Source organism: Arachis hypogaea, chromosome 3 (assembly GCF_003086295.3).
Source record: "Arachis hypogaea cultivar Tifrunner chromosome 3, arahy.Tifrunner.gnm2.J5K5, whole genome shotgun sequence".
NCBI lineage: Eukaryota > Viridiplantae > Streptophyta > Magnoliopsida > Fabales > Fabaceae > Arachis > Arachis hypogaea.
The window spans coordinates 113111769-113183857 of NC_092038.1; the positions used below are offsets into that span (position 1 = coordinate 113111769).

Sequence of the window (72089 nt, forward strand, 5' to 3'; positions counted from 1 at the left end):
ATTGCCTTCTGCATAGTTATCAAACCCAGATTGAACGGACTAATTTAATAGAAAAATCAATGAAATAGACTTTATACCGATCCGATCTAAGTTCTTAACCATTCGTGTAATAAACCCTTAAAAAATTAGTCAAATTTGTTCAACCCAATCAAACCCGGTGTAAGAACCAGATTGATTGACCCAATAAGTCAATGTTATCTGCACGCCTCCACCGATAGGCTAGCAACATGCTGGATCACAATAAGAGCACTAAGAGAGACTTAAAAAAGGGGTCTACTAATGGACTTGCAGCAACCACATGATTTTTTTTATATTTAAAGCAAATGATCATTCTTGTAGCTTAACCATGGATTGTTTACGTGATGTAGGACTTTTAAGACTTCAAAATAATAAAATGTGGAATTAATTCCAAAAGCACAATGGAAAAATTTTGAATATGCCATCTCCAATGTTAATAAGCGAAATAGCCTCTTAAAAAATATGGTGTTAAGAATTTTATATATCCTATAAAACTACTGATGGCCACTATTCTAGTTATTAGTACTAATAATGCACAGTTTATATATTATATAAAAAAGTATTTAGTAAATATTGTATTTTTTATTTTTATTATTTAAATTTTAATTTTATTATATAATTTTATAAATTTATTTAATTATTACCGAATTAAACCATTCGACCAATAATTTACTAAGTGAACCATTAATTTAATAATTCAGTAGTTTGATCAGGTCAATTCTCAACTCAGTTTTAATAACTATGACCTTTTGTATTTGAATTTTATGAAGCATGTCTTATGTTTACAAAAAGTTCTAACAATATTACACAAACTAGCAAGCAAATTAAAAATGAGTATAATTTTAACCTATTTTTTTGTAATAATTATAAATGCTAATTGAAATTAGTGAGCAAAACAATGAACATAAAAAGTACAAGCATTTCTATTTAGGATCAAACTTTTTAAGTATTAAATTCTTCTTGTATATTTCTAGCTCCATCTTATCGTTGTCCACATATTCTTACTAAGTTTAAATTATGTTTTGCTAATAAAGATTCTAAAGTTATTTTCAGAACCAAAACACCTACTTAACAACATTTGGAATGGGACCACACCTTTAAGAGTGGAGATGATAACATAGTTTGCAATCCTAGTAAGATTAAACACCAAGAAAAGATTTGTAAGGCTAAATATTATAAGTGCTAATGAGATGACTTGTAATTTTTGTGGTATAGATGATAAAGATGTAAATTATTTATTTATACATTGTAATTTTGTTTATAAGTCTTAATGTAAAGCTTTAAGATGAGGTGAAATTAGTTGGGCAAATCCAGGAGATATTAGAAAAAATTTTTAGGTTTGGTGTGAATTAAAAGTATGTAAATTAGAAAAAAGAAGATTGATAAATCTATGTTTGCAATTATATGAGTTACATGAAAAATTAGGAACATACAAATTTTTGAAAACAGAGTGGTTTAGTGGAGTGAAGCATGAAAAGAGACTTTGAATCATTGAAGAGAAGAACAAAGGTTCAAAAAGGCAAAATAATTGAAGATCCTTATAATTGACAAACATAAGCATTGTGGAGAGACTCATACTTGACTCTCTATACTAGATCATGGTAGATATGTTCTGAATTTATCTTGAAAAAATAAATGTTTGCTTTTGGAGGATATCTACTTGATGATAATTGTAAAATACTTTCATTGTGTAAATTTGTATGTACAAGATCCAGGTTAATGGCAGTAGTAGATGGACTAAAAATTATAGTTCAGTGCGTGTTGGAGGAAGTACTAGAATTACTGGAGTCTTTGATTTTTAAAATAACAGAATAACACTTATTAGAGTGGCAATTAGATCATCAAAAACTTAATAAAAGCTCAACTCTGAGAGAAATAAATTCAACAATTTTATCCTATAGGTTAGACCACTTTGATTTGAAAAAGTTAATCCAAAGAATTTTACTTTCATTCATCTATAGACTTTGTTCTTGGTTTGTCTAGAACTAGGAGAGGCCGAGATAGTATTTTTATTGTGGTAGATATATTTAGTAAAATGGCTTATTTCATTACATGCCATAAAATTGATGATACAACAAATATTGCTGATTTGTTCTTTAGAGAGGTTGTGCACTTACATGGTGTTTTTCAAACTATTGTTTCGTCTTGAGTTACTTTTGGAAAGTATTATGGAATAAGTCGGGAAAAAATTATTATACTCTACCACTTGTCATCTTCAGACTGATGGTTAAACTAAAGTGATAAATAAAACATTAGGTACCTTATTGCGTGTTATTTTTTGTAAGAATTTGAAAACTTAGGAAGATTGTTTCCCATTTATTGAGTTTGCTTGTAATAGGACAATTCATTCTTCTACTGGTTTTTTGTCCTTTGAACTTGTCTATGATTTTAATCCTTTAATTGTTTTGGATTTAATGCTTTTACCTTTGAGTGATCTTCTTAACTTAGATAGATCAAGTAAGAGTGAGAAAGTTAAAGCAATACACGTAAAGACTTGTGACCTGATTGAGAAGAAGAACAAAGTCACGACTGAAATGGTAAATAAGGGTAGAAAGCATATAGTCTTCAAACTAAGAAATTGGATTTGGTTTCATTTGAGAAAGGGAATGTTTTCTACTCAAAAGAAGTCTAAATTTAATGTTAGAGAATATGACCCATTCTAAGTGCTTTAGAAAAGCAATAATAACACCTACAAGATTGACCTACCAGGTGAGTATAATATCTCAACTACTTTCAATATTTATGATCTCTCTCCTTTTGATACGAATACAGATTTAAAGACAAATCTTTTTTAGGAAAGAGGGAATGATACATGCTCGGGAGAACAATGGGGCATTCTAAGGTAAAAGGGCAGAATGAAAATTTCACACTTTTGAAGGGTCCCATCACTAGAGCACGTGCAAAGAAGTTCAAGGAGAACTTTGAGAACTTGGCAACACTCGTACATGAGGAGTTACATCAAGTTCTAACTAAGGGAGAAAGGACAAAGCCCATTAGGTTAAGTCAGGACAATAAGAAGGTAAATAATACTTTTTAAATTCAGTAGATAAAGTATTATTTAAATTTCGAAATTATTAGGCCTATGTTTTAGTTTGTTTCGCTGTTAGGGTTTGTTAGAAGATTTGATTTAATTCTGATTTGCTTAGTAGTATTTTTAAGAATTTTAAATTTAAATCAAATATGATCTAATCTAATAAGATCAAATCTGATTTAAATTAAGTTATCTTATTTTATCTTTAGGATAAATTGTTAGGAGTCTATTTAAATACTTTTTGTGAAACAATTTACACAATTTTGATGAATAAAATTTTTAGTTGTTTTAAGCATATTTTTATTGTGTGATCAAGTAAGATAAGTGATTTGCTTCCCTTGTTGCATGAAGAAGATTAAAGGATCCAACCTAAAGTAATTTTGTGTGTTAGTTTCTTTCAGTTTTTACCCTCTGATCTAGATTATCAATGACAAGTTTTTTAAAAGTCTAGTAGAGAATCCCTTATGGAGACCTAAGTTGTTAAGAACAGATTTTTTAGAGGTCTAGTAAAAAAATCATTGTCTATCTTTTTGTATTTTCACTATGTTTTTTTATCCCTTTTGTATTTTGTCCATGCCTTTTTTTTGTTCTGGTGTTCTTCGTCCCTAATTTTCTTATCACGATTGTTACTATTAAGTGAGTACGATAATTTATTTTAACTTAGTGTGAATGCTTTTGAAAAACAATTTCAATATGTCGCTTTTGTTTCATGAATACTTCGCATTTTTTTCAAGTTTGATTGTGAACATTCTTATTATTTTCAACATGTGCTTGCAACTACTCTTTCTTTTCTAATTTGAAAAGACCTCTTTTCCAAAAGTATCAACACTTACACTATCAGGGTTTTTAAGATAGTAACAAAGACAAAAAAATATCATCTTTTGATATACTATATTTCAACCAATTGCCAAATTTATCAAACCAATCAACATTAAATCTATTGAGAGAAATCCTAAATTATGTTTGTAAAAAATTATGTTCTCTTGGTTGATAAAGTTTTTTCTGTAAATAACTCATCTAGTTTCATCTTTGTTATTTGAATCATAATTTGAAATTTTAGGTTGTTGTCCAGATTAGCTATTAGATTTTTCACATGAAATTTTAAAATATTTTTTTATTAGAAGAGACTAATGGAATAACTTCAAATTCTAATGGTAGTTTTTTAAAATATTTTTTATTATTATTCTTAAAAATAAAAAAATATATTCTAAATTAGTATATTAATCAATTCACTTTAAAAGTTTATATGCAACATAATTACATATAATAAAATAAAAAATAAAAATAAATAAATAATAAAAATTAATAAATTAAGAATGAAATAAAATACATGAAGTCATTATGAAATAAAAAATTAGATTAATATTTAAATTACAATTGATTGAATTAGAATTTATAATTAAAATATAAAAAAGAAGAAGAATAATATTAAAAGATACATAAAGAACTATATAAAAAATTTATAAAAAATTATAATTTATTTTTTTATGAAAAATAGATGACTATTAAACAAAAAATAAAAAAAATAAAACTGAAAATATGAGACCAATAAATAATGAAAAATTTAGTGTCTTGTTATTTTATTTTTTCTTTACTTCAAAAAAAAAAAGGATTTCAATAAGAAAAACTAAGAAAAAGGATTTCAATAAGAATACAAAGAGTCAAAGAGGATGGAGAGGTACAAAAAGTGGGATTGGACTTATTTTAATAGTGGTGAAGTCATTCAATATTTGAACTGGGGGCATACTTGTATATGGATATAATTTTTGTAAAAAATTTAAGAGTTTAGTGGGGGTAAATACCGTCCAATGTTCAATGTGGGTCTGTAGTTGAGTGCAGCAATATTTAAAATTATATGGATAAATATTAAAAGACTATGTCTAACTAAATCAAGTTTAAAATGAGTTTAAAAAATTTGAGTTTGGTTCATATTTAGATTGATTAATAATTGAATTTATTTATAAAGTTCACAAATTTATTCAAATAAAATTTATAATTTCATATAAATAAATTATAAAAAAATTAAATTATAATTTATGACTTTTACCAAAATCATATATATATATATATATATATATATATATATATATATATATATATATATATATATATTGCTCTTTTTATCATAAATATGATATCAAATATTAATATATAGATATATTGCTTTTTTATCATAAATAATTTAATTAAGTTTATTATTTATTCAACTTACAAAGATATTACAATTAAGATATAACAATACAAATCAATACACCTTAAAACCCGTGAATGTTATAATTATGTGTGTATGTATAATTATATATTATTATTATAAATTAAAATTATAAAATACATAATGTATAAATTAATATAAATAGTTATAATACATAATATATAATTTGTATATATAATTAAATTAGTTCATAAGTTAATATGTTGAATTTATCCAAATTTAAATTTAGATTACTTAATATATGAATTCAAATTCAGTAAATATAAAAAAATGAGCTCAAATTTAAATTCAAACTCGACTCACAAACTCATAAACTTAATCAATTGAGTTATTAACAAATTGAACTCTAGTTAGGTCACAATCTAATTTGTCTTACTTCTAGGTTCTAACCCTATTCAATACCAACATGGGATTAGAAGAAAGAAGAAAAAATCATATCTTTTTTTAAAAACACCCTTCATATATAATTTATAAAAAATACAGCTTGCAATATTTAATATTTAAATTATTAATTTTTTAATTTGAACATCAAATACTTCCTATTTTAATTAATATTACCCACATTTAGTTAACAAGAGACACTGGTGTTAACTAATTCCAGAATAGAATTACCATTTTTCTTGTTTTTCTTTTGGACTGTGCCAAATTATCCATTTTCGGAAAACAATCCAGTGATCCAGATGATGAGGGCCCAATAGTGTTCTTGAAAGGCAGGGCCCACAAATGCCAAACGGAGTATTTTTTGTGTTGTTTCAGACTTCAGTATCAAATTTGGATGCCCCATAGCATAAAATAAATGAAGGAACGGGTGATCCCAATTCCCAAGAGAGGAGTGGGCAATGCATCGCAGCCGTTGAATTCCAAATAAACAAATGAGCTGGACACGTTTAACGGTGCACTCCGAGGCGAAAGCGCTTCCGCTCCCGTCCCAATCGCTTCAGTGTGACCCACCCACACTTCAACTCAAACTCCAACCTACCGTGTCTTCTAGTAATACTCTTCCTCTCACTTCATAACCAAACACTTCTAACCCCCTTTCTTCTCTTCTTTTCTCTTCTCGATAATTCGAAGATATATGGCGGATTGGGGGCCCGTGGTGATAGCTGTGGTGCTCTTCGTGCTGCTGAGCCCGGGCCTCCTCTTTCAGATTCCCGGGAGGGGAAGAGTGGTTGAGTTTGGGAACATGCAAACCAGTGGGGCTTCCATTATGGTTCATGCCATCATCTATTTCGGTCTCATCACCATCTTTCTCATTGCCATCGGTGTTCATATCTACACCGGCTAAGGGTAACCCTCCATCTATACAGACATGGATCTATTCTGCTAGATCTCAATGTATTTTTATTTTTATGTACTCTAGTTTCTAGGTAGTAGTATTATCAGCCTTTTAAGTTTTAACATTTCCGCTTTGGCTATGCGTATATGTACTGTATTCGTATTTGTATTTGTATTTTGTATGTGTGTAACTGGATTCCGGGCACAACAACGTGTTCCTCCTTTTATTTCTGCGACTTGATACTACTTTTCCCCTGGTCAGTTTCGCTTATCATATCTTCCAAAAAGAAAGAAAGTAGAGAAAAAGGGGTAAGGATGATACTCTATCTATCCGTGACGTAATGATCCATCATATTTATTGCTGTATGACGGTGGATTTGTTTTGTTCAACATTATTTCCAATCTTGGCCTTATTATGTGCTCTGCTTTTTCCAGCTTTTCTCAATATTATTGTTGCCTCATCTGAATTACGGTTTTTAGCAACTTTGGTGCTTTACAATAATACTAATAATAATTATAAAAGGTTCAATTAAAGAAGGGAAAATGTATGTCATGTACAAATCATTGTAAATATATATCTTGAATCATATTAATTTGAACTGAACAATTATTTGCGATCACAAACAGTAAAATGTCATTTTAGGCAGCTCATGTATGCGTGGGAAAGACCTTTCAATGAACATATGGGAGTTCAACGTCTTTTTCATTATAGAAAAATATATTATTTTCCAAGATTCGATAGCTAATAGGGTAATACTGAAACCATTGCTTGCTATGATCCAACCTTCGTTTGTAATTAGATATTAAATTTATTGGACAAATAAAAACAATTAATTTTTATATTTATTATCTAAAAATAATTTTTTTCCTCCACTCAGTCACTGTTTTAGAGTCGGAGCCGCTGAAACAACCATGCTCTCCATTACAATCCTTCAACTCCACTCAATCATTCTCCGTCCTTATTCCTCTTTCTTCATCCCGATCCTTATTCCTCTTCCTTCACCTACAGGCTCTCCGCGTGCGCACCATTGACGCGGCACAGCCTTCGACTAATGCAAGTAGACCGTTCCCACTCTCCATGCCTTGGGCTCTGTTGATTCTTTTGTCAAGAAATATTTTGTTTTGACTTTTTGAGCCGGTTTGGATTTTTCAAATCCGCCAAATGAAACTTTGCTACAACAATCCATCAGATTAGATATTTATATAATTCGAATCAATAGGATTCGAATTAGCCTGCACATAATTCGAATTGATTGAATTTGAATTAATATTTGTCAATCTTTCAACGTAGTTTGAATTGAATTGGGTCGAATTATGCAAGCATAGTCACACGTAATTCGAATTGATTTGATTCGAATTATGCATGAAAACTAACACGTAATTCGAATCAATAAGATTCGAACCACCAAAATATAAATCGAACTATATTAATTCGAATTAGTATGAAATGGTGAAGAATTGCATATTTCGAGACATATTGATTCGAATTACTAATACTGGGTAATTCGAACGTAATTGATTCGAATTATATATATATGGTGCTAATGAAGTTGATTCGAATTAGTTTGGAGTGGTTTTCTATATATATGGTGGGAAATCATGTTGCTGTGAACAAAGAGGTGAGATGGCTAGTGAGGATAGTTTTCTAGTGTTAGTACACCACAGAGGATCGATTAAGAGAAAAACTCGGTCTGGCGTGAAGTTCACGGATATGGATCCTCAATGTATTATCGTGAGCCCAACGACCAGTTACGATGCTCTCGTTAGCTCCGTGCTTGGCAAACTTGGTCTGGAAGGAGTGAAAAGGGTTAAGAAGTTTTTCTATCGCATTCCAATCACGGTGCTCCACGATACGGTGAAGTATGATTGTTTCACGATCGGGAGTGATGAGGACTTGCAGGTCATGTTTCTCTCTCGTAGGTAGTTTCCCGAGGTGAGGACACCAGAGCTGTTGGCGAAGTTCGTCGACGTGGTATCTAGCTCTGGTGGGTCGAACCGGAATGCCAACACTATAGCCACGGCGGCCGGTTCGAGCTCGAGACCTGCGGTTGCTTCTTCCTCCGTTCCAGTGTATGAGGCAGCGGTCTAGCCTGCCGCCTCCCCATCGTTTGTTGTTGATCTCGGCGGCAATGTTGGAGACGAGGTTGGATATGGGGAACATCATCCGACTGAAGTACAGTGTCCTCCATCGGCTGGTGTTGGAGAGGGATTGTGTGATGATCCAGATGATGATGAAGTCGAGCCGGATATTATCGCTGATGAAAGCGGCGACGATGTTGGAGCGAGTGATCTGATAAGGCCTACTGGTGGTTCTAGTTCTGGCACACATCAGTACCCACCCCATTTTTCATCATTGGATCTGGATGCCATGAGGCAGGATGAACATCCTGGGCAGCTAGCTGGATTTGGCGCTAGAGATACCGAAGGGTCTGCCGGTATGACAAAGTTCCAGGTTGGTCAACAATTCCAAGATAAAGATGAGGCGCTGTTGAGTGTCAAGACGTACAGCATCCGCCGAGGGGTACAGTACAAGGTAGTTGAGTCTGACTATCGCAGGTACGTGGGAAAGTGTTCTGAGTTTGGGAATGGGTGCACATGGTTGATTAGGCTGAGCCTCCAACAACGCAAGGGCATCTGGGAAGTCAAGCGGTACAACGGGCCGCATACCTGTCTCGCCACCTCCATCTCCAGCGACCATAGGAGCTTGGACTACCATGTGATAGCGACATTCATCATGCCAATGGTTAGGGCTGACGCATCCGTGAACATCAAGGTGCTTCTAAATGCAACGGCAACTCACTTTGGCTTCAGGCCTACATACAGGAGGGTGTGGATGGCGAAGCAGAAGGCGGTCGCAATCATCTACGGGGACTGGGATGAGTCGTACAACGAGCTCCCTCGGTGGGTCTTAGGAGTTCAGTTGACTATGCCTGGCACTGTAGCAGTCCTCAGGACCTGCCCTGTTCGAGTGGGTGGACAGGTGGACAAGTCTCAGGCTTATTTTCATAGGATGTTCTGGACTTTTCCCCCTTGTATCGAAGCATTTCGTCATTGCAAGCCGTTGGTGAGTATTGACGGCACCCATCTATATGGCAAGTATGGGGGAACGTTGCTTGTGGCGATTGCACATGACGGGAATTCCAACATACTCCCTGTGGCATTCGCACTAGTTGAGGGTGAGAATGCTCAGTCATGGTCCTTCTTTCTCTCCCACCTCCATCAGCACGTGACACCTCAGCCAGGTCTGTTAGTTATTTCAGATAGGCACAACGGCATCAAGGCAGCACTTGAGGCACCTGATGGGGGATGGCTACCTCCGTCTGCATACCGGGCATTCTGCATTCGACACGTTGCAGCGAATTTCGCCCTCACCTTCAAGGGCAAAGATGCCCGGAGGCTTCTTGTGAACGCCGCATATGCGAAGACCGAGGTGGAGATTGACTACTGGTTTGACATCCTGCGCTCCGAGAATCCGGCAATGTGTGACTGGGCGAACCGAATTGAGTACTCGTTGTGGACACAGTATTGTGATGAGGGTCGGAGATTCGGGCACATGACGACCAATATATCAGAGTGTGTCAATTCAATCCTGAAGGGGGTAAGGAACCTCCCTGTGTGCTCGCTAGTGAAGGCCACATACGGAAGGCTGGCTGAGCTATTTGTCCGTAAGGGTAGGGAGGCCGAGGCTCAGATGGGTACCGGACAACAATTCAGTCAATACCTAGTAAAGTGTATCGAGGCCAACCTGAAGACAGCCAGGTGCTTCACGGTGACTGTTTATGACAAGGATAACTCGGAGTACACCGTGGCAGAGACGACGCCAACAGGTTCATTCTCACTTGGTACCTACAGGGTCTCACTGGGGTCTCAGACTTGTGATTGTGGATACTTCCAAGCACTTCATTTCCCGTGTCCTCACGCATTGGCATGCTGTGCTTATTCACGTCTTACTTGGCAGCCTTACGTCCACCAGGTCTATCGCCTTAGTTCCGTTATCGGTGTCTACCAGATGAGATTTACACCTCCTATTCCGGAGGGTTTCTGGCCACCCTATGCCGGGCCTACCGTTATACCGGATCCGAACATGAGGCGTGCGAAGGAGGGTCGTCCAAGGTCCACATGCATTCGCACCAACATGGATGATGCAGATCCGAACCGGCCAAAGAGATGCGGCCTCTGCAGGCAGCCCGGACACACTCGTCGGAGTTGTCCTCAAGCCGGACGACACACCGGGACAGTTGGGAATGAGTAGGAGCGTTGCTGCGTCTGGTTTTATTTATTTTACATTCAGCACATGTATTTTACTTCAGTTATCAACCAGTGTTCTACGTGGAACTAAGTTGTAACTTATAAGTTATGAAAGTTAAATGTCAGTCTAATTATGGATTTAAGTTTCTAAAACAAAGTTCATAAGCTAATGGGATGTCTGATAATACATAACATAATTAGAAAGTAACTGCTGCTTCAACAAATACCTTAATGAAAGCATACATATGAACGATAACCAACAAAGAAGGTACATAAGATAAACATAATAACACGACATACACCAATGTCCCTAAGTCATCTAAAGAGGTGAGACCCCGTGAAACAACGGCGTGGAACCCGTGTCCTGTGTGGTCGCCGTACAAGTGGCTCCTCGTCCTCAATGGAGTCGCTGTCGTCATCAGGAGCTGCCTGTGTCGGGGTCCTCGGCGGGACATGGACGGGTCTGGATGATGACGGGCCGGCAACTGAATGTGACCCCAGAGTCTGGGTCGATGTAGGTGTCCCACCAAGGGCAAAGGTATGCACAGGAGGCACCGTGGGTGGCTCGTTCAGATCGACGTCTAGCGGTGCCTGTGGCCCTGACGTGTGAACCCGTCCTGGTGCAGCCTCATCCTCCTGCATGATGGTCCTGATATCCTCAAGGAAATGTAGTCCACCGAACTCGGCAACAACACCATCGCTAGCAAGGAAGTCTGGAAATATGGAGCCCGAACTCACCCATGGAGTACTCTCTTGAAGGGTCTGATCGTCACCGGGAACACCGACAAAATAATCTCCAAGAGGTCCACCCACACCACCAGCGTCAGCGTGGCTCATGGGATCTCCCATACCAGATCCATACCACTCACCATCATGACCCCCCTGATGGGGCCTATCAACCCCCACTGCATCACCTCCTCCAGCTGCATCCCCCCCAGGCTGATGGGCAGCCTCCCTAGGCGCAGCTCCTCTCCTCCTGCCTCCACGACCACGTCGTCTCCCGCGACCCCTAACTACGTCGTGAAAGTCATCCATAGCTTGCTCCAACCAATCTACCTCACGCTGGCTATGACGTGTCCCGACTCGGGCTCTCCTCTCAATACGACATTTGTCAGGAACATCGTCGACTCAGTCCATCTCTGGAACTCAGCCTGCACCCCTCTGCGTAGCCTCCTCCGGAATAGGAATACCTCTCGGATCCCCCAAGAGCATCTCCGGTGAAAGGAACCTCTTTCCATGCTGATGCCACCATGCCAAGAACTCATGGGAGGGGCCGGGATCGGACACGATGTCGAACTGTAAAATATGCTCCGCACGCTCCTGCCAGTGAAGATGCCAGTCAGGTAAGTGCGACGGGAACCAACGGTCACCTCCTCTTCCGTCCTTCGACATCAAGAAGTCGATGTTCAGGGCGGGACGCGGTGGGGGCTGAACGCCACCAAACTGCGGTAACACTCTATCAACCTGATGCCACTCGACCACCGCAAAATAAATCAGGGACGTCACACACCGCCATAACATCGTATGCCGAGGCTCCAAGACCTCCGGATGGACAACCTGGATGACGTCGAGTGCGCTATAGGGCATCCATATGAACTGTAAAAAAACCAGATAAACACAATTTTATACTTTTGACACAAAATATAAACTGAAAGAACAGGTGGATATAGATATGGGCTCAGCGTACTTACATCCCGAGGCTGTAACAAGTCGATCTTCAGGCGAGCCATCTGTATGCAGGGTCCCTTGTTGCTAATCCCAGGATTGTAACCAGACCATCTGCGTAACAAGTTAAACATTTTAATGCATTCATGACTCACTCTACAATGCATGAAACTGCTTGCATAATCAAAAATAGATACAATAGGCATACATAATACAAAACAATATCGATACCTCGAGGCAAGGGGCCAGCTAAACGCATCATACCCAGCAGGCCTAAAAGTAGGAAACCTCCAGAAGATCCAAGGCTGCAGTAACTGTAAAGGCCCAGCTAACTTCACGACATGTCTGTTGGCGACCCGGCACATGCACCGGTACAACCACGCTAGTGCCGCCGACCCCCAACTGTAGCCACCCATCTCCTCAAGCCGAGCAACATAAGGTAGCCATCTGATGTGTATACGATTGCCGGACTTATCGGCAAACAGCTGCGTGCCCAGTAACATCATCATATAGGCACGGGCAAAGCGCCTAACTGTTTCCTCGTCCGCCCCGTCGGGACACTCTCCAAATGTCTCCTGGAACCAGGTGCAGTTCACTGCGAATTTCTAAACTTGGTTCTCGGGAGGTAAAACACCAACTAACTCATGGAACCACTGCCAGGCGGGCCTCCCACCCTCAATGTAAAGGTGGAAGTCTGTCAGGCAACCACTGACGTAATGTCTGTCAACTGGCAACCCCAGCTGGTATGCGACGTCCTGAAGCGTGATGGTGCACTCTCCGAACGGCATGTGGAAGGTGTGCGTCTCAGGCCGCCACCTCTCGACGAATGCACTGACTAGGGGCTCGTCTAGTCGAAACCATCTGTCGTTCAGTCTCGCAAGATGGTACAAGCTGGCCATCTGCAAGTACGGAACATACCTCTCATCAAGACGCATCTCCTGCTGCCGCCTAACGCTGGATATGCAACGCCGAGGCTGGGCAGTAGATAAACCGCACAATTAGAACATATGCACAAACTACTAACATATACAATTTACTTCATAAGGAACCGAAAAATAAATCGTAAAACTCAACATATAGTAAATGAATTATCAACATTGTCTTCAGAAACAGCTAACACAAACCACGTGAAAAAACCATTAATAAATACAACAATCAATAACAAGTAAAACCGTTAACAAAAACAGCTACCACATACCTCTATCATAAACCACTACCCTAAACCACTAACCGTCACTAAAACCACTATCAAAAATCATTAACAAAAACCCCTAACAAAAACCAATAACAAAACCCACTAACACAAAAACCATTAACAAAAACCACCTCCCTACACCACTATCGTAAACCGCTAACACTGACGTAAACCGCTATAAAAAACCATTAAAAAAAACCACTTGCCCACACCACTATCCTAAACCGCTAACACTAACATAAACCGCTATAAAAAACCATTAACAAAAATCACTTGCCTAAACCACTATCCTAAATCCCTATCCTAAACCGCTATCCCAAACCACTTCCCTAAACCACTATCCTAAACCACTAACAATAACATAAACCATTATCAAAAACCAATAACAAATACCACTATCACTAAACCACTATCATAAGACACGAACAAATGGCACTATCATAAACCGCTTTCATCAACCACTACCATAAACTACTAACAGAAAACACTATCAACAGCGCAACATCATAAACCACTAACCTCGTCGTTGATCACCCCGACGATATGAGCAACTCCATCCAAACGATAAAGCCTCCCAGGATCGTCCCCCATCGCCTGAATATGCCGCTCCAGTCTTACTCGGCCCAAATGTTGGTCGTTTTCTCTGGGATTTGGTGGGGTATGGGAATGAGAAAGTGATTCGAATGAACTTGATTCGAACTCCTTATATAGCCGAAACCCTTGTAATTCCAATCAACTAGATTCGAATTACTAACTCCCACCAACTACACCTAATTCGAATCAATTTGATTCTAAAATTACTCGCGTGCCATTCTCCCACTAATTCGAATTGATATAATTTGAACTACACTATCCTAATTCGAAGCTTATCGTTTCGAATTACTATGAAATATTGCGTGCATAATTCGACTCTTATTGACTCGAATTACGTTGAAAAAGTTCTTGCTAGTAATTCGAATGGAGTCAATTCGAATTACGTGGAAAGATGATTCAAATCCTATTGATTCGAATTACATAAATATGAGTTTTGGTGGATTGAGGTATCAAAGTTTGATTTGGCTGATTTGGGTTAAAATGAGCTGCCCTTGGCTCATTTGGATTTTTTACCCTTTTTTCCCCCTCTCATTTATCGGTACCATCCGCGAATCCAATTTTTTTTTTATTTTTACAATAAAATTAATATGTGTATATAAAAATTAATTATTAAATTATTTATTAATTATTATATATTTGTATATAGATAAATATATTGTTTAACTTATTTCTAAAATATATTTTATATTTTAATATATATTTTATATAAAAAATTTTTTATGTATATATAACATGATTATTATTATAATTATATTTTATTATTATAAAATATGATTATCTTTTAAAATATTTAACTTATAAATTAAAATATTAAAATAATAATTTAAATAATAACTTATAATTTAGAATTCTATTTTTTAGGTTTTATATTTTATAAAAATTGAATAATAATTTTTTAATAATACAATCAAAATATTTTTTTATATATATCGCTAAAAAATTATTTAAAAATTTATTTCTCATGCAATTAGAAGTCTGTTACAAAAAAAAAAAAAACTAGAGCTAATTTCGAAAAAAGATAAATAATATACTTTCAAGTTACTTTTTAAGAAAAATATCAATCACATTTAAATTGAGAATTGATCATTTTAATAGACATCTAATATGAAATTTTTAAATTCATTATTAAGTACTAAAAATTGAATAAAAATTTATTATAAGGTCAAATTCATAATTTAAAAGGGATAAATAAATATTAATACGATATACTAATAAAAAAATTTCAAATTATAATGGGAGAAAACCCACAACAAAGAACATAGATCCATCCCAGAGTATACACCCTACTCAACCCAGTTGTGTAGGGTTGCCAATCGATCTGGTGCGGAGCAAAATTGAGCGTCAGTCGACCCAACCCAGTTGTGTAGGGTTGCCAACCGATCTGGTGCGAAGCGGATTTGAGTGTAAGTCGGGGTGCTGGCTCGCACCCTATATATGTATATGTTTATAAAAATATGTTATAGGTGAATATTGAACCAAGGACTTCTCATTTAGTGTACAGTGTCTTTATCATTGAGCCAAGATTATCAATTAATAATTTAATACTTTTTACTTATATAAAAACCAATTATATTTTAGTGATACATAAATACAACATTATATCGCAATATTTTATTTGTGTTTGTGTTGTTAATTTAAGCAAAGACTTTTACGTAGAATTGAACATTTGATGGTTATGTTGTTTGTGGGACGATTGTGTTATTTGTGAGATGATTGTGATGTTTGTATTGAATTTTTAATTTGCATGTTTATTAGATTATATAATAATACTACATATTTGTGAAAATCCGCGAGTAGGGTCAGATATTTGCGGATTGACCGCGAGTAGGGTCGGATATTCGCGGATTGACCGCGAATAGGATTAGGGTTGGGTTGTTCTCAACTCGCAGATAGAGTAGAGTTGAGTTTTAGTAACAAATTTAATCCGCACGTAGAGTATGGTTGAGTTTTAGTAACAAATTCAATCCGCAGGTAAAGTTAGGTTAGGTCCTTAGTTGTCAAAATCAAACCGGTTAGACTACTGATTCACTGATTTATTAGTTCAACCGATAAATTAATGGTAGAACCAGTAGAACCGGTCCTACATAAATAAAAAATATAAAATAGTTAAAAACCTAAAATTAAAACTTAAAATGCATATCTTCACTAATATTTTAAAAACAATCAAGTTTCAACAAATTATAATCAACAAATTATAATCTGGTTATCATTAAATTAATATATAAAAATTCTAGTATTTTTCATAATAAAAATTTTTTAATTTTGTTTTATACTAAAGTAACTATTTTTTATTTTAATAACCAACTAACTAATTTATATTTATTATATTATTATATACTATATGTATTTATTAAAAAAATAATATTTAATAAATATCATATAATCATAAAAAAATAATGATATTGTAATTAATAAAATTATTTGATATTTTTATATACATGTTTAATAACATTTATATTAATAATTATGAATAATAAAAAATATAATTTATTTAAATATAAGTGAATATAAAATTAAAATACTATTAACAAAATTATTGTATATTTTTACTATATAATTAATAATTAGCATATAAAATAATAAAGAATAACATAGCTTATTGACAAGAAAAGTATGCAGTAACAAGAAAAATATAAATCCTATTTTACCCTACTTAATTTATCGGTTTTTTTATTGAAACGGTCGGTCTGATTTTTAGTTTTTTTGTTGCTCTAATAAAAATGTATTAAACTAGTTTTGTTAATAAAAAATGTATTAAATTAATTTTTTTTCCTAATCCATCACGAATTTAAACTCTATTAGCCAATAAACTAGTGAGCTGTACAAAATAAAATTCTCGTGACATTTGCTTAAGCAAATAACGAAATAAGTGAGCTGAATATTTAGAACAAAATTAATTGAATATTAATATCAAAAGGATTCATAGTTTAAAAAATTAAATTTAAAATCAAATTTTTATATAACTCTATATCTTAATTCTAATCAACATGGCAAATTTTTTCTCCACTTTTTCCTTCTAGTTTTTTATAGGCACACAAGTGAGAAACACAGAATTTTCATCCGCCATTGTGAACTAAGTCTTCTGCTATAATGTTATATCCACGGAGACTCAGTCGGCGAAGTTGCCACCATCATACCTCCGTTTTTATTCCGCATAAATAACAAGTTTCTGAATTTTTATTTTAATAAATATATAATAAATACATTATAAATTTAAAATTATATATATTAATCATGTATATAAAAGATCAATTATCAAAATTACGTATTGATATAAAATATGTATAATATATGAAATTATATAGGATATGAATTAAAAATAAGTTACATAAATATATAGTAGTTAATTTATTTAATAAATAATTTTTAGTGTATACATAATTTTTTTATTTTTCTTTTTTCTATTAAAAATATTAAAATAAACTATTAAAATTATTCTTAATTTTTAAAGATCCTAATAAAAATAATTACATAACTATTTAAAAAGTACATTAAAAATTGAAGCAAAATTTGGTCTCAATAATTTTTCACAAAAAAAATTATAAAAAAAATCTATTTAGTATAAAATTACTAAATTTTAAACATAAAAACATGTCATTTTTTGAATTATATTTGTAAAAAGCATATCAAAATTTAGTTTCTAAGATACTTGTTAATAATATATATTTAACATCATTAAAAGAGTATTTTTGTCAGCATCTTTAAAAATTAAAAACTATTTTAATAGTTTATCTTTAATAACTTTAATATGTTTTAAAAATACATATTAACTAAACTCTAGTTTAAATTGAATATATCTAACATTCAAACTACTTTGCCCTAGTCCTTTTATTGTCAACTATGAGTAATTTTGCATGAGGGAGAGTGTTGGATTTTTTTTTATTAGTTTTCTCATGTATGATCAGAGTAGTTGAGAATGCGTTGAAAAATATTGCATGATATGGTCTTACAAGCACTAAGGCTTGCTCATAAACATACAAATTATTTTGATCTTATAGTTGCAAATTGTAAAAATATTTTCATTAGGTTCAACAGGTGTCAAATCTCTCATATTTTTGCCAAGGAAATTTCTCATATTAAAAGGGGTGAAAATTTAGTGACTCATACTGTAACAATCATAGCTAATTCTTAGTCTAATTACGTTTGGACACAATTTTTCAAAAACATGTAATTTGACATGTCTTGATTTTGTATTATTAGTGTTATTTATTTATTTAATTTTCTAATTTTTACTAACAATAATATAAAATCAGTTTGTCACAGTAAATTATAATATCCAGATGTATATATTGTTAACATAGTTGACAATAGAATAATATTATAACAATTTTAAAAATGGTACTTCTTCGGTGCCTAAGTATTTTTGCCGAAATATTATCGAAAAGATGTGGTAAATTATAATATTAACAAGTGGATATACAATTATCAGGGATAATAGTAAATTTTCTAGAATTAATAAACGGCGTTAACTTGATTTTTTCATTCTCTTTAACTCAGCTGCTGTTTACCTATCACCAACTTTTATTTACTCCAACAATGCTCCTCCTTTCTTTATTTGCTCCAGCAATGCTCCTCCTTTCTTATTAATGACAAAACGTTTCATTATTATCATTAATATTGATATATAATCAATTGATTTTAAATTTTTTTGTTTTATAAATAAAAAACGTTATTTTCAAAATAAAATTAATTACTTAACATAATTTATATAATTATTATGCAATTTTTATTATGATTAATATCAAACGATTATTCCAAATAACCACATTAAAATTATTTTAGAAAACTATTCGTCATTTATTTGTTTTAAATATTTTTTTTTAATTATCGATCATATTAAATTCTTATTCATAGTCATTAAATAAATTTTAAAGATAAAAATTTGGACAAACACGTACAAAGAATGACAATTTTATGCTAACTGGAAGTATAAGAATAATTGAGACTTGGAATTAGAGTTTGAAGCACTAATCAAGTACTTATAAGTTGTTACCTGACTTTAGGAAACTGAAATTTAGTATTGTGTTTAGTAGCCAAGAATTATAATTAAATTTTTAATTTTAAGACACAAATTTTTATTTCTGTTAGTACTTTTAAAAAGTAGAGACACAATAATTTGAAAAACCTAATGAAAATCTCGATCTTATAGTTATCAGAACCGAACCGATAATTAACCTGATCATAAGATTGGGTCACTGGGTCAACTGGTGAGTCGCTAATTCACCTGGTTGACCAGTCATAATTAGATAAAATCATAAAAATAAAATTATAAGTTAAAACTTAAAATATATGTTTTAACAAATATATTAATAACAATTAAATATCAATTCCTATATATAATTTATGATGCAAAAAAGATAATAAATTAATTATTAGTATAAAACACTTCTTTAATTTAAAAGAATAAAAGAGAGAAAAATATAACACAATCAATATATTAAATTTGGTATCAATGTGAATTCATGTTAAAAAAAATAAAAAATGAAATTCATTGAAACTTAGCATATAATTATCTTTCGTTGTATATGTTATGAAGAATGTGTTGGTAGAGTGGTATAAGAGGGGGAGTGGATCCTCTTCAGTGAAGAAAAAACTAGATGGTGTTAATTGTGATCTCTTACTCTTTATTATTCTCTCTCTTATATTTAATTTTGATCCCACTTATAAAGTTAATGGTGAGAGATCACACTTCATTTCCTCAAGTGTTAAAAAAACTGGAGATGATCCATTTTCGTATAAAAGGGGACCTTGCATGCATTAGGTTCCCTGTTCGAACCATTTATCAAGGTTTTCTGCACAGCGGAGCTCCTACGGTGATTCGTAGCCTGCGAGTGCATCCGTGGACTCGCACGGGTCAACAGTGGTTTAGACACGAACCGACCAGTTTTCAACGGATTTAACCATCGTTGATTGAGTCATTTGCGTTTTCGGTTCATAGCATCAACCGAACCAACCAAACTACCAGTTCACTAGTTTTTCGGTCGAATTGGCCGATCCGGTCCACTTCTGATAATTATGCCTCGGCCTTGTTACCGCCTGTAGGACCACCACAACCTCGTAATTCCTGTGTTATTGCTTTTGTCACCTCGTTCTTACTAGCTCTGTTAAACAGAAGCAGTCAGCAACTCGCTCAGGTGCGTGTCCCATTGTCCAAATCTCTAACCAATCAAATATAGTCCAAATTATAACTTAAAGTAAAACGAACAAATATTCCAAATACAGGCACAAAAATAACACCCTGAATTCAAGTATCACCTTAAAGCTAAAAGTTTGCTGGGTCAATATACCCCGTCCGGCCAAAACCCGCCAAAACGTATGGATTAAGCGTGCAGATTAGGTGGGCTTTTTTAGTATAGTGATCTCAAATTTTTAACTCAGCCTACCTTTTTGGCGAGTTATGCGAGCCGACCCGACAAATTTTTGCTTGTTTCTCACCCCTAAGTTAGGGTTCTTTGTTTTTTATTTTTTCATTTAAATAGTTATGGTAACTTAGTCATTTTATGTATTTTCAATCTCTATTTTTTATTTTGAACCAAATAAAATACTGAGATATAATTCAGTCATGTACATCCTACACCAAACACAACACATACACTTAATTAAATTTCTGTCTCTAAGTTTCAGTCTCTTTTTCAAACGCTATTTTAAAGTCTCACTTTTTTACAACACCTTCTTCACAATATTAATTAATTTCTAATTGTCAAATACATGTTTAAAAATATTTAAATTCAACACTTTAATTTTCAATAAATTTTTATTTACTAAAAATAATATTTAAAATTTATTTTCATCCTTAACAAACTTTCAATAAATTTTATTATAAAATAATAAAAAAACACTATAATAAATTTTATTATTATTGTCGATCTTGTTAATAATACATTTTAGAGAAAATTTCATTCTCCCCCTCTAAGAGATATTAAAATGACACACTCCTTTCCTTTATTTGTAAAATATACATTTTTTTCTTATAATTTTTAAAAAACCTCCTCGTTAATCCATTTAAATTTTTTTTATGTTAACTACCATTAACTTTATCCATTTTCTAAGAAAAATAATTTTTTTTTACAAAAAATTTTTTTTTTGTAACAAAATTTTGTCTAGCAAAATACTCTTTAACAAATTATTTTTCTATTGATTAAATTGTATTTTATTAACATAATTTTTTTTAAAAAAAATTAATGATTGAATTATGTTTTTCTAACATACCCTTCAATAATTTTTTTATTATTAAGGAACTAATTTTCTAAAGATGTGAAGAAATGAGATGTGAATTTTTTAAATTTTAAATTTATCCCTCTCAACTTGTTTATAAGTATTGATAAAGTTGTTAATAATTTTTAATAGTTCTATAAAATAAATTATTTATTAATATTAATTGTTATACATATTAACAGTGGTAAGATTTTTTTAATTTAATGCTAAAATAATATACATTGATATCGAAAATTAATAATAAAATACAAAAATAATTGTTAACGAAAATTTTGACAAAATTACAACTTCATAATTAAAAATTATTGAAAGCTATCTTAGAAAAAAATAATTTAATTATTAAAAATTTTTAAAAGAATATTTTGGTAAAGATACAATTTAATTAGTAAAAAATAATTGATTAAACGGTATTTTGGTAAACAAAATTTAATCACAAAAAATAAAATTTTTGTTAAACGGTATTTTTGTAAAAAATAATTTAAATACAAAAATTTTAAAATGAATTCAAGAGTAATTTTTTAAAAAATTATAAAAAAAGTGTATATTTTACAAATAAAAGAAAAAGAAGTATCATTTTAATTTTTCTCATAAAAAAAGTATAATTTTTTCTACATTTTATTATTAATATTATTGTTGATGTTATTATTATTTTTTTAATTATTATTAAAAATTCAATTTATTGATTTTGTTAATAAGATTTTTTTTAATTCTCATAATCTAGGAACCATGAAAAACTATTGTACATGTCATCTATCCTAGTTTTTAGTGGATTTACTACTTTTAAATTCAAAAATAATAATATGCTGCAACAGTGTTAACGATGCCACCCGGTTAACCCAATGAATTGACTATTGGGACCCATTTGTTACTTTTCGGCAATTTCGGCAGCAAATTAAAGGCACGGGAGAATTCACCTTTAAAAATTTATGGGTCATATATCATAAAAATTGAATTAAGACTTAATATAAAATTTGTCACTCTAATTTTTACTTAATTTAAACTTTACATTATTTTTAATTATTTTATTTAATTAGTTATACAAGTATTAGTATTTAATATCATATGAAGAACCCAAGGACGAGGTGGTGGCGGATGAAAGGTGAGGAACAATGAAGCTTCCTAAGATGGGTAGGAGAAGAGGCAAAGTGGGATGGGAATAGAAACGCGGAAGAGATGTGGAGGGAGATGGCAAAAGTTATTAGAAGAACAGCAAAAGAAAGTTTTGGTGAATCTAAAGGAATAGGACTAAGAGACAAGGAGTCCTGGTGGTGGAATGCGAGTATACAAGAAAAGATAAAGATAAAAAGGGAATGTTTTAAAGAGTGGTCTTTATGCCGCAATGCAGATAACTGGGAAAAATATAAGGCGGCTAAGAAAGAGACAAAAGTGGCTGTAAGTGAAGCAAGAACAAGAGCATATGAGAGTCTCCACCAGTCTTTGGGCACGAAAGAAGGAGAAAAAGGTATATATAGAATTGCAAAGAGTCGGAAAAGAAGAACGAGAGATTTGGATCAGGTTAAGTGCATAAAGGATAAGGATGGAGAGGTGTTGGCTCAAGAGGAGAAGATTAATGAAAGGTGGAAGAGCTACTTCTACGAGTTATTTAATGAGGGACATAAGACTCTTCCAAGCCTTGGTCGATTATGCACAAGGGAAGAAGATCAAAACTTTGACTACTATCGAAGGATTCGAGACTTCGAGGTAAAAGAGGCTCTAAAGCAGATGAAAAATGGCAGGGCAGTAGGACCTGATAATATCCCGATTGAGGTTTGGAAGGGTCTTGGAGAAAAAGGCATCAACTGGTTAACCATGCTTTTTAATGAGATTTTAATGTCAAAGAAGATGCCTGATGAGTGGAGAAAGAGCACCTTGGTACCTATCCACAAGAATAAGGGGGATATACAAAGTTGTGGAAATTATAGAGGGATTAAGCTTATGAGTCATACTATGAAGTTATGGGAAAGGGTGATATAACGGAGGTTGAGAAAAGAGACACAAGTAACAGAGAACCAATTTGGATTTATGCCAGACAGATCTAACACTGAAGCGATATACCTATTAAGAAGGATGATGGAGAGGTATCGTAGTAATAAAAGGGATCTACATATGGTGTTTGTTGATTTGGAAAAAGCGTATGATAGGGTACCAAGGGAGGTCTTATGGACGGTTTTAGAAAAGAGGAGAGTAAGGATCGCATATATTCGGGCAATTAAAGACATGTATGATGGGGTCACAACTAGTGTGAAAACTCAAGGTGGTGTGACAGAGGAATTCCTATTGGTATAAGATTACATCAAGGATCATCCTTAAGTCCATACCTTTTCACATTAGTCTTGGAAGTACTCACAGAGCACATCCAAGAGCCTGTGCCATGGTGCATGCGTTTTACCGATGATATCGTCCTTATGGGAGAGTCAAGGAAAGACCTAAATAAGAAGTTGGAGTTATGGAGAGAAGCTCTAGAAGTGTATGGTCTGCGCATAAGCCGTAGCAAGACGGAATATATGAAATGTAAGTTCAGTCTGAGAAGGGAAAACCCCAATATAGAGGTGAAGATTGGAGAAAATATCCTACAAAAAGTTAAAAGTTTTAAGTATCTTGGGTGCATCATACAGGATAATGGAAAGATTGAACAGGATGTAAATCATAGGATCCAAGCAGGTTGGTCAAAATGGCAGAGTGCATCTGGTTTTATATGCGACAAAAAAGTGCCTTTAAAACTTAAAGGTAAATTCTATCGCACCGCTATAAGACCGGCTATGCTGTATGGTACGGAGTGTTGGGTGGCTAAAGGGGAGCACGAACATAAGTTGAGTGTGGCAGAGATGAAGATGTTGAGATGGATGAGTGGTCATACGCGATTGGATAAAATAAGGAATGAAGATATAAGGGAGAGATTTGGAGTAGCACCCATTGTGGAAAAGATGGTGGAATCGCGTCTCACGTGGTTTGGACATGTGAGAAGAAGACCGATAGAACATCCAGTCAGGAGGGTGGATGAGATGGAAGATGGACAAAAGGCGGAAGGTAGAGGAAGACCTAAGAAGACCATCCATGAGGTGGTCAAACGAGATCTACATGTAAACGGTCTCTCTGTAGACATGATACATGACAGAGCACAATGACGTTGTTTGATTCATGTAGCCGACCCCACTTAGTGGGACAAGACTTTGTTGTTGTTGTTGTTGTTGTTGTATCCTAATTTTTTTTTACTGATATCAGTTTTATTTTAAATATTGTATGCAATACAAAAATATAGATGTCAAAAATAAAATCTAAAAAGTATCTATGAAATTACTTTTATATCGTCATATGAGTTAATTATAGAGTAATACTATATAACTAGTAAATTATTTTTTGTCAGTATTTGACTAGTAATAATTTGCACTAATATTTACAGATGTTTTACACACAATAAGCATATAATTTGTACCTATAGTTATCAAGAATTTTGCATGTAACGACCTAATTTCTAACATGTCATAATCACACTAAAAGTTAGGCGTTACTAACTTACTTTTCTATTTAGTAACTAATATTTATTATATCAGACTGTTTAGATTGTTTCATTATTAAAGTGCAGTTATTTTGCCAAAAAATTTTTTTCTTAAAAATGTTTGGGTCGATAAGCAGAAACATTCAAAGATAAAATCATAGATAATAATAAATAAAGCAGAATCAAAACTTCATATATATATATATATCGCAGGTTGATTAACATCACGAGAAGTAGCTAGCTATTAACTACACACACACACATATATATATTATATATATATACCCCTAATCCCTTTACATTACAAAGGTGAGAGAATAATACTCTAGATCTTTAAAATTCGGGCCAAGTTGAACGTCACCAAAATGCATGATATCATCCATCACCCCTCCGTATGATTCATACGTAATTACTAGGCCACTGGAACTCTATCTGAAGAGGGAAAAAAGGGGGTAAGAACTTGAGGTTCTTAATAAAATCGAAATTGTTAATTAAGTTCATTAATTCTTTATTATTACCAAATAACCGTAGTTGAACATGAAATATAGGAAATAATAGATAAACAAAAAATACAAGACAATAGTAAATAAATAGAGACTACAGAAAAAGAATACAACAAAAAAAGCACACACACGTACAGAATATACATCAGAGAGTATATGCGGCAAACAAGTATGATGCATGTCTGTCTTATGCATGCCATAATCTCACATGTCGGTTTACACCCTGCAACCCGACATTATCAGGGCACAAGTCCCAAATATAGCTTTTCAGTTGCATTAGTTGCATGCAAGTCGTATGGCCGAAGCCACATTAGTTGAGTTGAAGTGGTTTGGTTGAAGCCACATCATTTGACTTTTAACCCATTTTCTACAGATATGCATATCCCTGAAAAGCAGTTCTCAGTCTGTGGGTATCCCCACTATACAATCGACACCAAGACCCAATCAACATTTACCTATCAATTTTCCTTTTCTATAAATCCTTTTCTACTCATTTTTCCTTAACCGTTCCTTTCAATTATCAGTTTTAAATCGCTATAACTCCTTTTAGTATCTCTTTTTCTTTTATTCCTTTCTCTCAATTACATTCTTTGATATCCATTTTTTCCGTCATTTATTCTCAGGTGTCATTATTCTTTCTCTATTTCTTTTATAATCTTAATCAATCTTAGTTTCTTTCACTTGCCTTACTTAGATCTTTTAGGGCATAGTCTGCTCCTGGTAATTTTATTTCTCTTTTTTCTTATATTAATGTCTTCTCTTGATATTCTTAATCTTTCTTTAGTACTATAATCAATTATAAATCTCTTCTCGAGTCTTTTCTTAAATATTTTATGAAAAAATTCCTAGAGTTTAGGCCACTAAATTATCTTTCTACGTTTTTTATTATAATTACTATAATATTCTTAAATTTTACGAATTTAAGCCACTTACCTCAATCTTTGTTTAAATTCTTTTTACATCTTTTATTTCTAAATATTACACTTTATAACTTATGTTTAATTTAAAAATTTTAATTAATTATAATTTGGTTCATAAGTTTTAATTAACTATACTTTAACTATCTAACTTTTTATTAATTACACTAACTCTTCCGCATTTAAAATTAGTTACGTTTTCATTCTATAATTTTAATAAAATATATTCTTCTCTTATTATTATTATTATTATTATTATTATTATTATTATTATTATTATTCACGTCTATAATATATATTAATAATTATATGGTATATACAATATATATGTTAATAATTATTATGTATAATATATGTTATATATATATATATATATATATATATATATATATATATATATATACTTTTATATTGTATAATATAATTATATATTATTCATAGCTTGGGTGCTGGCGTCCTTAGGATTATTATACGTTATACTATTGTTCGGTTGCTCGATCTCTGAACGGGTCGGAAGTGCCACATGCTTGAGGATGGTGAGGATGCTGGATTCGGTTCGCCTTCGTGCGTCAAGATCTCTCGAGCCAACGTGAAGGGGATGAGGTCGGGGCATAAGGTCACGCCGAGTGGCGATTTGGTGTGGAGGGGTCACCTGCAAAAGGACTCCGATGATCAAGTCAGTGTCCGTACAAAGGCGACAATTAGGGTAAAAGTTAGGTGACGTACTGGTGCACGAAATTGTGATCATCAATGGTGCCATCAACATGGTACGCACAATTGTAATCTCAACTCTTTATCACAACTTTGCACAACTAACCAGCAAGTGTACTGGGTCGTCCAAGTAATAAACCTTACGCGAGTAAGGGTCGATCCCACGGAGATTGTTGGTATGAAGCAAGCTATGGTCACCTTGTAAATCTCAGTCAGGCAGACTCAAATGGTTATGGATGATATATGAATAAATCATAAAGATAGAGATACTTATGTAATTCATTGGTGAGAATTTCAGATAAGCGAATGGAGATGCTTTGTCCCTTCCGTCTCTCTGCTTTTCTACTGTCTTCATACAATCCTTCTTACTCCTTTCCATGGCAAGCTGTATGTTGGGCATCACTGTTGTCAGTGGCTACAATCCCGTCCTCTCAGTGAAAATGTTCAACGCACCCTGTCACGGCACGGCTAATCATCTGTCGGTTCTCAATCAGGTTGGAATAGAATCCATTGATTCTTTTGCGTCTGTCACTAACGCCCAGCCTTCAGGAGTTTGAAGCTCGTCACAGTCATTCAATCATTGAATCCTACTCAGAATACCACAGACAAGGTTTAGACCTTCCGGATTCTCTTGAATGCCGCCATCAATTCTAGCTTATACCACGAAGATTTCGATCAGGGGATCCAAGAGATAAACATTCAAGCCTTGTTTGCTTGTAGAACAGAAGTGGTTGTCAGGCACTCGTTCATAAGTGAGAAAGATGATGAGTGTCACATAATCATCACGTTCATCATGTTCTTGGGTGCAAATGAATATCTTAGAATAAGAATAAGCTGAATTGAATAGAAGAACAATAGTAATTGCATTAATACTCGAGGTACAGCAGAGCTCCACACCTTAATCTATGGTGTGTAGAAACTCCACCGTTGAAAATACATAAGAACAAGGTCTAGGCATGGCCGAGAGGCCAGCCCCCATGATCTAAGATAGCATAAGACTAAAGATAGCTACCCTGATCAGAATACAAGAGTAAAAGGTCCTATATATAGAGAACTAGTAGTCTAGGGTTTACAGAGATGAGTAAATGACATAAAAATCCACTTCCGGGCCCACTTGGTGTGTGCTTGGGCTGAGCATTGAAGCATTTTCGTGTAGAGACTTCTCTTGGAGTTAAACGCCAGCTTTTATGCCAGTTTGGGCGTTTAATTCCCATTCTTGTGCCAGTTCCGGCGTTTAACGCCGGATAGTTTTGAGCTGATTTGGAACACCGGTTTGGGCCATCAAATCTCGGGCAAAGTATAAACTATTATACATTGCTGGAAAGCCCAGGATGTCTACTTTCCAACGCCGTTGAGAGCACGCCAATTGGGCTTTTGTTGCTCCAGAAAATCCACTTCGAGTGCAGGGAGGTCAGAATCCAACAGCATCTGCAGTCCTTTTCAGCCTCTGAATCAGATTTTTGCTCAAGTCCCTCAATTTCAGCCAGAAAATACCTGAAATCACAGAAAAACACACAAACTCATAGTAAAGTCCAGAAAAGTGAATTTTAACTAAAAAATAATAGAAATATACTAAAAAATAACTAAAACATACTAAAAACATACTAAAAATAATGCCAAAAAGCGTACAAATTATCCGCTCATCACAACACCAAACTTAAATTGTTGCTTGTCCCCAAGCAACTGGAAATCAAATAAGATAAAGAGAAGAGAATATGCAATGAATTCCAAAAATATCTATGAAGATCAGTATTAATTAGATGGGCGGGGCTTTTAGCTTTTTGCCTCTGAACAGTTTTGGCATCTCACTCTATCCTTTGAAATTCAGAATGATTGGCTTCTATAGGAACTCAGAATCCATATAGTGTTATTGATTCTCCTAGTTAAGTATGATGATTCTTGAACACAGCTACTTTATGAGTCTTGGCCGTGGCCCAAAGCACTTTGTCTTCCAGTATTACCACCGGATACATACATGCCACAGACACATAATTGGGTGAACCTTTTCAGATTGTGACTCTGCTTTGCTAGAGTCCCCAATTAGAGGTGTCCAGGGTTCTTAAGCACACTCTTTTTGCCTTGGATCGCACTTTATTATTTTTTCTTTTTCTTTTTTCTTTTTCTTTTTCTTTTTTTTCGTTTTTCTCTCTTTTTTTTTGAATATTCACTGCTTTTTCTTGCTTCAAGAATCATTTTTATGATTTTTCAGATCCTCAGTAACATGTCTCCTTTTTCATCATTCTTTCAAGAGCCAACATTCATGAACAACAAATTCAAAAGACATATGCACTGTTTAAGCATACATTCAGAAAACAAAAGTATTGCCACCACATCAAAATAATTAATCTGTTATAAAATTTTAAATTCATGCAATTCTTCTCTTTTTCAATTAAGAACATTTTTCATTCAAGAAAGGTGATGGATTCATAGGACATTCATAACTTTAAGGCATAGACACTAAGACACTAATGATCAAAACACACAAACATAGATAAACATAAGCATGATTTTTCGAAAAAAAAAAACAGAAAAATAAGGAACAAGGAGATTAAAGAACGGGTCCACCTTAGTGATGGCGGCTTGTTCTTCCTCTTGAATATCTTATGGAGTGCTTGAGCTCCTCAATGTCTCTTCCTTGCCTTTGTTGCTCCTCTCTCATGATTCTTTGATCTTCTCTAATTTCATGGAGGAGAATGGAATGTTCTTGGTGCTCCACCCTTAGTTGTCCCATGTTGGAACTCAATTCTCCTAGGGAGGTGTTGATTTGCTCCCAATAGTTTTGTGGAGGAAAGTGCATCCCTTGAGGTATCTCAGGGATTTCATGATGAGTGGGATCTCTTGTTTGCTCCATCCTTTTCTTAGTGATGGGCTTGTCCTCATCAATGGGGATGTCTCCCTCTATGTCAACTCCAACTGAATAACAGAGGTGACAAATGAGATGAGGAAAGGCTAACCTTGCCAAGGTAGAGGACTTGTCCGCCACCTTATAAAGTTCTTGGGATATAACCTCATGAACTTCTACTTCCTCTCCAATCATGATGCTATGAATCATGATAGCCCGATCTAGAGTAACTTCAGAGTGGTTGCTAGTCGGAATGATTGAGCGTTGGATAAACTCCAACCATCCTCTAGCCACGGGTTTGAGGTCATGCCTTCTCAGTTGAACCGGCTTTCCTCTTGAATCTCTCTTCCATTGAGCGCCCTTTTCACAAATGTCTATGAGGACTTGGTCCAACCTTTGATCAAAGTTGACCCTTCTAGTGTAAAGGTGTTCATCTCCTTGCATCATGGGCAAGTTGAATGCCAACCTTACATTTTCTGGACTAAAATCTAAGTATTTCCCCCGAACCATTGTAAGCCAATTCTTTGGGTCCGGGTTCACACTTTGATCATGGTTCTTGGTGATCCATGCAATGGCATAGAACTCTTGAACCATTAAGATTCCGACTTGTTGAATGGGGTTGGTAAGAACTTCCCAACCTCTTCTTCGGATCTCATGTCGGATATCCGGATATTCACTCTTTTTGAGTTTGAAAGGGACCTCGGGGATCACCTTCTTCAAGGCCACAACTTCATAGAAGTAGTCTTGATGCACCCTTGAGATGAATCTCTCCATCTCCCATGACTCAGAGGTGAAAGCTTTTGCCTTCCCTTTCCTCTTTCTAGAGGTTTCTCCGGCCTTGGATGCCATAAATGGTTATGGAAAAACAAAAATCAATGCTTTTACCACACCAAACTTAAAAGATTTTCTCGTCCTCGAGCAAAAGAAGAAAGAAGAGAGTAGAAAAAGAAGAAATAGAGGAGATGGAGATGGCTTTGTGGTTCGGCCAAAGGGGGAGAAGTAGTGTTTAAGTTGTGTGAAAATGAAGGAGTGAAGATGGGTTTATATAGGGGTGGAGAGAGGGGTAAGGTTCGGCTTTGTGAGGGTGGGTTTGGGAGGAAAAGTGGTTTGAGGTGATTGGTGAATGGGTGAAGAAGAAGAGAGAGGGTGATGGGGTAGGTGGGGATCCTGTGGGGTCCACAGATCCTGAGGTGTCAAGGAAAAGTCATCCCTGCACCAAGTGGCGAGCAAAAATGCTCTCTGTGCCAATTCTGGCGTTAAACGCCGGGCTGGTGCCCATTTCTGGCATTTAACGCCAGCTTCTTGCCCTTTCCTGGCGTTTAACGCCAGTCTGGTGCCCCTTTCTGGCGTTAAACGCCCAGAATGGTGCCAGACTGGGCGTTAAACGCCCATTTGCTACCCTTACTGGCGTTTAAACGCTAGCAAGGTCTTCCTCCAGGGTGTGCTATTTTTCTTTCTGTTTTTCATTCTGTTTTTGCTTTTTCAATTGATTTTTTGACTTCCCATGATCATCAACCTACAGAAAACATAAAATAACAAAGGAAAAAGATAAAATATAACATTGGGTTGCCTCCCAATAAGCGCTTCTTTAATGTCAATAGCTTGACAGTGGGCTCTCATGGAGCCTCACAGATGCTCAGAGCAATGTTGGAACCTCCCAACACCAAACTTAGGAGTTGAATGTGGGGATTCAACACCAAACTTAGAATTTGGTTGTGGCCTCCCAACACCAAACTTAGAGTTTGACTGTGGGGGCTCTGTTTGACTCTATTTTGAGAGAAGCTCTTCATGCTTCCTCTCCATGGTGACAGAGGGATATCCTTGAGCCTTAAACACAAGGGATTCTTCATTCACTTGAATGGTCAATTCTCCTCTGTCCACATTAATCACAGCCTTTGCTGTGGCTAGGAAGGGTTTGCCAAGGATGATGGATTCATCCATGCACTTCCCAGTCTCTAGGACTATGAAATCAGCAGGGATGTAATGGTCTTTAATCTTTACCAGAACATCCTCTACAAGCCCATAAGCTTGTTTTCTTGAATTGTCTGCCATCTCTAGTGAGATTCTTGCAGCTTGTACCTCAAAGATCCCTAGCTTCTCCATTACAGAGAGAGGCATGAGGTTTATGCTTGACCCTAGGTCACACAAGGCCTTCTTGAAGGTCATGGTGCCTATGGCACAAGGTATTGAGAACTTCCCAGGATCTTGTCTCTTTTGAGGTAATCTCTGCCTAGTCAAGTTATCCAGCTCTTTGGTGAGCAAAGGGGGTTCATCCTCCCAAGTCTCATTACCAAATAACTTGTCATTTAGCTTCATGATTGCTCCAAGGTACTTGGCAACTTGCTTTTCAGTGACATCTTCATCCTCTTCAGAGGAAGAATACTCATCAGAGCTCATGAATGGCAGAAGTAAATCCAATGGAATCTCTATGGTCTCAGTGTGAGCCTCAGATTCCCATGGTTCCTCATTAGGGAACTCATTGGAGGCCAGTGAACGTCCATTGAGGCCTTCCTCAGTGGCGCTCACTGCCTCTTCTTCCTCTCCTAGTTCGGCCATGTAGGTCATGTTGATGGCCTTGCATTCTCCTTTTGGATTCTCTTCTGCATTGCTTAGAAGAGTACTAGGAGGGAGTTCAGTAATTTTCTTGCTCAGCTGACCCACTTGTGCCTCCAAATTCCTAATGGAGGACCTTGTTTCAGTCATGAAACTTTGAGTGGTTTTGATTAGATCAGAGACCATAGTTGCTAAGTCAGAGTGGCTCTGCTTAGAATTCTCTGTCTGTTGCTGAGAAGATGATGGAAAAGGCTTGCCATTGCTAAACCTGTTTCTTCCACCATTATTGTTGTTGAAACCTTGTTGAGGTCTTTGTTGATCCTTCCATGAGAGATTTGGATGATTTCTCCATGAAGGATTATAGGTATTTCCATAGGGTTCTCCCATGTAGTTCACCTCTTCCATTGAAGGGTTCTCAGGATCATAAGCTTCTTCTTCAGATGAAGCGTCCTTAGTACTGCCTGGTGCATTTTGCATTCCAGACAGACTTTGAGAAATCAAATTGACTTGCTGAGTCAATATTTTGTTCTGAGCCAATATGGCATTTAGAGTATCAATCTCAAGAACTCCTTTCTTCTGATTTGTCCCATTGTTCACAGTATTCCTTTCAGAAGTGTATATGAATTGGTTATTTGCAACCATTTCAATGAGCTCTTGAGCTTCTGTAGGCGTCTTCTTCAGATGAAGAGATCCTCCAGCAGAGCTATCCAATGACATCTTAGACAGTTCAGACAGACCATCACAGAAGATACCTATGATGCTCCATTCAGAAAGCATGTCAGATGGACACTTTCTGATCAATTATTTGTATCTTTCCCAAGCTTCATAGAGGGATTCTCCTTCCTTCTGTCTGAAGGTTTGGACTTCCACTCTAAGCTTACTCAATTTTTAAGGTGGAAAGAACTTTGCCAAGAAGGCATTGACTATATTTTCCCATGAGTTCAGGCTTTCTTTAGGTTGTGAGTCCAACTATATCCTAGCTCTGTCTCTTACAGAAAAAGGGAATAGCATAAGTCTGTAGACCTCAAGGTCAACCCCATTAGTCTTGACAGTGTCACAGATTTGCAAGAATTCAGCTAAAAACTGATGAGGATCTTCCAATGGAAGTCCATGGAACTTGCAATTCTGTTGCATTAGAGAAACTAATTGAGGCTTAAGCTCAAAGTTGTTTGCTCCAATGGCAGGGATAGAGATGCTTCTCCCATAGAAGTCGGGAGTAGGTGCAGTAAAGTCACCCAGCACCTTCCTTGCATTGTTGGCATTGTTGTTGTTTTCGGCTGCCATGGGTTCTTCTTCTTTGAAGATTTCTGTTAGGTCTTCTACAGAGAGTTGTGCCTTAGCTTCTCTTAGCTTTCACTTCAAGGTCCTTTCAGGTTCAGGGTCAGCCTCAACAAGAATGCTTTTGTCTTTGCTCCTGCTCATATGAAAGAGAAGAGAACAAGAAAATATGGAATCCTCTATGTCACAGTATAGAGATTCCTTGAGGTGTCAGAGGAAAAGAAAAATAGAAGGAAGAAGTAGAAGAATTCGAACTTATCAAGAGAGATGGAGTTCGAATTGTTCATTGAGGAATAGTGTTAGTCCATAAATAGAAGGATGTGAGAATAGGGGAAGAAATTTTCGAAAATTAATTAAAAAGATTTTAAAAGCATTTTGAAAAATACTAATTGATTTTCGAAAACTAAGAGTGGAAAAGAAATCAAGTGATTTTTGAAAAAGATTTTGAAATTAGAAATCAAAAAGATAAGATTGAAAACTATTTTGAAAAAGATGTGATTAAGAAGATATGATTGAAAAGTTATGGTTTTAAAAAGATGTGATTGAGAAGATATGATTTGAAAACAATTTAAAAAAGATTTGATTTTAAAAAAATTAATGACTTGGCTAACAAGTAAAGATATGATTCAAATATTAAACCTTTCTCAACAGAAAAGGCAGCATACTTGAAATGTTGAATCAAATCATTAATTGATAGCAAGTATTTTTGAAAATGAAAAGAAATTGATTTTGAAAATATATGATTGAAAAGATATGATTTGAAAAAGATTTGATTTTGAAAAATGTTGAAAACTTGAAAAAAATTGAATTGAAAACAGAATCTTCCCTCTTGTACCATCCTGGCGTTAAACGCCCAGAATGGTGCACATTCTGGCGTTTAACGCCCAAAGCACTACCCTATTGGGCGTTAAACGCCCAGCCAGGCACCCTGGCTGGCGTTTAAACGCCAGCTTGTCTTCCTCACTGGGCGTTTTTGAACGCCCAGCTTTTTCTGTGTAATTCCTCTGCTGTATGTTCTGAATCTTCAATTCTCTGTATTATTGACTTGAAAAGACACAGATTAAAAATAATTTTTTGGATTTTTAATAATAAGGAATAATCAAAATGCAACTAAAATCAAATAAACAATGCATGCAGGACACCAAACCTAGAAGTTTGTACACTACTTACACTAACAAGTTGAGAATGCATATGACAAACAACAAAAATACTCAAGACAAGAGAATTAAAGATCAGAGTAAGTAAATCATCAAGAACATCTTGAAGATCACTTAAGACACATGAATGAATGCAAGAAGAACAAAAATATGCAATTGACACCAAACTTAAAATGAGACTCTAGACTCAACAAGAAACATAAAATATTTTTGGTTTTTATGATTTTGTAAATTTTTTTGGATTTTTCGAAAATTAAGTGGAAAAGAAAATAAAGATATCAAAATTCTTAATGAGAATTCCAGGAATCATTGCAATGCTAGTCTAAGACTCCGGTCCAGGAATTAGACATGGCTTCATAGCCAGCCAAGCTTTCAAAGAAAGCTCCGGTCCAAAACACTAGACATGGCCAATGGCCAGCCAAGCCTTAGTAGATCATTGCTCCAATAGCAAGATTGATAGAAATCAACAAGCTCTTGTGATGATAAGTTGAAACCTCGGTCCAATAAAATTAGACATGGCTTCACAGCCAGCCAGACTTCAACAGATCATCATGAAACTCTAGAATTCATTCTTAAGAATTCTGAAAAAAAAATACCCAATCTAAGCAACAAGATGAATCGTCAGTTGTCCAAACTCAAACAATCCCCGGCAACGACGCCAAAAACTTGGTGCACGAAATTGTGATCATCAATGGCGCCATCAACATGGTACGCACAATTGTAATCTCAACTCTTTATCACAACTTCGCACAACTAACCAGCAAGTGTACTGGGTCGTCCAAGTAATAAACCTTACGCGAGTAAGGGTCGATCCCACGGAGATTGTTGGTATGAAGCAAGCTATGGTCACCTTGTAAATCTCAGTCAGGCAGACTCAAATGGTTATGGATGATATATGAATAAAGCATAAAGATAGAGATACTTATGTAATTCATTGGTGAGAATTTCAGATAAGCGAATGGAGATGCTTTGTCCCTTCCGTCTCTCTGCTTTCCTACTGTCTTCATCCAATCCTTCTTACTCCTTTCCATGGCAAGCTGTATGTTGGGCATCACCGTTGTCAGTGGCTACAATCCCATCCTCTCAGAGAAAATGTTCAACGCACCCTGTCACGGCATGGCTAATCATCTGTCGGTTCTCAATCAGGTTGGAATAGAATCCATTGATTCTTTTGCGTCTGTCACTAACGCCCAGCCTTCAGGAGTTTGAAGCTCGTCACAGTCATTCAATCATTGAATCCTACTCAGAATACCACAGACAAGGTTTAGACCTTCCGGATTCTCAAGAATGCCGCCATCAATTCTAGCTTATACCACGAAGATTCTGATTAAGGAATCCAAGAGATAAACATTCAAGTCTTGTTTGCATGTAGAACGGAAGTGGTTGTCAGGCACGCATTCATAAGTGAGAATGATGATGAGCGTCACATAATTATCACATTCATCAAGTTCTTGAGTGCGAATGAATATCTTGGAACAAGAATAAGCTGAATTGAATAGAAGAATAATAGTAATTGCATTAATAGTCGAGGTACAGCAAAGCTCCACACCTTAATCTATGGTGTGTAGAAACTCCACCGTTGAAAATACATAAGAACAAGGTCTAGGCATGGCCGTGAAGCCAGCCCCATGATCTAAGATAGCATAAGACTACTCAAAGATAGCTACCAAGATGAAAATACAATAGCAAAAAGGTCCTATTTATAGAGAACTAGTAGCTTAGGGTTTACAAAAATGAGTAAATGACGTAAAAATCCACTTCCGGGCCCACTTGGTGTGTGCTTGGGCTGAGCATTGAAGCTTTCATGTGTAGAGACTTTTCTTGGAGTTAAACGCCAGCTTTTGTGCTAGTTTGGGCGTTTAACTCCCACTTCTGTGCCAGTTCCGGCATTAAACGCCGGGCAGTCTTGAGCTGATTTGGAACGCCGGTTTGGGCCATCAAATCTCGGGCAAAGTATGGACTATTATATATTTCTGGAAAGCCCAGGATGTCTAATTTCCAACGCAATTGAGAGCGCGCCAATTGGGTTTCTGTAGCTCCAGAAAATTCACTTCGAATGCAGGGAGGTCAGAATCCAACAGCATCTGCAGTCCTTTTTCAGCCTATGAATAAGATTTTTGCTCAGGTCCCTCAATTTCAGTCAGAAAATACCTGAAATCACAGAAAAATACACAAACTCATAGTAAAATCCAAAAAAGTGAATTTTAAATAAAAACTAATAAAAACTAACTAAAACATACTAAAAACATACTAAAAACAATGCCAAAAAGCGTATAAATTATCCGCTCATCAGTCGTCACGGACCCTTGTGGGAGCACATTGAACCATCGAATTGCCAGTCCTGCTAGGGTCAACGGGAAAGCGCGACACCTCACCTCATCTCCCACACTCTCGAGGTTCATCCTGGCCTTAAAGTCTGTTAGGTGTTCCTGAGGATCTTGGGTTCCATCATATCTCATGTCTGTCGGCATGTCGAACTATTTCGGCAGCAAGACCTTGAGGATGGAGTGGTGGAAAGGGGTTGCTCCCATGATTATGGGGTCTCATCACCTTTTCGGCCTCTCTCTACTCTCTCCCTGGCGTTCCGACTCAGCCTGAGCTGCGAAGGGCCGAGTGTAGATTACGGGGTCTTATTGCCTTCTTGGTATTTGATGATCGGATTTCCTATCGGTAAAGAAATTTAAAAATATAGTTGCGTTGTAAGTATAGCTTCTAAACCAACAGAGAATCCTTTCGTACAAAAGTTTAGTTGTCACAAGTAATAAACCCCTGATAAAATTGATAGCCGAAGTATTTAAACCTCGGGTCGTCTTCTCAAGGAATTGCAGGGAAGTATGATTTATTATTGGTTATGAAAAACTGTATTTTGGGTTTTTGAAAAAGGTTTGAACAAGAGAAATAAATTACAGGAATTAATAAATCAATAGTTAATAAAACTCTTGGCAAGATATGAAAACTGGAAGTCCTGTCCTAGTTATCCTTATCAATGGTGATGAGAATTATATTTTTGCTCCCACTAAGTCAACCTCTAACTATGAAGGTAAGTCAAGTGGACAAATCAATTTAACACCTAAAGTACTAGTCAACTCCTGAGGAAAGACTAGAGTTATAGGAATCTAAATCAATCAGCAAAGATACGATTATCAATCACGATGAGTTTGACAACTCAAGAGTCACCAATTAATCAACTAAAGCCAAGAATGTAAGAAACTAAATAAAAATCATATGTCTGAAATACCTCAATTATTAATAAAAGAAATCACATCCAACATGGGAAAAGTTCATAAGCCAATATTAACAAACTAAAATAAAATAATATGATAAATAAAAGTAGAAGAGAAATTGAAGTAAAGGAACATTGAACCTGTGATTGAAAATCCTAATTCCTTTAAGAGGAATCCTAATCCTAATCCTATGAGAGAGGAGAGAACCTCTCTCTCTCTAAAAACTACATCTAAATCCCTAAAACTATGTATGAATGTATGTTGTATCATCTATATCGATGAATGGATGGATTTCCCAATTTATAGCCTTTAATCTGTGTTTTCTGGACTTGGATCTAGACCAAAAAGGGTCCAGCAGTTGCTGGGGCCGACTTCTGCAATTTCTGCAGATCGCGCATGTCACGTGTTTGCGTGGATCACGCGGTCGCGTCATCTGGAGTGTTGCTCTTCCACGCGGTCGCGTCAGTCACGCGTCCACGTCATCTGTATTTTGCATGAGCCACGTGTTCGCACAGATGCCACTTTTCGCAAATCACGCGTTTGCGTCGTCCACGCGGACGCGTCGCTATTGGTTTTCTTCAAAAACTCCATTTGTGCTTTCCTTCCATTTTTGTATGTTTCCTTTCCATCCTTTAGGTCATTACTGTCCTATAAAACCTGAAAGTACTCAACACACAAATCACGGCATCGAATGGTAATAAAGGATAATTAAATTTAATATTTCTAAAGCATAGGAAACATGTTTTCTCATATGTCATATCATAAGGAATGAATTGTAAAACCATGCAAATTCATATGAATAAGTGGGTGAAGAGTTGATAAAAACACTCAATTTAAGCATAAGATGAATCATAAAATAGGGGTTTATCAACCTCCCCACACTTAAACATTAGCATGTCCTCATGCTAAGCTTAAGAAAAGCTATAAATGAGTGAAGAAGAATGATAGAGAGTATGCAATGCAACCTAACTATGTGAATGCAACTACATGCAAAATGTTTCTACCTACTTGGTTAAAAGTAAATAAGTTCTCCAAGACAAATATAAATTAAATTCCACTAATTTAAATCACACAATAAGAGACGAGTAAACTTGTAAGAAGATAGCTCATAAAAGCAGGGAACATAGAATCAAGCATTGAACCCTTACTGGTAGTGTATATCACTCTAACTCTCAAGTGTCTAGGGTCAATCACTCTACTCTTCTCTAATCATGCTTTCTAAACTTTGTTCTTCATCTAACCAATCAACAAATATTTAATGTACCAATACACACATCATGAGGTCTTTTCAAGGTTGTAATGGGGCCAAGGTAAGGGTGAGGGTATATGTATGGCTAAGTGAGCTATAAATTGAATCTTTGAGTAACCTGAGCTATCACCTAACATACATACATTCTATATAACTTCTAAAATCATGCCTAGCTACCCATAATTCTCACTTTTATATTACATACTCATGTACCAAATTTTTTATATTTCTTTATCACATGTGCATTAATCTTTCTATTAAAGCTTAACATTGGGGTATTTTTATCCCCTTATTTATTTACTTATTTATTGAATATTTTTGGATTTTCTCCTTTTTTTAATAGAAAAATAATCATAGCTTATCAATGCACATGAATTTTTCAATATTTTTCTATTTGGTTTTTCATGAGTAGGTTCCCAAATTTCCAATATTAAAATAAATTAGAAACATGATACATTCCCTTATTAACCCATGTTCCCACAGTTTCCCCACACTTAGTTGATGCACAACTTCTATCTTAAGCTAACCAAAGATTCAATTGGGATATTTAATTTATTTTTTCTACTTAAGGCTAGTGATGTGGTTATAGAACAGAAGGGGATTAAAAAGCTCAAAGTGACTAACAAGGGTGACATAAAAAGGTAGGCTTATTTGGGATAAGTGAGAAAAAATACAAATAATGGCCTCAATCATATGCAAGCATGTAAATACACTAAATAATAGACATATAGAATGGAACAAAACAAAGATTGCAATTATGAAGAAGAAAACACACAAGAATAAAAATTTATGGTTAAATAATGTAACCATGTAAATAAGCTCAAATCTCACAGGTTGTGTGTTCTTTGGCTCAAAAATCATATTTCAAATACAACTTCAAACAAGTTTAACACAAAAAAAATTTTGATTTTAAATTAGTGAAAATTTTCAAAAATAGGGTCTTTAGAAGAAACTTATTATTTTTCAACCAAGTAGAATATGCATAAAATCAAACAATTATGCAATCAAACATGCAAATGCAACAATGAATTAACAAAGAAAATAAAACATTGGTGTCGAGAAGAAGGTAACTAACCCATGGAGATAGGTATCGACATCTCCACACTTAAAGATTGCACCGTTCTCGGTGCATGCTAAGATGTACAAGTGGACGGGCTGCTCCAACTGATTCCTTTTTCTATAGATTATGCAGATGGACTTATTTGTTGCCCCATGTAGACTCTTCCTGTACCCCTCTTTGGTGGCCAGCCTAAAAGGAGATAAAAAGAGGAAAAATAACCCAGAAACAAAGATAGAAAAAAAATATGGGTGTTAATGCAAAATAATAAGGGTCTCAATTACATGGTAGCTACAACATGCAAGTGAAAAAATAGTGGAAGCAAATGGCATATCAATAGTGCAAAAGTTGCAACAATAGGGAAGAGAGTGTGGGTAATGCAAGATAATGTAAGTGCAGATCAATGCAAAAAGAATATTAGTATTATAAAAATTAGCATTGATTAATGAATAATAATACCCAAACAGAATAAAACAAGTCATGAAGCACCAAAATAATTCAAGAAAAGATGCAATAGTTGAAGAAGAAAATTTTAACACCAATGGAAAAAGAAAAAGAAAGTAAAAAGGAGGAAGAAAGAAATAAGAAGGGAAAGAAAAGATTTAGATATGGGGAAGAAAGGATAAGATATTTGGCTGATCTGGATAAGCTGTGCGCCGCTTGTGACGCGGACGCGTGAGTGATGCGTTCATGCGGATAGCGCTTCTATGAAATGACATGGACGCGTTATCCACGCGGTCGCGTGGATCGATTTGTGCCATTAGCGCGAGGGCAGTCTCGCGGTCGCGCAACTCTCTGTTTGAAACTCATATTGCCAAATTTTAAGGTGACGCGGTCGCGTGGGGGACGCGTTCACGTGGTTGGCCTTGTTTTGAAAAACGGCGCGGACGCGTGGGACATGCGTTCGCGTGGGGCACGCGTTCGCGTGGTAGGGCTTGTGCTTCTAGCACGAGTCCAGCCTCATTCCAGCCCAACTTACTGCCATACACCCTTTTTACGTCGAATTGCAGGGCCACGCGTTTGCATGGTTGACGCGGACGCATGGGAGGCATTTTTACCACATGACGCGGACGCGTCAACGACACGGTCGCGTGGGTCAAAATGTGCCAAAGGCACGCCTCCAGCCACACTTTCGCGTGACTCTCTGTTCAATCTTATTTTCTTTCCAATACACATTTGACGTGGACACGTCAGCGACGCTGTCGTGTCGCGTGCATTTTTTTATATATATATGCAATATACAGAATACAATACTAATATGAATGTTATGCATGATTCCAAGTTCAATCAAAACTCAAAAATAAAAAAAAACAGACTAAAATTAAAACTGAAAAAGGAACGATCATACCATGGTAGGTTGTCTCCCACCTCGCACTTTTGGTTAAAGTCCTTAAATTGAACATTCTGGTGAGCTTCTTGTTATGGCGGCTTGTGTTTGAATTCATTCAGAAATCTCTACCACTGTTTGGAATGCCAACAGCCTCCGAGGTCCCAAACTAGGCGCAGAAAGTCTTCAAGCAAGTTAAAGCAAGTGACAAGGCCCCAAGAGTATTGATTTCTAGATTGAATTCTGGGTTCCCAAACCTTGCTTTTGTACCCGTCTTCTTGTTGATCATTATGATTCCATCCGGGTAGCAAGTAATTTGAATTCTCACCAAAGCGGCCAAACAACTTTCTAAACCCATTCAGTTGAGCTTTACACCAACACTTGCATTTAAACTTTGAGCTTTCAGCCATAATGAACCTAGGATTGTGTTGCCCACCACTAACCATCTTCCTCTTACTCTTAATGCCACAAAGAGCTCTAAGTTGACCATCCGTCTCTAGTAGCCCATATTCAAGTGGAATTAGAAAGCTACGGGATATGAATTTTACCCACTTAAATGTTGTGAAGGATGATGGCAACTTAGGGGGAGGGGTTTCTAATGAACTTGCAAGCTCCACTCCTTTGTGAGGTGAGACTAATGAGAGAAGTGAGTGTGTTCTCCATGGAGGTTTGGGGTGGATAGGAGGGTTCATTATTTTGGGAAACAGATTCATAATACGGAGGTGGTTCTTTTTGATAAGGATATGGAGATGGTGAATATTGAGGTGGTAGTTCTGGATATGGTTCATATGGTGGTTGGTGTAGTGGAGAAGGATTAGGGTCATATGGGGTGAGTGGTGGTAAGGGGCTTGTGAGTATGGTGCTCTAAAGTCATGTTGATGAGGGAGTTCATAGGCATACGGTGGTGGTTGTTGATAATCAAAAGAGCGCTCACCATAGCCATTGCCTTGATATGCATCACAGAATGGTTGTTGATAGTCCATTGGAGGTGGTTGTTGCCATGAGGGTTGATCAAATCCTTGTGGCTCCTCCCATCTTTGATTGTTCCAACCTTGATGCATGTTCTTATTATAATCTCCTCTTCCTGCAACATAGTTGTAACCAGACTCATAGCCAAAGTGGTGAGAGTTCATAGTAGTAGGAGAAAATAGAAACAAAAACTAACAAAAAGAAAATATTTTGAAAAAAAAAAGATATGATTTTTGAAAAAAGATAAGATAAGATTTTGAAAAAGATATGATTTTTGAAAAAGGATAAGATAAGATTTTAAAAAAGATAAGATAAGATTTTGAAAAAAAGATATTATTTTTTTAAAAAGATTTGAATTTTGAAAAATAAGATAAGATAAGATAAAAATTTTAAAATAAAAATCTAAATTTTTTTTGAAAAATATTTACAATAACCAATAATAAGGCACACGTTTGCAATTCCCCGGCAACGGCGCCATTTTTGACGATCGGATTTCCTATCGGTAAAGAAATTTAAAAATATAGTTGCGTTGTAAGTATAGCTTCTAAACCGACAGAGAATCCTTTCGTACAAAAGTTTGGTTGTCACAAGTAATAAACCCCTGATAAAATTGATAACCGAAGTATTTAAACCTCGGGTCGTCTTCTCAAGGAATTGCAGGGAAGTATGATTTATTATTGGTTATGGAAAATAGTATTTTGGGTTTTTGAAAAAGGTTTGAACAAGAGAAATAAATTTCAGGAATTAATAAATCAATAGTTAATAAAACTCTTGGCAAGATACGAAAACTGGAAGTCCTGTCCTAGTTATCCTTATCAATGGTGATGAGAATTATATTTTTACTCCCACTAAGTCAACCTCTAACTATGAAGGTAAGTCAAGTGGACAAATCAATTTAACACCTAAAGTCCTAGTCAACTCCTGAGGAAAGACTAGAGTTATAGGAATCTAAATCAATCAACAAAGATACGATTATTAATCACGATGAGTTTGACAACTCAAGAGTCACCAATTAATCAACTAAAGCCAAGAATGTAAGAAACTAAATAAAAATCATATGTCTGAAATACCTCAATTATTAATAAAAGAAATCACATCCAACATGGGAAAAGTTCATAAGCCAATATTAACAAACTAAAATAAAATAATATGATAAATAAAAGTAGAAGAGAAATTGAAGTAAAGGAACACAGAACCTGTGATTGAAAATCCTAATTCCTTTAAGAGAAATCCTAATCCTAATCCTATGAGAGAGGAGAGAACCTATCTCTCTAAAAACTACATCTATATCCCTAAAACTATGTATGAATGTATGTTGTATCATCTATATCGATGAATGGATGGATTTCCCAATTTATAGCCTTTAGTTTGTGTTCTCTGGACTTGGATCTGGACCAAAAAGGGTCCACCAGTTGCTGGGTCCGACTTCTGCAATTTCTGCAGATCGCGCACGTCACGCGTCTGCGTGGGTCACGCGGTCACGTCATCTGGAGTGTTGCTCTTCCACGCGGTCACGTCAATCACGCGTCCACGTCATCTGTATTTTGCATGAGCCACGCGTTCACGCCATGCACGCGTTCGCGCAGATGCCACTTTTCGCAAAGCACGCGTTTGCGTTGTCCACGCGGACGCATCGCTGTCGGTTTTCTTCAAAAACTCCATTTGTGCTTTCCTTCCATTTTTGTATATTTCCTTTCCATCCTTTAAGTCATTACTGTCCTATACAACCTGAAAGTACTCAACACACAAATCACGGCATCGAATGGTAATAAAGGATAATTAAATTTAATATTTCTAAAGCATAGGAAACATGTTTTCTCATATGTCATATCATAAGAAAGGAATTGTAAAGCCATACAAATTCATATGAATAAGTGGGTGAAGAGTTGATAAAAACACTCAATTTAAGCACAAGATGAATCATAAAATAGGGGTTTATCAGTCTTTCCCTGTTTTTGCCCTGGCCCTCTGACTCAGCGTGGGCCGAGGGGGACCGAGCACTCGTTCTACGCCTGATGTGGTCCCTCTGGGGACTTCTTCCCTGAGGTCCCGCTCTCCGCTGAGGAGATCGGGTGTGACAGAGACTCAGGCTAGGTCAGTAACGATCCCTGGCCGTGAGCTCCCTCTCAAGGTTTTGCACTATGTGGCACAATTCCTGCATGATTCTCGTGTTGTCGCCCCCGTCCCCCGAAGGGACTTCTTTCATGAGAGCGGGAGGAAGGTTCATCCCTGTGAGAGGGGGATATCGTGCACTCGTTAGAGGAAGCTAGGGAGGCCACCCTGCTCGTCCGGCGGCTCCCACTTCCCCGCGCGTTTCATGTTCTTCACGCCCTTCAACTGGTTCCAACAAGAAATCTATTCATGCCAGGGATCCTCACAGACTACGCCAATGTTCGGTTGCTCGGTCCCTGAACGGGTCGGAAGTGCCAGATGCTTGGGATGGTGAGGATGCTGGATTCGTTTTGCCTTCGTGCGTCAAGATCTCCCGGATCGACGTGAAGGGGATGAGGTTAGGGGCGTGAGGTCCCGCCGAGTCGCGATTTGGTGTGGAGGGGCCACCTGCAAAAGGACTCTGACGTTCAAGTCAGTGTCCATACAAAGGCGGCAAATAGAGTAAAAGTTAGGTGACGTACCTCGAAGAGGGATAAGGCCCTCCTCTTATATAGTTTGTACGCGTGTGGGTCCCTAGGAGTAGACCCTCTTTTCTAGAAGTTTCCTTTCCATCTGTCCTTGATCACGCAGAGGGGGAGGCGGCGTTCAGGTCGCTTCCCGGTTCAATTTCGTCAGGCCGCTGGGTTGGGTGCCCCGGATCCGGATCTTTGTCTAGTTGGACTGGGCCAGAACAACTATATACATATATGTTATGAATTATGATTATTTGAAAGGGGGCACCCGGCATCTTTGATTTATTTTAGTTGGATGTTCGACACTTATGTTTTTTTTGTGCTTTTAAAAAATTATCAAAACATCAAATAAATATAGTTTTATATATTTCCAAAAAATTCAATCAATAATCAAATAACAAAACATATCTCATTCACGTTTAATTTATCAAATTTTAGTTTTTTTATATTAGCTCACAAAAATCGATGTTCTTTTATCGACAATGTCTAACTCACTTTCCTTCCTTGACAAATCCAGTACAATTGTGAAGATAAAGAAAAAACAAATACTTTAATCAGATTAATTTTTTTAAAAAAATTTTGAATTAAACGCTCGAATCTCAAAAATTTATTGACTATTGAACTTCGACTTTTATAACGAAAAAAAAATAAAGAGATAGTTCTCAAAATTATATACGAAGAAGAAAAAAAAACAGAAAGTGGCCAAAAATGAAGAACCATGAGTTATAAAGGTAAATTATCAAAATAAATTAATAAAATATCATTATAATAAAATATTAAGAGAAAGTATAGGGAGCCAATGGAATACTTCTTCAATATGTATAATGGAGGTTTAGGGAGTATTAGAGATATAATCATTAGTGTTACCCTTTTCCATTAGTTGAAGCTTTTTTGATGAGTGGTATCATGACATGGTATTAAAACTCTAGATCCGAAAGGTCAAGAGTTTGATCCTAACATATAGGCTGCTTTTGTTTACAGGGACGGGACACTGAGACAGGAACACAGCAACACAAAATTGTGTTTGACAGATGAGACATAAACAAAGACATTGTTTCCAAAGGCACTGAATTAGTGTATTTTGTGTCCATCTTGGCACGAAGGACACAGAGACTAGACCAAGAATACAACTTATTTTTTATTTTTTATTTATTATTCTTGTTAACTTTTTATAATTATATTTTTTATTATTATATTTTTTGTTTCAAATTTATTGAATGAAAAAAAATGAGAATAAATTAAAAAATTAATAAAATTTATTTATTATAGACAATTTAATGTTTGTGCTAAGTAAATAAAACAAAAAAAAAATTACTAATTCTAACCATTTTTCTTTAAACTATAATTTCTACTAGACGAGAACGTCCTCTGTTCGTCTCTTGGCAAGGTAGAACAGCAACGCGCCTAAAGTAGAAAATTATGGATTCAGCCAACCTGTGCCCTGGATATCAACTGAGTGCCCACCAATTCACGGACCTTTAGTAGACCCCAGTGTGGTTAGTGTGCTAGAACCTAGGATCTTTTAACACTAGTATTTGCCTTATTAGATATTTTCAGATCCGTGTAATTAATCAGTTTCGACAATGCGAAAGGAAGTGTCTTGATGCAAATTATATGGACTTGGATGTTTCAAATTAATTTTTGGGTTCAAATTAGAGGTGTTTCAATCTGTACAAAGCTGAAGTAGCTAGAGGCAAGATAATGGGTGTGCGTACTTAATTTTCCATGGTTTGTGTAATGTTGTATTGTTGTTTTCTTTTGTGTATTTTGCATTATGGATGTTGGACCATATTGTATGACATTTCGTATTTCACTCATTTTGCTCTGTACGGATATTTTTACTTTACAATTTACAGGGAAACAATTGTTTCACTTTTTTAAAAGTTTAAATTAATATTTCTTTAAGTTTTCCATCATAAATGAAAACTAAACTAATTAGATTCTTTTGGAGTGTGTTAGGAAGGGGGTTTATATTTATTTTTGTTTGTTTATTTTTAATATATATTTTAAATCTTATATTAGGTTTGCCCCTCCCCAGTCCCCCTTTCTTTTCCTCTCAACCTATGTTTATTAAAGGCGTAGCTTAGGAATTTTTCTAAAATAAAATAAAAGAAAATCTTAAAAAACTTAATTTATCTTTACTTTTTAAATTTTATTTTTATTTTGGGAAGTTCTCTTAAGTCTTAGGCAATCCTTAATATTTAAGACGAAGTTTGCCTAATTCCACATAATATGTGAAGTTTGTCTAACCCTTCAAAAAATTTTATTATATTCACTCATCTAAAATTAATTAAATACACGTTATAAATAATAAATAATATTTTTTATAAATAAAAGTGTCATCTACCTATTAACTACTTTTTTATTCCTCTTTTTTGATTATATTTATCCTTATTCTTCTATTTTACGTCATATTTAAATATTTATTTTAATATAAAAAATATTATTGTGTACAATAAAGTACTTACTCATTAATATTTTTCTGATCTAAAAAATATTATTTATTTTAAATTTAATTAATACTAGCATACTAATACTGGTGAACTCATTAATATTAATATGGTGTAAAATAGAAGATTAAGGGTAAACATAATAAAAAAAGAGAAATAAAAAATCATTGAGAGTATAACATAAAAAATTTTATAATATATGCCAATAGTCAATAACACACATAGAAAATGAAAAAAATTTATTATAAATATTTGATGAATATGGATGACACTTTTATCTACAAAAATATTATTTTATTATTTATAATGTATGTTTAATTATTTTTAGGTGGGTGGGTGTGGTATAGTTAGTTGAGGAGTTAGGCGAATTTCATTCAAAACGTTGAAGTTTGCTTAAGATCTGGGCGAACTTCCTTCAAAAAAAAAAAAAAAATTGGATGTTGGAAAATAAAAGTTGAATTAATTTTTTTTCGGATTTAAAAGTTATTCCGAGGCTTACCTAGAACCAATGTGATTTGGGTTTGAATGCGAGGTCTAGAATTCTTTTAGAATGAGATGCTCCTCTATCTTCTTAGCAACATGTTGCTGTCTGAGCTCTTTGGAGAGGATGGTGGGAGTACCTACAAAGAACTCTGATGCTTAAGTTAATAAGATTTTTAGGTAGAATTTTAGTAGATATAGCAGTAGGGATGATGAGTTATCTTTCTATAGCGTATCCTCTTATCTTGGTGGGTGGTTATTCTCCCCTTTCATCTAGGAATTGTTGAGATCTCCTTTCTAGATCAATAGGAGAATTTGTAGGAGTTAGTTTTTATTTAAACAAGTAGAGTTAGACCTATGTTGCTATGTCCGACCTCAGGCCGTGGTGTAGATTTGGACTCTTGTTCTGTAGAGTGTTGATTGAGCTTTTAATCATTTTGGGCCAAGCTCTTGTAATGGGTTAGGATATGAAGAGTGCCCTACTTGAGGCTAAATTTCAAGCTCAAGCATTAATTAATCAAGTCGGCCGTGGAGTCTAGATAAAACTTTCCGATTCAAGTCGGACAATCTGACGTGATTGGCATCTGTAGAAGTCAGGTATTCGACGTGATTTTGAGTAGTTGTAACATTTTGTAACGTTTTGTTTTGTAACTGCTTGTGCGCTTTTTTTCTGAAAACGTGTGCCATCATTTAAATTGGGGTGACTTTACTCTTTTACCCCTATCACTATATAAATGTGACCCCTTCTCTTCTTTCTCTTTTTCGTTTCTTCTTCTTCAAAAAAGTTCTCTATTTTCTCTTGCAAGAAAATCGTACTCTCTCTCTCTCTCTCTCTCTCTCTCTCTCTCTCTCTCTCTCTCTCTCTCTCTCTCTCTCTCTTCTAGAATTGTCTCTTCCTATTTCTGGTGTTCATTTCAAGGTTTCTTCTTGCATTTTCTAGAGGTTGCTGTTTTTCTAAGTTTATTGTTCGGTATCTTCTTCGTCATCAAAAGGTTAGTTTTTTACTACTTCTTTCGTTTGTATGTTTGTAGCTCTTGTTCGTTGTTTGAATTCTTTTGATAATGATTTTTTTTGTCTTCTTTTGTGCTGGAAATGCCTTTCTGGTTTCTTAAAATTGAACGACTCTTAAATCATTTTTATAGAATCATTCCTTGTTTTATTTGAGAATTTTTAAAAATGTTGCTTCACAAAAAATATTTTTGCATTTCTTGATTTGAAAATGCCTTTATCATAGACATTTTGCCTTTATCATAGATATTTTTGTGATTGCCTACGAGTCAAAGATTTGTTTCCTGTGAATGGTACCATTGTTGTGGCTACAATGGTGCCATTTTAATGCTTTGTTGATGTAAGTCATTCTTTTGACCATTGTAGTTGTTTAAAGGTAGAAAAAATAGGTTCCCATGATGATGCAAAATGTTTTACTTATTTGTTCAACTTACAGCTTTTTCCAATTTTTAGTAACTTAGTCGTTTTATTGTCCCTTTTTTTTGTAAGTATATCTTTTATATGTCTTGTTCAGTAGTACAAGTTATGCCTTCTAACATTTTCGTCGACCTAGATTAGGTAGATAGCATGGTATTGGATGTTGTGTCTATAGTTGATAGGGAGATGTTAAAAGAATTTTGACTTGAATATCGGATTTGTAGGAGGCAAGAAAAGGAGAAAATTATGTGTTGGAGGCCCTAGATCATGAGAAAGGATTTGCTACGCCTGATATAATACACCGAACAAACATTTTTTGTTCATGTATGAATGTTTCTTTACTAGGTTGAGATGGATGTTCTTTTAACCTCCAAAGATGCCCCTACCTAGCTTCACCCAAATTTATGGGGCTTCATGAAAGTGTATAAGTTGATTTGTCGTGAGCTTGATCTCCTCGTATCCCTTAAGATCCTCTTTTATCTCTTTCAATTCACCAAACCTTTTAGCTTTAAGAAGCAACAATGGACTTCTTTTCGATCTATTTAGGGTATGAAGGTGTTTTTTAATTTTGAGGATTCCTTTCATGACTTTAAAAATTATTATTTTGAAGTCTATCCGATTAGTAAGGCCCAGCCTTTTTATAGAAATGAGAGAGAGAGAGAGAGATCAGTATATGTTTTCTTGTACTGAGAATTGAGGCTGATCTCCTTACCTAGATATGAAGAAATTTCTAATTTTAAAACTGAGCTAAGTAGATAGATTTAATTTCTAGATAGATTTTCTATGCTTATTTTGTTACTAAATCTTTGCTCTTTTGTAGAAAAATTACTAGTGGCTCAGCTCATTATAATAAACTTCATCAAGCCAAGAAGAACGTAGCAGCTCGCCAGGCCCAACTCAAAGAAGCGGGAAAGTTGATTGATGCTCCCACCTCTTTTCCTAAAAAAAGGGTCGACCTCCTCTCAACCCAGGAAGCTTACTCAGGCTTTGGTGCGGAATTAGAATATCCACAAACTAAACGGCAAGTGCACCGGATCATACCAAGTTATACCACAAGTGAGTGAGGATTGATCCCACGAGACTTGATGGATTGAGTAACAATGGTCGAATGATTAGCTTAGTCAGGCAAGCAGAAAAGTTGATTGTGTGGGTTTTAAGAGCATTAAACAATAAATAAAGAGTAAAGAAAGCAAACAATGTGTTTGGTGTAGAAATCAATAAGAGAAACAGTTAAGGTATTGGAAATGTTTTGTTTTTTCGGATCAATTTTTCTTACCAACTATTTTAATCATGTAAGATTCATTTCATGGCAAACTGTAATTGAGTAAATCCTAATCTCTTAGTGATTTAGTCTCCTCTAACCTTCATCGACCGCCAATCTCTTGGTCACTTGATTCTGATTAGAGGGTTAAATTCAAATCTAGTTTATGGCCACAAAAATTCTAATTACCCAAAGCTAAACGGATTATATGTTACGTATCCAGATTAGTTCAAGCAATTAGCAATTTAGGAGGAATTTACTTTCAAGCTGTGTTCAGGTAAGAGACCTCTCCCAAGGGTCACAAGAATACATCTAGAATAAGGGTCATACTCTCATTCCACCCAGATTCATAAAATTAAGAATGAAAGTAATCCTTGAAACTGAATCAATACATTAATTAAAATAGAAAAGTAATAGTCTTAATCCATTTTAACCAAGGAGGTTTAATGGCTCATGACTTACAGAAAAAACAAGGATTTCGAAAAGTGCGGAAGAGAGAAGATCCCCCTTCGAGAGAAGTTGGCCCTTGGGAAAGAAAGAAGTCCCCTATTTATAGTAAAAAAACCTCTAAGACTAAACCTAAAATTCAAATTCAAACTAAATCAAAACAAAATAAAATCTAATAGTTCAAATTCAAACTAAATCAAAACAAAATCAAATCTAATCAAATAGAATCTTTTCTTAATGACTCTTTGACTAACTAATGAACCTCCTTATAATTTAAACTTGGTGTCTTCAAATCTTTATTAATTATGAAGGTTTCTCGGGTCCGGGGCTGTTGTAGGTATTCGGTGCCACTTTGGTGGTGTTCAGCGCCAGAACTGGCAGTGACTTGGGCACTGATTTTGTCTTCCTAGGCGCTAAACGTTAAGCTTGACATTTAGCGCCCTTTATGACAGTGATTCCAGAAGAAAAGTATAAATTATTATATATTGTTGAAAAGCTCTGGAAGTTGGCTTTCCAACGCCATTGAAACCACGTCAATGAAACTTCAATAGCTCACGTTATGCTCATTGGAGTGCAAGAAGGTCAGGGTTGACAACATTTACTTTCTTCCTCTTGTTTTGCACAAAACTCTGCCAAATTTGCCCAAATTTTATCTGAAATAATAAAAACACCAAAACAACTCAAAGTAGCATCCAAAGAAGATTTTTGCACTAAAATATAATAAAACATAATAAATTCTAACTAAAAACAACTAGAAAATAAAGAAAAAAGGGCTCTGATACCCAAGTTGTTCCTCCCGTCCCTCCTTTTTCAGAATCAGAGAGTGAGTCAGACTCAAACACCTCTTGCAAACGTAAAGCTCCTTCCATTACGTACGGCAGTGTCTATGACCATGGTTTTGATGCTATTTCCTTTAGCAAGGAGTACATTCTCCCTGGGAGTTCTATTGCCATGGATGATGTCTCTTTAGAGAAGAACATTGAAATGGTAGCAAAGGGGAGCCTTTGTACTGCTGGGTTTGTACTGCCCTTTTGAAGAAGTTCCGTCATACTTCTCTCAACACTACTCAGAAAGAAGTGTCCGATCTTCGTAAGGAGATGGGCAAGCTAAAAAAAGCCAAAAAAAAAGAGAGGTTGAAAAGAATGTCTTTTCAACTATTTGGATGCTATTACGCTGAGAGGGATGGTGAAGGACTCCAACGAGAAGCTTGATAGGGTGAAGGCTTTGAAGAAGAAAGCAGAGGAGAGTTATACCTAGGTCTATGGGGGAAATTTGAGCTAATGTCCAAGTTAAAGGAGTTGAAGATGGAGTATAAAGAGTTGGAAGACTCTATTATAAAGGGCATGGATACTCTTAGAGATTTTGAAGGCCCAATTTCAAGTAATCGCCCCCGATGTTGACCTCTCAACTATTGATCCCAATAAGATCGTGGTTAATGGTGAGATTGTCTTAATTTTGGAGGATGAGAAAACTATAATAGCTCTTCAGAGCCTCAAAGCTTCTACTTCAGTCATCAAAGAGATCCCTCATTTGACTTCTACCAAATAGGTCATGCAGGCTACCCCTTGTGGGTCTTGTGAGAATAAATTTAGTTTGTAATATTTTAATACTGTTTTATCCCTTTCTTGGGCTTAATTGCTTGCTTTTTAATTACCATGATTTATTATTCTTATGACTTTGCATCATTTACTTAATAAGCATGCTTGTATTCAGAAAGGTTACAAGTTGTTTTTTGAATGACTTGTTTCTTGACCAATTCGTATTTTGGATCTAACTTGCATAACTTGGTAGTCAGATTTATTAAGACACGATGACTTGTGGTGGTACAAATCATTTCTAAAACCATTTTGATTTCATATGATTTGTTTTGATACAAATCATTTTCTTTGAAATTTCATTTTACTAGTATAACCTCATCCAACTTTTTTGATGTGAGTAGTTTTAAGGTTTATTTGTAGCCTTTCAAATTGTTTAACCATAGCCATGCTTACTTTCTAGGTTTGATATTGTACAACTCGTTTAGATCCAAATTGTTTTTCAAGATTTATGACTTGTTTTAAGAACAACTCACATGAAATACATGTTATTTTTGCTTAATTTTGTACAACTCGTGAGCTGCTTTAAATTATCAAGTTGTACTATAACTATTAGACACTCATTCAAACCTCGTTGCTTTATTCGAACGCCACTTAATAGGTTGGCTCGTAATTTTTGCATTTTTTCGAGCATGAATTGGTGCGTTAGGTGAAGGGATTACATACTTATTCCCTCCCTTTTCAAGTTTTTATAAGGTTTTCATCATTGTATATAGAATAGCTCGTTCTATCCAAGCTATTTTTGGAGGATTTGTTCATATGCATGATCCAAAAGCCTTTTTAACTTGTTTTGACCGACCTTAAAAGGTCGTTGTAAAAAAGAATTACGTAAAGAAATTTGTTTAAAGGACATTTATTATTTGTTCAAAATTATTTACAAGTATTTGCTAGTTGCCACCAAGAGTTTTTTTTTATAACTTTTAGCTCTTGCTATGATGCCTTGTCAAGGAAAAAGAGTACAGAGAGCAAGATTTGCTTTCTAGTTGAAGTATCTCTTCGTATTACAAGCATGCCATGACCTGGGCAATTCGCTGCCCTTGAGGTCAGACACTTTGTAATAACCTCTTCCTAAGATTTCAGCAATCTTGTAAGGTCCTTTTCAATTGGCTACTAATTTTTCTTCGCCCGACTTCTATATTCTAATGTAATTTCGGATTAGGATAAGGTCGTTCATGAAGAATTTCCTCCTTATGACTTTCTTGTTGTATGTGGTTGTCCTTCTTTGTTTTAGTGCCCCTCTCTTATCCGAGCTTGTTCTTTGACTTTTGGGAGGAGGTCAAGCTCTTCTTTGTGGGCCTGAATATTACCAATTTCGTTGTAGAATCTTACCCTTGTACTTTCTTTATTGACCTCAATAGGGAGTTGTTTGATATGCCCATAAGACTTGGAAGTGCTCTTCAGACCATGCTCCTTTTGCGTCTTATAGTCTTCTTTTGAGCTTGCCAATATGACTTTATTTGCAGCTTCTGCATGTTTGTTGGCTTGACTGATGTGAATTGATGCTTAATTTTTAGACTTGCCACCAAGCTTTAGAATGTTGAGTTTGTAAATTGAGCACCATTGTCAGTGGTAATGGAGAATAGAACTCTAAACCTCGTGACAATGTTCTTATAGAGGAATTTCCGACTTCATTGAGCTGTGATTGATCCTAGGGGCTCTGCTTAAATCCACTTAGTGAAGTAGTTGATCCCTACTATGAAGTATTTTATTTGCCTGGCCACTTGTAGAAACGATTCGCGTATGTCTAATCCTCATTTTGCAAAAGCAACACTGATAAACTCTTCTTGTGGTGCCACATGGAAATTATAACGACCCAATTTTTGGTAGGTCCAGATCACTGCCAGTGATCAGGTGTTACTTCCCAATAGCCCTATAATACTCTAGACTAGGTAATACTTACTACATATGAGCCTTTCGTACTAACTTGCGTATGTTAGCTTATTTTTATTATATGTTTTTCTTAATAAACCTATTAGCAATCTTCAGAGATATATAATATAAAATAAACACCAAACTAATAACAAAATTAAATCAGTAACGAGATTACAGAAAATTCTCATGCATGTATACATCTCAGGTTAGTTTATACAAACTTGACATATATATATATATATATATATATATATATATATATATATATATATATATATATATATATATATAACTGACAACTTTTCAGATACCTGGTTCATATAGAAAACCCCTAAGCTGGTACTCGGACTAAAAGAAAAGAAAATATCAAGTCCTACCCCTAAAAAATGCTACAGAAGTGAGGGAAAGCAAAGTCTAAGGAACGAATACCATCTATCATACATTCTTTCTATCGTCGAGGCACAAGTCTGCAACCATCAGCTCAAGACTAGTTTCGAGCATGTCCTGTGGGGTCCGACAATACGTGCTCCTCTGGTACCTCTCTGAATATGACTCCAGTGGCGGCGATCAAGTCTGGATCTTCCATCTACGGGGGAAAGGAAAAAGGAAGAGGTGAGAACCTATATGGTTCCCAGTAAAGTGACATCGTGAAAGCGCATCTCTCTCGTAAAACCTAGAGTTTTGGCTCTATCGTAATAACTCGCTTGCTAAGTCTCTCGGCTACTTCCGTATCGTGGGCTCTGACATAATTCTTTCTTGGCTTCTTTCTTTGGGATCAATGTCATTCTCATGCTATTCTCTATGACTATTATTCCTAATTTTATTATCTTGTTCTAAGCTTTGAAGAAAGTTAAATCATATAATTTTTAAAAATACAAACAAGAAACAGAGAATTAAAAATTAACAAGAAGCAGATAGCACATAGCAGAAAGAATGAACACTAAACAATCACAATCAAATGCGCAAACAATTTATGATGCATGCCTGTACCTAGTGCAGGCCATGAGCTTATGCATCGGTTGTCTACCTGCAACCCGACGTTACTAGGGGTGAACCCCGAATATGGTTTCTTTATCATGTCAGTCAGGTACAATTATCATCATGGGCGAACCCATGTCAATTAGGATATCTTGGCATCAAGGTAAAAGATAATGCTATTAGTTAGGCGAACATTCCCGCATTAGCAATCTTAGGCTATCAGTTAGGTGGGCACTTTCACATTAGCAATTTGGTACAAGGCCCATTTAATATACAATTCTCAACTTTTGTTTCATTCATTGCTTATCATTTTCTTTTATTTTCATTATACCTCCACATCACCAATTACATACTCATACCTTCGCATCACCATATTAGTAAACGTACTTCTACATCACCGTTTAACTATACATATCTCCACATCAACATATTATTCATTCACCTACATAACCTCAAAACGTTTAGTTTCTAGACAGCTAAACTTCTTTAACATTTAATAAAAATTTCTTTCCTTAATAAACAGAACTCAAATTATTACTTAAAACAAACTCCCTTCTCAAAAGATAGAATTTAAAACATTATACCTTTCTTAATAAATCGAAATCAAAATAGAATAAATCTTTTCCCAACTAAATAAGTCTCAAATAATTTAACTTTCTAAAACCAAGTCTTTTAAAATAGCATTTCAAAAAGTCCCAAATTTTATAAAAATTTTGTCAGCACTTCGCTTAAAACTCGAGTTTAGCCACCCTTACGTGTTCGCTCTTTCTCAACAATTATCAAATAGACGTTTCTCAATCAATCCGACATTCACAATTTAACAAATCAATCATACTCCAATCTCATTAATTCATAATTACTTTCTGTATATCATATAATCCTTTCCAAAATTCAACTCAATCAACTAGTAATCCCAGAAATCAACCTTCCATAATTCTAGTTATTTTAAAATCATTTAATTTTTAGCAAAGTTACTATTTTGTTTTAAAAGTCAGTTTTCAAGAAAACATTTCAATAATTAAACTTCAATCTTTTAACAGTTCTCAGACTTAATCCTAATTATTCATGAATCAACATCAATAACCATTAAAACCAAAACCAACCAGTTGCAAGTCAGTTCCGCGGCCACTCCGATACATCAAATAACTAAAATTAACCGCAAACACTTATTCGCAATAATCAGAATACAGCCACAACCAACCAACTCAGCATAAGCACATAAATCAGAATTTTAAATAATTCTATCAAAATCAGAAAAACAACATCAGTCACAGCCTCAATTCAACCAGTCACAATTCAATTTCGTCAATTAACCACTCACAACAACAAAACTAGTCACATGAGAAATTTATAAATTATTTGCACCTATTCACTAAACTTTAATGACATACATAAATTAAAATGATTAATTTTAAAATAAAATCCCCTACCTCAATGGAGTTCACCCTTGCTCAAGAAATTGGTTCTAGCTTTACTTCAATTAACTTTGGCCAGCTTGAAAGGAGTTCTTGGAAGATGGTTGGTGTGAATTTCATTGCTAAATTTTGAATAAGAAGAATAGCTTGGTGAAGATGATAGGGCTGCTGGTTTTTCTTGAAGGAAAGGACTTGATAACGGCTAGTACTTGTTGATTCTCCTTCCTCTAATGCTTCGGCCACTCTCTTCAGCTCTCCTTTTTCTTTTGTTAACATATGAGGCTATTGAAGTGCAACGGATAGTGGATTAAAGAGATAGTTTAGTGGCATTTGTCAACTTGCATGCAAGCTTGCATTAATTACATTCTCATGAATCATCAAATTTGGCTTGCATGCATGAGGAGGTTCGGACAACACATGGGAGAAAAGAATGAGGTGGTGCTAACCTTGATTAGCTCCCTTGGTTTGGTTGTGATCATTAAGCATTAATTCAAGGGATGTAACCATGATTAATGTTTAATGGTTTGGTTACAAGAAAACCGATTCGGTTGAAAAAGAAGAAAACGGTTCGGTTTAAGCTCGATTTAATTTTAACTAGGCTAGTTACTTTGGTTGTACTTGGCTTCATGAATCTTAGGTGAAGATAGTGTTTTGTTGGTTTTGCCAGATCATTAAAGAAAAGAAGAATATGGTTTAATTAAGATTATTATTTCAAACAGTATCGGTTTGAATAACTGAGAAAATCTAGTAGTAAAGATTCCATAGATGAATTTAACTCGACGATCAAATTCATCGTTATCCATATGGTTTTTGGCTTAGGACACATTTTTATCTCACATGGTATATCTATTCTTTTCAATCTAAATTCACCTTATTATTTTATGATAAGGTGATTCTCAGATATTTATAGAATTTCTTATCACAGAATTTCTAAGAATAACTCTATAGAGAATCGGGGTGTTATAGAAATTAGCATTTAGTGTAACACCCCAGATTTTCGAAAATTTAATAATAAGTTATTTTATGATTTATTATATTTATTTAAGATTATATTTTTTGAGATTTTTATATTAATGAGATATTTTCTTATTATTGATTTAAAGTTTTGGTGATTGAAAAATAATGAACATTTTATATGTTTAATTTTGAATATTTAGATTTTGAGCTTTATTTTATGATTTTAAAGAAAATTAATTTGATTATCTCTAATTATTGAATTAGAGTATTTCTTTGAAAATAAGTCGTAATTTAGTCATTAGTATTTTTATAAATATTAGTATTGCATTAAAATTGGTTTTCAATTACTCAATTACCCATAATTTTACTAAAATTACCTAAACTACCCTAACACTAACCCTAATTTCAAAACATACATACAAAAAATCCTAACCTAGTCACTATCTCACCGCCACTCACCCACCGCCATCCCCTTCCCATATACACACTCACACGGCAGAATGAAAGAAAGAAAGAAATGGGAGAAAGAAGAGGGAAAGAGAGGAAGGAGAGGGAGGCATCGCGGTGGGCATTACTACCACCGTTGCCGCTGTTGTGTTATCGGGAAGAGGGAGATTGGGAAGAGAGAAGGAAACTAGAGAGAGAGAGAGAGAGAGAGAGAGAGAGAGAGAGAGAGAGAGGAGATGCGGAGGGAGCCGCCGCCAGCGTCCGTTGAGCCGTCATCGTGCCTCACTGTCAAGTCACCCATTGCCATCGCTATTCCAATGCCGTGGAGCTGCTGCGTTGCCGTTCGTGGGTAAAGGCCGAGCTTTGAAGAGAGAGAAAGTATGTGAAGATGACACAGAGAGAGAGAGAGAGATAGGTGCAAGGCTAAGCAGATTCCGTCACCACCTCCTGTTGCCTTCGCCACTGTTGATGTCATCCTCCACCGTTGCCATAGTCGTCGATGAGTTGCACGCTGTCATTGGAGTCATCGTTCTGTCACCATTGCTACCAGAGGCCGTCTTCACCACTATTTGAGTCATAGTGGTCGAAACCGCCGCTGATGGCGTTCACCAGAGCCTTGCAGGGGTTGCCGATGTTCCGTCGTCTTGGTTCATTCATAATGCAGTAAGTTATTTTCCTCCAAAACCCTTTTAGTCGTTGTTCTGTTATCTTATGTTGAGGTTTTGCAATGTTATTTGTCATAGGGTTGAGTATCGGTGCCTGTATTTCATTGTTGGGATTACAGTTGTTGGCGCGAGAGTGATATGGAGCTGTGGTTGTGGCTGCCACCATTGCGGGCTAAGGGAAAACTGAGTTTTTGTCGCGTAGTTGAGTCGCGATTGAGGTAGGGGCGATTTCTTAAACTCATTTTACCTTCCAGAATTGTTATGAGTTGATATTAATTCGAAAAATGTATTTTTATAATTTTGTTAGTCTTATGGACTGAACAAAGTTGCTTTGAATAAAAGTAATTGCTTGCCTGGTTAATTGTTGTTGACATGATCACTTGATGGTTATATTGGTTTCTTGATTGCGTTAGAGTCATTGAGAATTCTGATTTATATTTTGTTAAATTGGTGGTTGCTGAAATAAATTGAGATTTGTAAATGTTTGAATATTGAAATTTGGTTTTGTTGATTTATCGAAAATGATTTTAAGAATTAGAAAATGATTTGATACTTGGAAGTTTGAATTTTGTTTGATTTTGGAAAAGAATTTGAGATTTGAAAGTGGTTTGGATAGGACCTGAAAAGGGTGGCAGAGTCCGAGTTTGCTACCAAAATTTTATGAGAAATTGAAAGTTCTGCTTTAGTTAAATTGATTAAAGAACTATTTGATTTGATATTATTTTTTACTAAAGGAAGGGATAGGTTCTGAGGTGTTTTAGCAAATTTTTAAGTAGTATTAAAGAATAAGCGAGTATGTTTCAATTAAAATCTATAATTGGGGATTTAAAATGGTTTTAAATCTTTTGGAAAGAGTTTTTAAGACTTAAAGTGAGCTTTATTCAATTAAGTCTAATTTAAAAGTTATGTTTTCGAGGGTTTCCAATGAATATGAAGGAACGGATTATTAAAGTCTATTAAATGATTTATTGAACCTTTTGAAAAGAGTTTAAATTTGAAAATGGTTTTGAAGTTAGTTCCAGGAATTTGAGAATAAATGAGACATGATTATAGCAACAATGATACTGATGAGTTAGATGTGGGGAAGGCAGTAGGGCGCTAATCCCTCGATTTATTCTCCCGTATTCTTTGTGAATTAAGTTTTGTGGGATGTGGGAACGCCAGTTTCCGTCGTCTATCTTCGAAAAAAGTATGGACTATTATATATTGGCGGAAAGCCCTGGATGTCTATTTTCCAACCCAATTAAGAGCGCGCCAATTGGACTTCTGTAGATCCAAAAAATCTATTCCGAGTGCAGGGAGGTCAGAATCCAACAGCATCAGCAGTCCTTTTTCAGCCTATATCAGATTTTTGCTCAGCTCCCTCAATTTCAGCCAGAAAATACCTGAAATTACAAAAAAACACACAAACTCATAGTAAAGTCCATAAATATAAATTTTTCCTAAAAACTAATAAAATTATACTAAAAACTAACTAAAACATACTAAAATCTACATGAAATTACCCCCAAAAAGCGTATAAAATATCCGCTCATCACAACACCAAACTTAAACTGTTGCTTGTCCCCAAGAAACTAGATAAATAAAATATGATAAAAAGAAATTAAGAAGCAATAATATCTAAGAGTTTTAAGTGAAGCTCAGATTCCAATTAGATGAGCGGGACTAGTAGTTTTTTGCTTCTGAACAATTTTGGCATCTCACTTTATCCTTTGAAATTCAGAATGATTGGCATCCATAGGAACTCAGAGTTCAGATAGTATTATTTATTCTCTTAGTTTAGTATGTTGATTCTTGAACACAGTTACTTTATGAGTCTTGGCCGTGGCCCTAAGCACTTTGTTTTCCAGTATTACCACCGGATACATAAATGCCACAGACACATAACTAGGTGAACCTTTTCAGATTGTGACTTAGCTTTGCTAGAGTCCCCAATTAGAGGTGTCCAGAGTTCTTAAGCACACTCTTTTACTTTGGATCACGACTTTAACCACTCAGTCTCAAGCCTTTCACTTGGACCTGCATGCCACAAGCACATGATTAGGGACAGCTTGATTTAGCCGCTTAGGCCTGGATTTATTTCCTTGGGCCCTCCTATCCATTGATGCTCAAAGCCTTGGATCCTTTTCACCCTTGCCTTTTGGATTAAAGGGCTATTGGCTTTTTCTACCTCTTTTGCTTTTTTATTATAAAATTTTTTTCTCTTTTTTTCACTGCTTTTTCTTGCTTCAAGAATCAATTTTATGATTTTTCAGATCAGCAATAATATTTCTCTTGTTCATCATTCTTTCAGGAGCCAACAATTTTAACATTCATAAAATTCAATATAAAAAATATGCACTGTTCAAGCATTCATTCAGAAGACAAAAAGTATTGCCACCACATATAAATAATTAAAATTTTCCTTATTAAGAACTTGTAAAAAAAATATTGCCTCTTTATTCTAAAAATCTACTATTTTATTCATGTTTGATGATGATGAGAAAAATAACTTATAGCTTAATTGGAAATAAAATCAAAATAGATATACTAATTACTACTACTCCTATATAACTTCTAAGGTAAATTCCTATAAGAACAACTATCGCAGAAGTAAAGCTAAGATTAGGACTCAACAACCTTTATTTTGGGAAGTGGATGTTCCTCTAGTCTGTGGGGTGCTTGGTCCTTCAAGAGATAATTTTTGACGCTTCAGTTCCTTCAAGTCACGCCTTTGCTCTTCTTGTTCCCTAAGCAATTTGCAAAGCATGCTATTTTGATTATTCTGTTCTTCCTTTATTTGGTCCATAACTTCTTGCAACTTGGTAACAGATGCTTCAAGATGCTCCCAGTATTTAATTTGAGAGATTTCCGGGAGGAATTCCTATGCTCTCCTCTTGATGGGGTCATCCTGCACTTGTTGTTTTTCCATTGATATTTTAGTGATTGGTCGCTCAACTGAGATATACTCAGTTATTCCCATCTTCACTCCAGCATCTTTACATAGCATAGATATTAAGCTAGGATAAGCCAATTTGGCATCTTTGGAGTTCTTGTTTGCAATTATGTAAAGTTCACACGAAATTAGCTGATGAACTTCCACTTCTCTTCCTAACATAATGCAGTGGATCATCACTGCTCTTTTAATGGTAATTTCAGAGCGGTTGCTAGTGGGCAGTATAGAACGCCCAATGAAGTCCAGCCAGCCTCTGGCGACTGGTTTGAGATCTTCTCTCTTGAGTTGATTTGGGACGCCCTTGGTGCTGGTGGTCCACCTAGTTCCAAGGATGCATATGTCCTCTAGAATCTTGTCCAAGCCCTTATTTGTTCTCATCATTCTCCTATTAAAGGAGTCTGGGTCATCTTTCAGCTGAGGTAGCTTAAAGATCTCCCTGATTTTGTCAGGGTGGATGTGAACAATCTTTCCTCTGACCAAGGTCCGATAGTTATAGAGGGCAGTTCCAGATATATTCTCTGCCTGTCTGTTTGCCACAGATTAGCGTAAAATTCCTGAACCATGTTTCTTCCCACCTTTGTTTCAGGATTAGCTAGGATTTCCCAATTCCCATTTTAAATTTGCTCTTGGATCTCTGGATATTTGTCTTTTTTCAGATCAAATTTAACTTCCGGGATCACTGATCTTAGACCCATTATTTTGTAGTAATGGTCTGAATGTTCTTTGGTTAAGAACTTCCCTTGATTCCAAAGTGGTTTTGGAATACTCTCTTTCTTGCGTCTTGGAGTGGGTTGTTTTCCTTTAGGAGCCATGATCGTAGTGGGTATGGTTTAGTGATCACGGATAAACACACCAAACCTAGAGGTTTGCTTGTCCTCAAGCAAAAGAAAAGAAAAGAGAGGGATAGAAGGAGAGCTAGTTTTCGAATTGTCGAGGAGAGGAGAGAGGCCGAATGTGGATTAAAGGGAGGGGGTGGGTTTTCGAAAATTTTGAAGAAAGATAAGATAGAATATATGATTTGTAAAAGATAAATATGATAGGAAAAAAATATAATTGAAAATTGAAAAGATATAGAAGATATTTGAAAAAGATAAATCTAAAATTTAAAAAAAGATTTAGGATTAATTTGAAAAGATAATTGAGTTTTAAAAAAGATTTGAGAAGAAGTTGGAAAGGATTTAAAAAGGATTTGTGTTAATGAATTAAGATACATTTGATATCTTTTGAAAAAGGGATTTTAGAAATTAGGATTAAAATTTTTGGAATTGAAGGATGAGAGTTTGTAACATGTTTCTGCAAGAAATCATGAATTGGAACATAAAAATTTGGAAAAATGTGAATTGAAAACGAATTTACCTCCTCCCCATAATCCTGGCGTTAAACGCCCAAACGCTGCATGTTTTGGGCGTTTAACGCCCATTTGCAGCTTCTCCTAGGCGTTCAACGCCCAGCTGTTGCTTCTAGCTGGCGTTGAACGCCAGGAACTCCCTTGTCACTAGGCATTTTTCTGAACGCCCAGGAAGCTGTAAATCTGGCGTTAAACGCCCAGAAGGTGCTTCTTTCTGGTGTTCAACGCCCAGAAGATGCTTCTTTCTGGCGTTTAACGCCCAGATGGCTATCCTTACTGGCATTGAACGCCCAGTAGATGCTTCTTTTGGGCGTTCAACGCCCAAAACAACTCTTACTGGCTTTTTCGCACCAGTGAGCTTCCTTTTTGCTGTTTTATCCTGCAAATCCTTCTGTAACTTTGTGAACTCAGCAATTGCTATTTTACCTTGAAAATAATTGACATAAACCTGTAAAAAGCAATTAATTAACAAATAAGCTTTGTAAATGGCTGGGTTACCCTCCAGCAAGTGCTTCTTTATTGTCTTTAGCTAGACTATTACTGAGCCTTAATCAAGCATCAGTTTTGAGCATTCTTGCTCAAAATTGCTTTCAAGATAATGTTTGACTCTCTGTCCATTAACAATGAACTTTTTGTTAGAATCATTATCCTGAAGCTCCACATATCCATATGGTGATACACTTGTAATCACATATGGACCTCTCCACCGGGATTTCAATTTTCCGGGGAATAATCTGAGCCTAGAATTAAACAGCAAAACTTTCTGTCCTGGCTCAAAGACTCTGGATGACAGTTTCTTATCATGCCATCTTTTTGCTTTCTTTTTGTAAATTTTTTCATTCTCGAAAGCATTGAGTCTGAACTCTTCTAGCTCATTTAATTGGAGCAATCATTTTTCTCCAGCTAACTTGGCATCAAGGTTTAGGAATCTGGTTGCCCAACAGGCTTTATGTTCCAGTTCCACTGGCAAGTAACAGGCTTTTCCATACACCAGCTGGTATGGAGATTCCTATAGGTGTCTTGAATGATGTTCTGTATGCCCACAGAGCATCATCCAAGCTTCTTGCCCAATCCCTTCTACGGTTAATCACAGTCTGTTCCAGGATTCTTTTAAGTTCTCTATTAGAGACTTCAACTTGCCCATTTGTCTGTGGATGATATAGAGTAGCAACCCTGTGGCTAACTCCATATCAAACCAAAGCAGAGTAAAGCTCTTTATTGCAGAAATGAGTGCCCCCATCACTGATTAGTACTCTAGGGATACCAAATCTGCTGAAGATGTGTTTCTGGAGGAATTTCAGCACTGTCTTAGTATCGTTAGTGGGTGTTGCAATAGCTTCCACCCATTTGGATACATAATCCACTGTCACCAGAATATAAGTGTTTGAGTATGATGGTGGGAAAGACCCCATGAAGTCAATACCCCATACATCAAATAATTCAATCTCCAAGATTCCTTGTTGAGGCATGGCATAACTGTGAGGCAAATTGCCAGATCTTTGGCAACTGTCACAATTAAGTACAAACACTCGAGAGTCTTTATAGAGAGTAGGCTAGTAGAAGCCACATTAGAGGACTCTTGTGGCTGTTCGCTCGCTTCCAAAATGTCCTCTATACTGTGATCCATGGCAGTGCCAGAGGATCTTCTGTGCTTCTTCTTTAGGCACACATCTATGGATTACTCCGTCTGCACATCTCTTGAAGAGATATGGTTCATCCCAAAGATAGTATTTTGCATCCGTGATTAATTTCTTTAATTGCTGCCTACTGTACTATTTGGGTATGAATCTCACTGCTTTATAGTTTGCAATGTCTGCAAACCATGGCACTTCTTGGATGGCAAAGAGGTGCTCATCCAGAAAGTTTTCAGAGATCTCAGTAAGAGGGAGGGATGCCCCTTTTACTGGTTCTATTCGGGACAGGTGATCTACTACTTGGTTCTCTGTCCCTTTTCTATCTCTTATTTCTATATCAAACTCTTGCAAAATGATGAGCGGATAATTTATACGCTTTTTGGCATTGTTTTTAGTATGTTTTTAGTATGATCTAGTTAGTTTTTAGTATATTTTTATTAGTTTTTAGTTAAAATTCACTTTTCTGGACTTTACTATGAGTTTGTGTGTTTTTCTGTGATTTCAGGTATTTTCTGGCTGAAATTGAGGGACCTGAGCAAAAATCTGATTCAGAGACTGAAAAGGACTGCAGATGCTGTTGGATTCTGACCTCCCTGCACTCGAAGTGGATTTTCTGGAGCTACAGAAGTCTAATTGGCGCGCTCTCAACGGCGTTAAAAAGTAGACATCCTGGGCTTTCCAGCAATATATGATAGTCCATACTTTGCCCAAGATTTGATGGCCCAAACCGGCGCTCAAAGTCATCCTCAGAAATCCCAGCGTTAAACGCCGGAACTGGCACCAAAATGGGAGTTAAGCGCCCAAACTGGCATAAAAGCTGGCGTTTAACTCCAAGAAGAGTCTCTACACGAAAATGCTTCAATGCTCAGCCCAAGCACACACCAAGTGGGCCCGGAAGTGGATTTTTATGTCATTTACTCATCTCTGTACACCCTAGGCTACTAGTTCTCTATAAGTAGGACCTTTTACTATTGTATTGAGATATCGGGGTAGTTATCTTTGTTCTGATGCTATCTTAGATCATTGGGAGGCTGGCCATTCGGCCATGCCTAGACCTTGTTCTTATGTATTTTCAACGGTGGAGTTTCTACACACCATAGATTAAGGTGTGGAGCTCTGCTGTACCTCGAGTATTAATGCAATTACTATTGTTCTTCTATTCAATTCCACTTGTTCTTGTTCTAAGATACCACTTGTTCTTCAACTTGATGAATGTGATGATCCGTGACACTCATCATCATTCTCACCTATGAACGTGTGACTGACAACCACCTCCGTTCTACCTTAGATTGGGTGAATATCTCTTGGATTCCTGATACACGATGCATGGTTGATCGCCTGACAACCGAGTGCTCGCCTGACAAACGAGCCAGCCATTTCGTGAGATCAGAGTCTTCGTGGTATAGGCTAGAACTGATGGCGGCATTCAAGAGAATCCGGAAGGTCTAACCTTGTCTGTGGTATTCTGAGTAGGATTCAATGATTGAATGACTGTGACGTGCTTCAAACTCCTGAGGGCGGGGCGTTAGTGACAGACGCAAAAGAATCACTGGATTCTATTCCGGCCTGATCGAGAACCGATAGATGGATAGCCGTGCCGTGACAGGGTGCGTTGAACATTTCCACTGAGAGGATGGGAGGTAGCCACTGACAACGGTGAAACCCTTGCTTAAGCTTGCCATGGAAAGGAGTAAGAAGGATTGGATGAAGACAGTAGGAAAGCAGAGAGACGGAAGGGACAGCATCTTCGTACGCTTATCTGAAATTCCTACCAATAAATTACATAAGTATCTCTATCTTTATCTTTATGTTTTATTCGTATATCACCCATATCCATTTGAGTTTGCCTGACTGAGATTTACAAGGTGACCATAGCGTGCTTCATACCAACAATCTCTGTGGGATCGACCCTTACTCGCGTAAGGTTTATTACTTGGACGACCCATTACACTTGCTGGTTAGTTGTGCGAAGTTGTGTTTATGCCATGGTATTGAACACCAAGTTTTTGGTTTCATCACCGGGGATTATTTGAGTTGTGAAAAGTATTGATCACAATTTCGTGCACCAAGTTTTTGGCGCCGTTGCCGGGGATTGTTGAGTTTGGACAACTGACGGTTCATCTTGTTGCTTAGATTAGGTATTTTTTCTTCAGAGTTCTTAAGAATGAATTCTAGAGTTTCATGATGATCTGTTGAAGTCTGGCTGGCTGTGAAGCCATGTCTAATTTCATTGGACCGAGGTTTTAACTTATCATCACAAGAGCTTGTTGATTTCTATCAATCTTGCTTTTGGAGCAGTGATCTGCTAAGGCTTGGCTGGCCTTTGGCCATGTCTAGTGTTTTGGACCGAAGCTTTCTTTGAAAGCTTGGCTGGCTGTGAAGCCATATCTAATTCCTGGACCGGAGTCTTAGACTAAACATTGCATGATTCCTGGAATTCTCATCAAGAACTTTGATATTTTTGTTTTCTTTTAATTTTCGAAAATCACAAAAAAAAAATTTACAAAATCATAAAATCCAAAAATTTCTTGTTTGAGTCTAGTGTCTCATTTTGAGTTTGGTGTCAATTGCATGCATTCATTCATGTGTCTTAAGGATCTTCAAGTAATTCTTGATGATTTCTTACTCTGATCTTTGAATTCTCTTGACTTGAGTGTTTATATGTCTCATATGCATTCTCATTAGTGTCAGCAGTATACAAACTGCTAAGTTTGGTGTCTTGCATGCATTGTTATTTGATTTTAGTTGCATTTTGATTATTCCTCAATATCAAAAATCCAAAAATATTTTTAATTTGTGTCTTTTCAAGTCAATAATACAGAGAATTGAAGATTCAGAACATACAGCAGAGGAATTGCACAGAAAAAGCTGGGCGTTCAAAACGCCCAGTGAAGAAGGACAGACTGGTGTTTAAACGCCAGCCAGGGTACCTGGTTGGGCGTTTAACGCCCAAAAGGGTAGAGTTTTGGGCGTTAAACGGCAGAATGTGCACCATTCTGGGCGTTTAACGCCAGGATGGCACAAGAGGGAAGATTTTGTTTTCAAATCAATTTTTTTCTAAGTTTTCAAAATTTTTCAAAATCAAATCTTTTTCAAATCATATCTTTTCAATCAAATCTTTTTCAAAATCAATTTCTTTCCATTTTCAAAAATACTTGCTATCAATTAATAATTTGATTCAACATATCAAGTATGCTGCCTTTTCTGTTGAGAAAGGTTTAATGTTTGAATCATATCTTTCTTGATAGCCAAGTCATTAATTTTCAAAATCAAATCTTTTTTTTAAAATGTTTTTCAAATCATATCTTCTCAATCACATCCTTTTTAAAACCAATCATATCTTCTTAACCACATCTTTTTCAAAATAGTTTTCAATCAAATCTTTTTAATTTCTAATTTCAAAATCTTTTTCAAAAATCACTTTACTTCTTTCTCATTCATGGTTTTCGAAAATTAATTAAAGTTTTTCAAAATGTTTTCAAAATCTTTTACTTAATTTTCGAAAATTTCTTCCCTTCTTCTCACATCCTTCTATTTATGGACTAACACTATTCCTTCATGCAAAATTCGAACTCCATCTTCTTTGATAAGTTCGAATTTTCTACTTCTGCCTTCCATTTTTCTTTTCCTCTGACACCTCAAGGAATCTCTATACTGTGACATAGAGGATTCCACATTTTCTTGTTCTATTCTCTTTCATATGAGCAGGAGCAAAGACAAAAGCATTCTTGTTGAGGCTGATCCTGAACCTGAAAGGACCTTGAAGCGAAAGCTAAAAGAAGCTAAGGCACAACTCTCTGTAGAGGTCCTAACCGAATTCTTCAAAGAAGAAGAATACATGGCAGCCGAAAACAACAACAATGCCAACAATGCAAGGAAGGTGCTGGGTGACTTTACTGCACCTACTACCGACTTCTATGGGAGAAGCATCTCTATCCCTGCCATTGGAGCAAACAACTTTGAGCTTAAGCCTCAATTAGTTTCTCTAATACAACAGAATTGCAAGTTTCATGGACTTCCATTGGAAGATCCTCATCAGTTTTTGGCTGAGTTCTTGCAAATCTGTGACACTGTCAAGACTAATGGGGTTGACCCTGAGGTCTACAGACTTATGCTATTCCCTTTTGCTGTAAGAGACAGAGCTAGGACATGGTTGGACTCACAACCTAAAGAAAGCCTGGACTCTTGGGAAAAGCTAGTCAATGCCTTCTTGGCAAAGTTCTTTCCACCTCAAAAATTGAGTAAGCTTAGAGTGGAAGTCCAAACATTCAGACAGAAGGAAGGAGAATCCCTCTATGAAGCTTGGGAAAGATACAAACAATTAATCAGAAAGTGTCCCACTGATATGCTTTCTGAATGGAGCATCATAGGTATTTTCTATGATGGTCTCTCTGAACTATCCAAAATGTCTTTGGATAGCTCTGCTGGAGGATCTCTTCATCTGAAGAAGACGCCTACAGAAGCTCAAGAGCTGATTGAAATGGTTGCAAATAACCAATTCTTGTACACTTCTGAAAGGAATCCTGTGAACAATGGGACTAGTCAGAAGAAAGGAGTTCTTGAGATTGATACTCTGAATGCCATATTGGCTCAGAATAAAATATTGACTCAGCAAGTCAATTTGATTTCTCAAAGTCTGTCTGGGATGCAAAATGCAACAAGCAGTACTAAGGAAGCTTCATCTGAGGAAGAAGCTTATGATCCTGAGAACTGGTGCACGAAATTGCAATCACACTTTTGCAACCCCGCACAACTAACCAGCAAGTACACTGGGTCGTCCAAGTAATACCTTACGTGAGTAAGGGTCGATCCCACGGAGATTGTCGGCTTGAAGCAAGCTATGGTTATCTTGTAAATCTTAGTCAGGATATCAGAAATTATCAGGATTGATTGTGAAGAGTAAAAGAACATGAAATAAGTACTTGTTTTGCAGTATTGGGGAACAGGTTGAGGTTTTGGAGATGCTCCATCTTCTGAATCTCTGCTTTCCTACTGTCTTCTTCTTCAAGCACGCAAGGCTCCTTCCATGGCAAGCTTTATGCAAGGGTTTCACCGTTGTCAGTGGCTACCTCCCATCCTCTCAGTGGAAATGTTCAACGCACCCTGTCACGGCACGGCTATCCATCTGTCGGTTCTCAATCAGGTCGGAATAGAATCCAGTGATTCTTTTGCGTCTGTCACTAACGCCCCGCCCTCAGGAGTTTGAAGCTCGTCACAGTCATTCAATCATTGAATCCTACTCAGAATACCACGGACAAGGTTTAGACCTTCCGGATTCTCTTGAATGCCGCCATCAGTTCTAGCTTATACCACGAAGATTCCGATTAAAGAATCCAAGAGATATCTACTCAATCTAAGATAGAACGGAGGTGGTTGTCAGGCACACGTTCATAGTTGAGAATATGATGAGTGTCACGGATCATCACATTCATCCGGGTTAAGAACAAGTGATATCTTAGAATGGAAGCAAGCATGATTGAATGAGAAACAGTAGTAAGTGCATTAATCCATCAAGACACAGCAGAGCTCCTCACCCCCAACCATGGGGTTTAGAGACTCATGCTGTAAAAGGTACAATGAGAAACGTGTAAAGTGTCATGAGGTACAGATACAATGTCAAAAGATCCTATTAATAGTGAACTAGTAACCTAGGGTATACAGATATGAGTAAATGACATAAAAATCCACTTCTGGGTCCACTTAGTGTGTGCTTGGGCTGAGCATTGAAGCTTTCATGTGTAGAGACTTTTTCTGGAGTTAAACGCCAGCTTTCATGCCAGTTTGGGCGTTTAACTCCAAGTTTTATGCCAGTTCCAGCGTTAAACGCTGGAAATTCTGAGGCTGATTTGCCACGCCAGTTTGAGCCATCAAATCTCGGGCAAAGTATGGACTATTATACATTGCTGGAAATCCCAGGATGTCTACTTTCCAACGCCATTAAGAGCGCGCCAATTGGGCTTCTGTAGCTCCAGAAAATCCACTTCGAGTGCAGGGAGGTCAGAATCCAACAGCATCTGCAGTCCTTTTCAGTCTATGAATCAGATTTTTGCTCAAGACCCTCAATTTCAGCCAGAAAATACCTGAAATCACAGAAAAACACACAAACTCATAGTAAAGTCCAGAAAAGTGAATTTTAACTAAAAACTAATAAAAATATACTAAAAACTAACTAGATCATACTAAAAACATACTAAAAATAATGCCAAAAAGCGTATAAATTATCCGCTCATCACAACACCAAACTTAAATTGTTGCTTGTCCCCAAGCAACTGAAAATCAAAGTAGGATAAAAGGAAGAGAATATACTATAGACTCCAAAATATCAAGGAAACTTAGCTCCATCTAGATGAGCGGGACTAGTAGCTTTTTGCTTCCGAACAGTTTTGGCATCTCACTCTATCCTTTGAAGTTCAGAATGATTGGCATCTATAAGAACTTAGAACTCAGATAGTGTTATTGATTCTCCTAGTTAAGTATAATGATTCTTGAACATAGCTAGTGTATGAGTCTTGGCTGTGGCCCAAAGCACTCTGCCTTCCAGTATTACCACCGGATACATACATGCCACAGACACATAATTGGGTGAACCTTTTCAGATTGTGACTCAGCTTTGCTAGAGTCCCCAATTAGAGGTGTCCAGGGTTCTTAAGCACATTCTTTTTGCCTTGGATCACAACTTTATTTCTTTCTTTTTCTTTTTCTTTTTCTTTTTCTTTTTTTTTGTATTCACTGCTTTTTCTTGCTTCAAGAATCAATCTGATGATTTTTTTAGATCCTCAATAACAGTTCTCTTTTTCCTCATTCTTTCAAGAGCCAACAA

General features: G+C 35.8%; 3 protein-coding genes and 1 non-coding gene across 4 annotated transcripts; 2 read left to right on the forward strand and 2 right to left on the reverse strand.

Annotated features, from left to right (window-relative positions):
* Nucleotides 1–6178: 6178 nt before the first annotated feature.
* LOC112790945 (uncharacterized) lies at nt 6179–6763 on the forward strand. Its single transcript, XM_025833576.3, has one exon. It carries the CDS (start codon nt 6337–6339, stop codon nt 6544–6546), a length of 210 nt encoding a protein of 69 aa, XP_025689361.1. The 5' UTR covers nt 6179–6336; the 3' UTR covers nt 6547–6763.
* A 1484-nt stretch (nt 6764–8247) lies between these two features.
* Nucleotides 8248–10788, forward strand: LOC112779713 (uncharacterized). The gene is made up of 2 exons (XM_025824054.1): nt 8248–8343; nt 8626–10788. The coding sequence occupies exons 1-2, from the start codon at nt 8248–8250 to the stop codon at nt 10786–10788; spliced, it is 2259 nt and encodes a 752-aa protein (XP_025679839.1).
* A 1142-nt stretch (nt 10789–11930) lies between these two features.
* LOC112779723 (serine/threonine-protein phosphatase 7 long form homolog) lies at nt 11931–55476 on the reverse strand. Its single transcript, XM_025824061.1, has 5 exons — nt 55414–55476; nt 13163–13423; nt 12681–13024; nt 12476–12563; nt 11931–12380 (listed from the first exon to the last, which is right to left on the reverse strand). Exons 1-5 carry the CDS (start codon nt 55474–55476, stop codon nt 11931–11933), a joined length of 1206 nt encoding a protein of 401 aa, XP_025679846.1.
* Nucleotides 55477–69512: 14036 nt separating this feature from the next.
* Nucleotides 69513–69620, reverse strand: LOC112793511 (small nucleolar RNA R71). Its single transcript, XR_003198196.1, has one exon. It is a non-coding gene; the product is annotated as a small nucleolar RNA R71 (small nucleolar RNA).
* Between the last annotated feature and the right edge of the window lie 2469 nt (nt 69621–72089).

What these genes read in the sequence shown, in the direction of transcription:
- LOC112790945 (XM_025833576.3), top strand. Translation starts at nt 6,337, where the DNA reads ATGGCGGATTGGGGGCCCGTGGTGATAGCTGTGGTGCTCTTCGTGCTG.
- LOC112779713 (XM_025824054.1), top strand. Translation starts at nt 8,248, where the DNA reads ATGGATCCTCAATGTATTATCGTGAGCCCAACGACCAGTTACGATGCT. An exon ending in GTCTGGAAGGAGTGAAAAGG is followed by an intron (nt 8,344 to 8,625) that starts GTTAAGAAGTTT and finishes GCAGCGGTCTAG; the next exon opens with CCTGCCGCCTCCCCATCGTT.
- LOC112779723 (XM_025824061.1), bottom strand. Translation starts at nt 55,476, where the DNA reads ATGGAAGATCCAGACTTGATCGCCGCCACTGGAGTCATATTCAGAGAG. An exon ending in TGCCAGTTGACAGACATTAC is followed by an intron (nt 13,025 to 13,162) that starts GTCAGTGGTTGC and finishes ACCTGGTTCCAG; the next exon opens with GAGACATTTGGAGAGTGTCC. An exon ending in AGCTGGCCCCTTGCCTCGAG is followed by an intron (nt 12,564 to 12,680) that starts GTATCGATATTG and finishes CTTGTTACGCAG; the next exon opens with ATGGTCTGGTTACAATCCTG.